At 33.7% G+C, this 72,089-nt stretch overlaps 1 protein-coding gene across 1 annotated transcript; it reads left to right on the top strand.

Annotated features, from left to right (window-relative positions):
• Positions 1 to 13,390: 13,390 nt before the first annotated feature.
• Positions 13,391 to 49,153, top strand: LOC131857206 (chitinase 2-like). The gene is made up of 3 exons (XM_059209436.1): positions 13,391 to 13,442; positions 42,829 to 42,927; positions 48,318 to 49,153. The coding sequence occupies exons 1-3, from the start codon at positions 13,391 to 13,393 to the stop codon at positions 49,151 to 49,153; spliced, it is 987 nt and encodes a 328-aa protein (XP_059065419.1).
• Positions 49,154 to 72,089: the final 22,936 nt, after the last annotated feature.

Raw genomic sequence — 72,089 nt, 5'->3', positions numbered from 1 at the left:
AAGTCAGAATGGAGTATGTGATAAGCAAAGAGTAGCTAGTAGACATTTTCACAAAACCGTTGTCGAAGGCTTGTTTTGAGTACCTCAGTGGTAAATTAGGGGTTAGACCCCTACAGAAGAAAAAATAGGATGCAGCAGATGCATCAATCCTGTATGCTTATTGAACACCTTTCACTATGGATTGATGAAATGTTGGCTACTCCATAGGGGGAGAAATATATATGAGATTTGTAGAGATGTTGAAGATAGCACTAGCAAATATGATGACCGGTGATGCATATGCACCTTTGGCATTGTTGTCAAAGGGGGAGAGTAAGAAATATGATTGGGGAGAAGAAATATATTATCCTAAGGAGGATACGATGTGTAATAGAAAGGGGAAGAAGAAATGAAGATTTAGTTCTAGATGGAGAAGAGAAGAACTGACAGAAGAGTGAAGTGTGATAGAGAAGTTCCAGTATTGAGTAGCATGATTTTAGTTGAATATGATGGTGTTTATATTGGTGTTTCCATCAATGCCAAAGGGGGAGAATGTTGGCATGATTGGCATAACTGATGCAGATGAAGAATGATGATTGCACCAGTAAATGACTGTTTCTGATGACATTGTGATGAAGAGACTGAGATTGCATGATAGGATGACTTTGATCAGTTAATTTTGTTTTCATTGATGGAAACTAGTGCTTACTATGTTGTATTTTGTCATCTTAGTCATTTTGGTCTACTAGAAATACCTTACCAGTAAAGAAACATGAAATTGGGAATTAGGACCTTAACCGGTAAATGAGGAAATGTTTTGATTAGATCTGGTGATTGGTGATGATTGAAGTGTTGTGGTTTGGAATGTGAGTTTGTATCATTGTAATATGTATCTCACTCGAACAACATCATATTTTGGTTACCGGAAGTCATGTTTATGATTTATGTCATATTTTTGCTAGGGTTTAAGAATGGTTTAAGAACTGGTAAAGAATTCTCTTAAGCGGTAATGATTTTTGGTTTGTTGGTGATCTACATTAGGTTTAAATGTTGGAAGCAAGATGGCACAACCCGTGTAGATGGATGAATTACTATTTCAGCATGTTTGAAGATGGAATTTCTTGGGAAACAGTTAAGCGCTTAGAAGAGTGTTTTAAAGGTTTGAATTTGTATGAGATCAAGTTATTGTGATGAGTTACGATCACTCAACGGTTGATATTGTCTTGTAAAATATTGTAATGATTTTTGTGATGATCCGATATGATCTAAGATGATATGTGTTGTAAATTATTGATGCATCCAAGGTTTAGTAACCAACCTATTTGTAAAAGTTATTTATGTCAGTTTAGTTGATGTTTGTTGTGTCGATGGTTTTTGAGAAGAGTGTGAGGTCAAACCAGAGTCTAAGAGATCTACTAGAGTGTATCAGTTTTGGAGCAGAATTGGATCTAATCAAGTAAACAATTAAGTACTATACTTAGATCATTCACTATTGTTCCCTAATAGTTGGAGCATTCAAAATCCCTTAATTGGGTAGGTCCTAACAGGGCTTACATTGTAAATCCCTTAACCGGGTAGCTCAACATCTGAGTGTTAAATCCTCTTGCAAGGTTGATCCTAATAGGTCAAAGCTCCTAACAAGGATCATCATTTAAATCCTTTAGTCAGGTGACTCCTAACAAGGTCTGCTCCTAATAGGGCATTTTTGTAAGCTCCTAACTGGGCTAGGCTCCTAATAAGGCACATTCCGAAAGAGTGCACAATTTTTGTGGGTACCAATTCCCATCGTGATTTTTCCCTATTTGGGTTACCACATGAAAATCATGGTGTTCATATGATCAATGTTTTTATGTTCTGTTATGTTTTATTTTCAGTTAATGCATGGTTTATGAATACTTAATGTGCAGACTTGATAAATCAAATTAGCAGAAGATTATCCACAGATACCAGTACTAGTAAATGGTTGTGTTGTTGGATATTGTTTGATTTGGTGAAATTTTTATAAGGTTGAGTTTCATAGTTGAATTTTTTGTTAATACTGATTCACCCCCCACTCTCAGTATTAACTAGATCCTCTAAGATTAACAATGGGTTCAGAAAGTGGAGTATGGATCAATTCCCTTTGCTTGCTTCCACTATAAAAAATTTGGTCACTGGGCCAAGGAATGTCCCTCTAATCTTAAGCCTAAGTGGACCTAGAAGAATAAAGATGAGACAAAGGGGTGGACATGGTGGATTCCTATCCCTTGGATCCCCCTCCATGTCTGGATGAAGTGTGTAATGTCCCATGTGCTCAAGATGTTTTGCCAGATCCAAATATTTTAAACTTGGATCCCTCAAATGAGGGGGGAATGCGGGGGGAAATTTGAAGCCTAAGGAGATTTCTTGTGTGGATAAGTCTATGATGGAGGTCAATAGGGATCTTGATCTCGTCATCCACCTTGTTATTGAAGTCAATAATTCATCAAAGTCAAGAATGTAGGATGACGATACCGAGGATGATGATAATCCAAATCCATTTATTGAGGTTAGAGCTAAGCATAGAAAAAGGAACTCCCCAAATGGTCATAAGTCAACACTGGCTTCTAGTGGAGTTAAGACTAGAAACTGACAAAAGGTGGATTGTGGGTCTAATTTGAGAGCAGTGGGGAGGCCAACCAATGCCATTAGCAGAGACAAACATAGTTGGCCATCTATTGTTGATGGAGTCTAGAGAACACTACAGGACATGGGAAGTGGTTCTGCCATACATTCAAATGAAATTCATCTCATGGAATATTAGAGGATTGAAGCATGCCCACAAGCATGATCTTCTATTCAACCAGGTTAGAGATCACAAGCTGGATATATGTCTTGTTCAATAAACCAAAATGCTTGGTTATAGAGTGGAAAAGATCAAATTGGTTGTTTTCAGAGAGTGTGAAACTCATTGTGTTGATGTTGATTGGGTTTCTGGTGTATTGCCACTTTGTGGAATCCTAGACAGTTTACGAGTAAGATTGTCTTTACCTCTCCTAATCCAATTGCTAGTAGATTTACTAGTCAAACTGATGGGTCGTCTTGGATCATATTTAATATCTATGCTCCAAATGGGAAAAATGCTAGAAAAATGCTTTGGTCCTCTATCCTTAATTCTAGAAAGGCCCTCCCTAATGAGAAATGGATTCCATTGGGGGATTTTAATTCCCCATTATCTAGTATGGAAAAGGATGGTGGGATGCCTATTTTAGATGAAAGTAGATAGGACTTGGTGGATATGATTAACTCTCTGGGCTTGTTAGACCTTGATCTCCTTGGGGTTGAATTCACTTGGCCCAATAGAAGAAGTGGGGGGGACCTCATCCAAGTCAAACTAGACAGAGGTATTATCTCTCCTGAGTAGATTCACAATGCTTCTTGTAGATTGAATGCATTATCCAAAATTGGCTATGATCATTTCCCAATTAGTTTGAGTATTTCTTCTCTGACCGAGAGGAAAGCCTCCCCCTTCAAGTTTGAGAAGATGTGGCTTTTAGCTCTGAAAATACATAAAAGTATTTTTAAATGGTGGACTGTTAACATTCAGGGAACTACAATCTTTAGAGTGGCTAAGAAACTTGTCAATGTCAAGTCCAATATTCAACTCTTGAATAAAGCCTCCTTCAGCAATATTTTTCAGATAAAAGAGAAGCTCGAGAAAGATTTGGATGATGTCCAAAATAAGATTCAAGATGTGGGGTATGATACTTTGATTATGGATAAAGAAGTTGAGTTACTTTCCAAAATTCATGATATCATTTCCAAGGAGGAGGAATTTTGGAAGTAGAGGTCCAAAGCTTTATGGCTCAAATATGGGGATAGAAACATGAAGTTTTTTCATATGACAACTCTCAAACATAGGACGTTAAATAGAATCAATAAAATATTGGTGGATCATTGTTAGATTGATAAGGAGGAGTTTAACCAAGAACCCATTAGATATTTTTCTGCTCTTCTTTCGGATGATGGCCCTCTTTATGTTAATGCTCAAGATGAGATCCTACAAGATTTTTGCAGTACTATCTCCCAGGAAATGAATACGCAGCTAACCAGAATTCCATCCCATGATGAGGTTAGAGCTACAGTCTTTTCTTTTGAGGGTAATAAAGTTCCTAGCCCTGATGGTTTCCCTATGTACTTTTTTCAAACATTTTGGCAGATTATTAGCCTGGATGTTTTGGATGTTGCAAGAGAGTTCTTTGGCTTCACATAACTTCTTAAGGAGTTGAATGCCACCTTTTTTGTCTTTATCCCCAATAAAACTGATGCCAATTCTTTTTCAGGACTTTAGACCCATTAGTTCATGTATCTCTATCTATAAAATCTTCACTAAGATCATTGTATTCAGGCTTAAAAGAATTCTCCCCTCTTTAATTTCGAAGCATCAAAATGGATTTGTCCCTAGTAGATAGATTTTGGATTCTATTATTGTTGTTCATGAGAAGATCCACTCTTTGTCTATCAGTAATAATTTGGGCTTCTTGATGAATTTGGATCTTCTCAAGCCCTCTGATCGGGTCAATTGGAATTTTTTGTTTAAAGTGCTTCAATCTTTTGGTTTTGGTAGCCATTTCATCAAGCTTGTCAATCAGTTTGTTACCACTCCCAAATTCTTGATTTTGATCAATGGTTCAGCGTCTGGTTTCTTCTCAGCGTCGAGGGGTATTAGAAAGAGGGATCCTCTCTCCCCATTTCTTTTTATTCTGATGAGTGAAGCTTTCAGCAAAATTATCCAAAGAGAAATCAAAAAGACCAACCTGATGGGTTTGCGGCCTTCATCCCAAGATACTATTTGCTCCCACCAACAATTTGTTGATGATACATTGTTGATGGGGGAAAGTTAAATTAAAGAAGCAAAAACTCTTAAATTTATCCTGGATACATATGAGAAAGGATTTGGGAAAAAGGTCAGTCTTTCTAAAAGCTCCATTTTTTTCATGAATACTCCTGAGCATAGAAAAATGAAGATTGCCAATATTTTGAGTTGTAAGATGGGTGCTCTCCTATATTTATATTTGGGTCTTCTCTTGTGCATGGGACCTTCCCCGGAATCCTTTTTGTCTAGTTTGATTGATAGATTCCAAAATAAGTTGGTTGGCTCGAAAGCTTTGTGAAGTCAAGCAGGTAAAATTCAGTTAATCAAGGCCTCGCTTCACAACCTTTTGTTCTATGCTATTTTAAAATCCTGAACAAATTTATTGATATAATGGAAATAATACATAAGCACTTCCTTTGGTCGAGTACTAAATCCAAGAGTAGGCTTCATTTGGTCACTAGGGATCAGGTTTGTTTGTCCAGGATTAGTGGACATGTCTGGATATTAAACATTTGAGAAACTTCAATAAAGCTTTAATGGATAAACAACTTTGGACATGTTTAAAGGATAATAACGAATGTATTGATAATTTCAAGGAAAAATACCAAATTCAAGGTTTCCAAAGAATGCTGGAAAATTATACCCTCCCAACTTCGGCCTCTAATTTTTGGAGAAACTTCTTCAGCTCCGCCCCCATTATCTATTAGGGACACCAATAGGTTCTAGTAAATGGAAGAAATATAAGGTTCTGGGATGATTGGTGGACAAGAGAGGGACCACTATCTGATTCGATGTGGGTTTCCCAATTCAAAGAGAAATGCATTAATCTGATTGGAACCTAGGTTGATGATTATATCAGTGATGGAAGTTGGGTGGACCTCAGAAGATTTGATGCTTCTCTATCTCCTCTGCATTCTTGGTTGAAACTGATCATCATTCCATCTTCTCTATGGAAGATGTGGTCATATGAAATGGTTCTACCTCTGGGCACTTTTTGGTGGAAAAATCTTTCAGAACCATCTCCAGGTCTTTTACCCCTCCCCCCTTTTGGGCTGGAGTTTGGAATAAACTCTTAATTCTTAAAATTAATATCTTCTTCTGGTTACTCATGCAAAACAAGATCTCTACCATTGATAATCTCTGTAAATGTGGGATCCCCATCACTAATAGATGTCGTTAATGTAAAGAAGAAGCTAAAAATGTTGATCATCTTCTCTTACATCATTCCTATGTCAGGGACATTTGGGCCTTCTTTCTCCACCTATGGAATATTAATTAGATCCCCCTTGATTCTATTCAAAACTTCTGGTTCCAATGAAAGTTCCCTTATGGCAACCATGCGATTGGTATTTTGTGGAGCTTATCCCTACATCATATTGCCTGGGTTATTTGAAAGGAAATAAATAATAGGGTTTTATGAGATATGGAGTCCAATGCTCTTGTTGTGGCTATCAGAATAAGGAATCTTATTAAGGAAAACTTTCTTAATTACTGTCCTGGTAGGAAAAATTATCCTCCACTTGAGTCTAACTAGGAGGAGTGGGATACTATCAATAGATGGCAGATATGTTGGAATATTTCTATCCATGTATAAAACTAAACATACCAGAGAGAATGTTTCTTGGCATCTAACCTCTCTGGGGTGGATCAAAATCAATATTGATGGGGCAGCCAGGGGAAATCCTGGGCCGACAGGTAGTGAGGGAGTGGTGAGGAATCATTTGGGTTTGTTGATCTCCATGGTGGCACTCCCTTTGGGCACCCAGACTAACCATTTTGTGGAGGCCAATGCTATCGACATAGGACTACACATGGAAAGCAAGGAAGGGTTCAGATGAGTCTGGCTGGAAAGTGACTAGCTTAATATTGTGAAATGCATTAGGGGTAGTACGGAGCCTAGTTGGGCTATTTCAAACTTTATCAAGGATTTCCTTGAAATGATTGTCGACCTGGAGGATTTCAAGATCTCGCACATTTTCCTGGAAGGAAACAAATTGATGGATCATGTTTCCAACTTGGCTATTGATTACATGGCGGTTAAATGGTGGAGAGGAAGGGAAACTTACCTGAAAACTCTATGTGACCTAGAAATAAATGATGTTGATATCTTTGGTCTTTCTAATGAATTTAATGATGAAAGATTATGATGGGATGGGAGTCATTGGGGTGGTATTTTGAATTATTACCACTTTGAGAAGCTCTAGAACTTTCAACCCACCCTGTTTCTAGTTTTGTTTCCTCCTAGTTTTTCTTCTAGAGTATTGTTGTCTAAATTGTTTGAGCTACAAAATTAGAGGTGAAAACAATTGGTTTGAACCCCTGACCTATGATAAGTGGTAGAAGATTAAAGAGGTTTGGGAGAAAATCTCTAACGGTGGGATGGTGCCCTTTTTGGAGAGACTACATGGTCATTCTACCCTGGTTATTGAAAGCTTTGTCAAAGGATGGAATAAGGGTGTGTTGGATGCTTATTGGTGTGGAGTTTCAAGTTGATGAACCCTTGGTTGCCATTTTTACTGGTCTAGATATGAAAGACAAGAAATTCTATAGAGAGAGGAAGTCGGGTGAGGAGGCCATTGCTACTTTCTTTGATAAGGAAAAGGAATGACAGAGGGTTTCGAAAACGGTGGATGATGGCTACAAAAGAAAAGAGTTGAATTCTCTCTGGGCTGATATGGTGGAATTCATCATAAGGTACATCACCTTTGATGATAGATGTGCCAGTATTTTCTCATATCATTTTACTATCTTAATCCATTTTAGGCATGGTAGAATTATCTCCATCCCCTTCTACTTGGTTTCGTCCTTGGAGACTAGTTTAGTCAAACATGTTGAAAACCAGGATAACCATGTGCTTCATGAAGGGATTATCATGTTAATAATGGAATACGCCAAAGCTCATGAAATGAAACCCTCCCCAAAGGATAAAACCCACATTTCCTCCTCTAAATATGATGTATAGTTTGTTTCTGACACAGAGATAGATGAGGATGAAAGTGATACTGTCATGGATTAGCGTGACATCAAGGATTTCGAGGATCCTAAGTATAGACCGAATAAAGAAGGGGAGCTTATGATGACCCCAGGAACTAACAATAGCAGGAAAACCAATCCTCCAAGGTGGGTGGCAAGTAAGTTCAAATCTAGTAGCAGGAAAATGCAAGACTTGGAGGTCCCCATCAAAAAGAAAACAAAATTAACCAAATCAAGTGGGTCCAAAGACTTGGACTAGAAGATTAGGTTGGACATCCCCATCAATGTGGATAATGAGAAACAGGGGAATGTGAATAAGGAGAATTAAGGCGAGAAAAAGGAGGAGAAGGTGTTGGAAAACTTGTTTTTGGAGGTCACTAGAAGTCAGGAAACCTACTGGAAGTGCGTGAAAAAGGAAATTGGAGCCTTGAAATATGGGATTAAGGGAATTATTGAAACATTCATGGATTCCCCTGGGCCCACTAAAAATGAGAAGATCATGGGTATGATCTAGAAGATATCTCAAGGTGTTGAAACTATGAAGATCTTTCACGAGCACAAAATTGATAAGCTGGAAAAGTATGTGAATGATATCAAGGAAAGCTAGAATAATCTGGTGGAAATCAGTAGGGAGGTGATGAATAATAGTGGTGATGGTTTAGAGAAAATCAATTCCATGATGGTCACCTATAAAACCAGACCCATCGCTAGTGAGCCTCCCTTGGGGGAAAAATAGTAAAAGAATGCTTCAGAGGGTGGTCAGAGTGCTACTGGAGGGAAGACTAGTTCGGGTCCCTGCACTAGGACCAGGAGTTAGAGCCAGGACTAGGGAACCTTCAGATTCATCATAGAGGATTTGGAGAAAATATACAAGAAGATTATTCAAAAGAATACTGAATTGGTGCACTCTCTCAGTTGAGTTCTTTGTCTTGTTCTCTTTTTGGCTCTGTTTGTTTTGTTTTTTGGCTTTCAGTTTGTGTGGGGTGTTTCCTTTATTTCTCTTAGGTTTTATGTCTGGTTGGTTGCTGGCCTTGTTCTGTAAAACTCTAGCTTTCAGGTCCCTGTAAAACCTATTTATCTTTATCAAAAGAAAAATCATCATTCTCAAGTTCTACTTAGTTTTTTCTTCCACAATAGTAATGTTCCAATGTTCTTTTATCTAAATTTTAGATAACATAATGGTAGGCATTAATCTTAGATCACTTTCTGCTATTCATTCTTGTTATTTATTAAGTGGGCTAAGGAGAGAGAATAACATAAACTTAACATAATTATGTAGGATCCACATTGATTTGTCTCAACATGTTTCTCTTTGCCTCCTTAGGTGAGTCATTTTTCCTTTGTCTTGCTAGTGGTGTAGGTGGGGATTGCATTTACTAGACTAGATAAAAAAATTTATTGCCTTACATTAACCATTTTGTTTCATCAAATTGATGTCAATTCTTAGAAATATAAAGATTAGTATATTTCTACAATGATGCAACTAGTGGCTTTTACTCAAATTCAAATGACTATGAATTCTGAAGTGATGGTTTATAATTGAAACTCAAACATCATGTTGCTTCTACATTAGGTTTTCTTGATTTGGCTATTTTTTTATTGTTTGGTATTATAATTGTGTTTGCATATATTTGCACTTACTTTTACTAATAGTTTTTCTTGTTGTTAGACATTATTTACAAGTGTTTAAAACCTTACTTGACTTTGGAGTGTGATTGCATGTCATCAACCTTTTTGTATATAGGTTGTCAATTATAATTAGCTTTAAATACAACCAATTTCATAGAAAAGTTATAAATTCTTAAAGAATTAATGAAAGATAGCATAAAAAATAAAAGATAAAAAGGAATACATTATGACACTCACACACATTTATATATTGATAAAATAAATTTTATTAAAAACTTCAAACACACTTCATTTGACTTTAATAATAATTATTTAATTTTTTAAACAATATTAGTAATTGTATTTCTTAGTGAAAGGTAGAATAGAAAACTAAAACATGAGAAGAATACATTCTTACATATATACATTGATGAGATTCCTAGAAGCTCCTTGTGTAGATTGAAGAGTTGGATGCAATAATGGAAAGAGCCAAGGCTTAGGTAGAGGGTGCGGGTAGGAGGGTTTTGCGTCTGAGGAAGCCGAGAGCGTGTACTAGGTCTGGTGGTGAAGCGAGTTCTTCAAAGACATGTTAATGTCATATGGAGTCTATAGTTGTTTTGACCTCCAATGAGTTCTATTGATTGTGTCTTTATTTGTTTTTCTAGTAAAACTGTTATGACCATTATACTATTTGGTCCGGGGGTAGATTTTGGCATGAATTTTGTAAGTTTTTTATGTAGAACATGTCATTTATGGGTTAGTTGGATTAAGGGGATGTATCTCATAGATAGTCATGGTTGTTTTAGAAATATGAAATTTGGACTTTAGACTTTTGTATATCTCCTTGAATATTAATAAAAATAATTTTATTACCAAACAAAAAAAAATAATTTATTAATCTTAAAATTCAATTTACAAATAACTACTTCTTAAATATACGGTATTCAACATTAAAAATTTATAATACTTGAGATCTTTTAAATTATTTTTAAAAATTAAAAATAAATTAAATATTTTAACTATTTTTAATAATTGATTTATTAAAAGTTGTTATTAACCTTAAAATTTAATTAATGAATGTACAACTTTCAACATTAAATATTTATAATACTAACGCAATGTTTATTAATTTATTTTTAAAACTTAAAAAGAAATTTAAAACTATAACTACTTTTAATAACTGATTTATTAAAAAAAGTTATTAACCTTAAAATTCAATTTATTTGTAATTATTTTTTAAATATACAATTTTCAACATTAAAAATTTATAATACTAACTCAAACTCTATTAATACATTGTAAACTTAAGAGATTTATTTATTTATTTATTTTTCTTTCCAAATAATAAGAATATTACTTTATTATTCTTTTATTGAATAATGTATTAAAAAATAAATAATGTTACAAAGATAAAGGGTAGCAAAAAGATTTGATCCAAAATTAGAACTTCAATACATCGTAACCACATGGTTGAGAGTAGTAGTTGTAGATGAACTTAGCAACCTAAACTAAAAATTAGTTACATAAAATCTTGTCAAAAAATTGAGACTATAACTTTATTGCATCATTATATAAAATTCTTTCAAACTAACAACATCATTGGCAGGAACTTGACACATTGCGTCTCTTATTTTTATTATTGTATTATTTTTTTTAATTTAGTTTAATTAAAATAATGTAAGTAATAATTAAATATAATTAATTTAGTTTATAAGTAAGAAGTTGAGTAAGAAATTGATTAATTAAAATGTTTGTTTCAGAAATTAAGTGTAAAATATAAGTGTCTAATTTTAAAATTGGTGAAGGAATATAGATGTTTAAGATGTGTATAATTGATCGATAATGTCTAGAAAATTATGATCTTAATATGTCCTAAATATTTATGTAAATCTAAAAATTTATGTAGGTGGATTCTAGGTGGCTCAAAGTTAATCGCGAGTAGCATGGAATCATTCGATGCCTAATATAGTATATAGTAAATTTCCACAACCTAGTTATGTATAATCTCTAAAGTCTAATGACATGTCAATATTAAAAAATAACTTAGAAAATCTACCAAATTAAAAGTGTTGAGTTCTCCTCAATCAACCCCCGTATTGAATTGGCTTGGTGGCCTTGGACTAATGATAAAAAATAACAAACAAAAGCATGCAATGACCTATGTGTTAATTCTAAATACAAATAAAATTAATTATATTAAAATATAAATCTATACATGAATCATTTTATAACTAATCAATGTTACATAAGAGTTCCTCTATATCTTTTTTGTAGCTCCTATATTAAAATCTTGGCATTTGTATGTATTGTAAATGTAAAAACCATGATTTGTAAATACTTTACTACATATATCAATTTAATTATTAAACAATATTTTTTTGAGAAAGGTTATAGCTTCCAATTTTACTTTTCTTGACATTGTTGTAAATGTAAGGCCTTGTCTTCTATTTTTACCAATATTGATTATGGCACTATGTGAGTTGTGTATAGTGAGAATAACAAGAGATACAACTTATTAGATTGATTATAATTAATCCTTAAACAGTTCCACTCAAAACCTCTAAATTGATCATTTCCACAAAAAAAAATGCATTACAAAAATTAACCACATTACATTATAAAATTAATAAAATGTCTAATGATAATCAAGGGGCCAAGAAAGAGACAAATTATATTATTTTAATAAAATGTCTAATGATAATCAAGGGGCCAGGAATGAGACAAATTATATTATTTTAATAAATTGTCTAATTATAATCAAGGGGCTAGGATGTAAAGATTAGAAAGAGCAGAGAAAACAATAACAGAAATAGAAAAACAATAAGAAGAGACAACACACGATTTATCATGGTTCGGCAAATCTGCCTACATCCACACTCAAAGCAACTTCTATTAATCAACTCTCAATACCAATACATACATGACTGCACTCAGTCATTTATACAATCACATTCAGATGTGAAATGAATAGTTTGGGGAAGTCGAATGGTCATGTGACCATTGGGCTTCACATCCCAACAATCTCCCCCATGAAGGCCAACTGGCACAGCCAATGCACCAGCATCCCTACTTCCATTTTTGAAATTCACATTAAAACCAACCTGCTAGATTTTAGCTTCACAAACTCTTGTTCACGTATGCTTCGAATTAGCCTTTTCCAAATCAAAACAGAGTTAAAAACTCTATTAGGCACAAACTCACCCATTATGCCAAAAACTGAAACACCACTTTGTCCCAGTTTAAAATACATTTCTTCATCACCATCACCTAAACTCCCCCATAACAGAATATCTACCGATTCACAATTACTGGATTCTAATATCCAAAAATAAAACTCAGACCTTACAAGGAACAAAACAATGGCATTATTTTCATCATCAAACAACTCCATCAGATTGTTATCACGAGTTCGAGTTCTCTCACCCTCAGGTTGTTCATTATCGACATTGGCACTATCATCCACATCCATCCAATCAAGTTGGTGAATGTCAATGCATTCTGGTTGAGATAAAACATCTCCTCCTCCATTAGAATAAGCATTAACAGATTCAATAACATTTTCATTCACTCCATGTGACGCCTGAAACCACTTGGAGTGATGCCCATTGTCCTGTACTCCTATCAATGGTCGCTTTCGCTTCAAACTAGAAAACTGACTTTTATCATTTACTATGTCATCTAAATCCATAGGCTCATAGGCTTCTATGAAATTATCTGCACAAAGGTTGTCATCATTATGGGAGTGCCTCTTTATTTTCGCCAAGGCCATGCCATCCACAGAGCTCTCCGAAGCCAAATTTCTCCCAGGCCTCCTTGCCCTGCTACCTCACTCCAATCTACACCCTCCTCATCCTGGGAGTCAACTGCAGATTCAGCTTGGGTCTCCAATGGCATACACTCTTCCTCCCGCAATATCTTGAGTTCATCCTCTTCAACAACAACCACTTTTTCAACATCTTTCAGCTTAGAAATTCCAGCGTCTATACAAGGACTATCATGGCGTTCAACCTTTACCACACGAATGCCAACAACTTCCCGGCCATTAACGGTTTGGCCAATAAGTGCCAAGGCTGGCTCAAGGGGAGAGCAAATAAGAATCCCAACATCCTTTTCTTTTGCTGGATTCTCCTCTTCAACTGAGTCCCCTTCTTTCTTCCAGCCATCCCACCAATGTATCTGGCATTTGAAGCATAGAAAACAATAACAGAAACAAAAAAACAATAAGAAGAGACAACACACGATTTATCGTGGTTCGGCAAATCTGCCTAAATCCACACTCAAAGCAGGGGATAACTTCTATTAATCAACTCTCAATACCAATACATACATGACTGCACTCAGTCATTTATACAATCACATTCAGATGTGAAATGAATAGTTTGGGGAAGTCGAATGGTCATGTGACCGTTGGGCTTCACATCCCAACACAGAAAAGAGAAAAATCTAGCTATGAGGGAGAGAAAGGTGTGTAAGTTGAATAGAGAAAAATGCAAAAAAATTTTAAGAAAAGAATAAGTAGCCTTCTAGAAGACACAATGTCATATTCAGAGGGATTAGGAATCATTGATAGATTTAAAATCTGGATTAAAAAAAAACAAAAAAAACAAGAATGCGTGAAGACTTTTGTTTAACCATGCGTTGGAAAGTGAAGAGTTTTTAAATGAAAAGATAAAGAAAATGGAGAGGGGCATATAGTTTTTGGAAGACCAAAAGTTTAAGAGAATTAAGCAAAAGTTTAAGCGAATTAAGCAAATTAAGCACAACAGAAGCAAGAGGGACGCAGATCTGATGAGAGAAAGACCACGCTGAAAAAAGGAAAGATTGACTGCGTTTAAGGAATTGCAGAGAAAATGAAACAAAAGACATTTTAAATTGTACAGATTGAACTATTGTCGTGTAGAAAAACAATGAAATAAAAGAATCGGATTTAGGGAGTGGTAAAATGAATTGTAGATAGTAGAGAATGAGAACATTAGAAATAGATGTTTCATATGTTCAAGAATTTAAGGTGCAGGGATTGAATCGAATGCTACAGGCAAGGTAGCAAGGAGCATAACAGTTCTAAAATGAAGTTTGCAAAAGAGAGGACTAGCGTGAATGGAGGGATAGAAAGAGAGTGCTAGGAAACAGAGGATTGAAGTGTCAAGATAAGAAATAAAGTGTGCAACATTATAAAAATCAGGAAAAGATAAAATTACATAGAGGATAAAGCGAGTGTACAGACATGAATATAGAGGATAAATGCTAAGGAAAGCATTTAATGAAGAAGTGGCTGCAAAGAAGTTCAAGTGGGGGAATATTAGTTTGTAAAAGAGAATTGTTTTGGAAACAAAGATAGGATATATAAAAAGAGTTATTTGTGTATGTAATTTGAATATACAGATTTATTAGTTTTGTTATTTTAATATTGTTCATTTTTGAAGTTAGTAAAATTAATGAGTTTTATTTTTGATATGTGGTTGTGTGAATGAGGTTTGATTTCGTCCAACATCATAGAGCCAGTAAAGTGAATTCAAAATTTGGAACTTAAATAAACTCTCATTGAAACCAAAATATTATTTAAAAAATATGTTATTAACAGACTTTGTCTTAAATCTAAAATTATAGAACTCTTCCTTTGAAGCTTTCAAATTACTTATAATTTGTTATTGAAGAAATGTATTATGATTTTTTTTCAATAAATCTTTGAATTCTTCCAATTTTTAAATAAATAACATGAAAATGATTATTTCTTTGAAAACATTTGATTTCTTCCAATCATCTAAATAAATAACAAACAAAAAAAAAAATTCCACTAAAACATACAAACCTTAAAAAATTCCTCTAAAAGAAAACTTTAAATTTTTAAAAATGAGGAAAAATGTTTTGCAGACCTTTAAGTGCTTTCCATCTTGATAGCTACCATAGTTTAGTAACTCCAATTGCAACTCGAAAGACTTCCTGTTACGTCAACATATAAAATTCCTAATAATAAAATTTTATTAACTTTACCAAAATATGTGATCAGACAACTTCTTCTCTTCCAATAAATTTAATTAACTTTACCACAATATTTTTAGTCATGGTTATGTAATTTCCTCTTCCAACATGTAAATTGCAGTATGAATTATATTAATAATTTTATTTTTTTTTACATGTGTCTGGTTCAAACAAAACTGAAGGGAAAGAACCAACAAGAAAACACTTCAGTATTGCTCAAGATAATATAAGCCTATCTACCCATTACAAAAAGCCCAAGGTCCCAAAAAAACCTTCCCAATTACATAACCAGCCTCATTAGATATAAAGGAAGCGGCTAGAAGAGGTATACAGAAGAGAATTTGTGAGAATGAAACATCAATCACAAGTGCACCAATCCCAGAAGAATCAAAACTGGATCACCACTATCTAAGAAGAACAAGTCTCCAACCCATTGATTAGAACCAACAACTAGAAGAGAACCTATGATATGTGAATCTGCCAAAACAAATATTCTAAGCAAACATAGAATAATCCAAATAAGGAGAAGGGAAGGATGTTGAAGACCCTGAGGAACCAGAATAAGACCAAGCCATAGAGTAGCCCACATCAACAACCAAAAAAATAGCAGAAGGATGAGAGACCATCTGAAATACCAGTCCATCTGCATTTTCCAATTTCTCAAGGACAACCACCATCCACCAATTTTAACAAATCCTCTCCAAATAAAAGAAAGCATCTTTCCTAGTGAATAACAATACCAAAGAAGCAATGAATAAAAGAAGACCATTGGCCAACCATAGATATATAAAAAAACAACCGGGGGATTAAAATGGAAACAACCAACCCCAAGCCACAAAATCTCATCGAAAGAATGATAACCAACCCCATATCATAATAAGCAAGTAGCGCGCAAGAGGAGTAAGCAAACCATAATGACAAGAAGAAATCAAAAGGCAGAAGGAAGGCAATCAACCAATGATGAGGTGAAATAATTATTTAGAAACTCATCCACCACTCATTACCAAAGCACCAAATGAAGATACTTCCAACACATCAACACATAACTTGTAAATGACCGAAAATCTAAAAGCGAAGCCGAGAAATTATACTGAAACCATCCAACTCATAAACATGATTACCAATCACACCACCAAACTGCAAAAACAGTCATAATAACAATATGCTCCCAAACCACCCACTAGCCTGTAATTATCTTAAATAATCAATTTATGCCTAGATAGAACCATAGTCATCTGAATAGAGAACAAGTTAATATTCCCAATCAAAGAATGGTTCGAGCCAATATTGTCATGCATCCACCATAATCACATAAACACCCAAAACAGGGCCAAATTCATTCCAACTTATCAAATATTGATACACCAAGCACAAAGAAAATGCAAAATATGAAGGACACGGGTCAAACAAGAGTAGCCACCACATCCTCCATGCTCCATGAGGAGATACTTACTGAATATACTAACAACAAAGATGTTGCCATAAGGCAAGACAACACGCTCCCTACTAACATATGCGAACGAAAAACCACACCCAACAAGGAGTATGAGGAAGGCTACAAAGAAAGACCCAACCCCCTTTAAGAAAGAATACTAATGCAAGAGGCTGGAATGTCCAAAGGAATAACCTCTAAGAACTCAGCACCCTTAGCAACAACCCTTTTGGCCAAAAAATCTGCATTAACATTAATCTCCCTATAATAATGAGATATATTAAAGGTAGAAAAACACTTCAATTGCGTAAGAATACACTCTAACAAGTACTGTAGATGCCAAGAGATACATTTCTTAGTGGAGACTGCTTGATAAACAAACATTGAGCCCCCTTCAACAACAATGTCTTTAATGTCCAAAGAGATGGAAAGATCAAGACCAAAAGATAATGCCTAAAATTCTGCAACATTATTAGAGCCTACACCAATATATTTTCCCACAGCTTTAATAATCTTGGAAGTATGATAAAAAATGACCACTCCAATTCTAGTTTTCCTTGGATTACCCTTAGAAGCCCCATCATAATTTAACTTGAAGGAGAATTGGGGGGGAGGCCTCCATTTGGTCATCTTACATTTGACAAGAAAAGATAATCCAGCTATTAAAGCCCCATGAGAAGCCATAACACGAAGTGAGCACCACTTCTAGGTTACCCAATTATCCTAGTGAGAAAAATACCTTAGATGATCCAGATTTTTATAGATATAAGAAAGAACCACCTCAGAAAAGGAGGATAGGATCTTGTCAAGAACTTCTTCAAGTGAAGCTGATTTATGTTTAAAAATCTTAGAGTTCCTTTCCTGCCAGATGCTCCAAAGAACAATAGAAGGTGCCACTATCCAAAGAGATGAATAAAAAGAGGATGGGTACAACAAGGTCCAAGCCATAAAATGCAACAATAAATTAGGAATAATAGCAAAAGACCAGCCAAGCATTCCAAACAACCAATACCAACAATCCAGAGCAAAAGGACAAAGCAAAAAACCATGATCCATGGTTTCCATACAATATCCATAAAAAGCACAAGGGGAAACCACAGTAATCCCAAGCCTATCCAATCTCATCCCAATGAGAACTCTATCCTAAGCTGCCAACCAAGAAAAAGACTCGGCTTTAGGAAGGCAATCCGAGTGCCAAAAAATATTAGTAGGCCAAGAAGAGGAGTATGATGAAGTCTTAGACAAAGATTTATACCCCTCCTTTACTGAATAAGAGCCTGAGGCACTCTTAGTCCAAACCAAACTATCCTCTTTATCTTGAAACACAAGCAATATTTTCTGGATCTCTACCTCAAAAGCAACTCTAATATCATTATCAATGGGCAGAGAAGGAATATCCTTCCATCTAGCTAGTAAATAAGTACTTGAAGAATCAATATCAACATAATCTGCAACAAAAACTCCCCAAAGATCCAAAAGGATATCAAACAAAGGAGACCAGTCCCGAATGGATGAAAATGCAGGATGCCCATTCCAAACTTCATCCTAAAACTGGGCCTTTTCCCCATTATGTACAACCTAATAAAAATGCGGTAAAATAATTGGTCTATAAGAAACTAGAAAGTTCTAAAATGTAGATCCCTTTAGAAGAGATGAGGCTATGGTTCTCTAGGGGCTTCCCTTGAGTACTTAGCAAGCATAGTGGAAGCCCATTTACTCAAAGGGTCCGCGTATAGTTTCCACACTAGTTTAGCACCCAAGGCTTTATTCTGAGCTACTAAATCTTGGATACCCACTCCTCCTAGTTCTTTAGGATGGAAAACTTTATCCAATGCTAGAAGAGGAAGCTTCTTCTTGCCCCCAACATTATCATTCCAAAGAAAGGACCTTAAGGATACCTTAAGATCCTGGACAACTTTAGGTGGAGTCTTCAAAATAGACATCAAATATGTAGGGATGACATTAATAACAAATTTAATTAAAAGAATCTTACCAGCCAACGTGAGCCATTTATGATTCCAGGAAGAAATTTTGGACGAAATCGCATGAACCACTTTATCCCAAAAGGAGGCCTTGTCTGAGCCAAGAAGAAAAGGAATGCCTAGATACTTGCAAGGAAAGGCCCTCACTTGGAAGCCCCCAAAACTGAGTGAGTCTATTTATAACCAGGGGCGATACATTCAAAAAGAAAACCTTAGACTTCAACTCATTAACTTTCTCACCAAAAAAAGAAGAGTATTCAGAAATAATTTTCTTTATAATTCAAGCTTCTTTCAAGGAGGCAGAACCAAACAAAAGGGTATCACCCACAAAAAGGCAGTGGGATTGTGAAGAAGGATACCCGTCAATTTTGATGCCATACAATAGGTCAGATGTTGTAGCATAAAAAATGGCCCTACTTAAAGCCTCTACCAAAAGTATAAACAAAAAAGGAGAGAGAGGATCTCCTTGCCTAACCCCCTGAGAGGAATTAAAAAACCCCGAAGGAGAGCCATTAATCAAGACTGAGAAATGAGTAGAAGATATGCAAGAGAACACCCATTTAACCCAACACTGTGCAAACCGGAAGCAATTCAAGACAACAACAAGGGATTGCTAGTTAACACGATCATAAATTTTAAGCATGTCTAGTTTAAGGATCATATCCGAAGTCTTTTCACATGAAATGGAGTGTAGAATCTCATGAGCTACAATCACACCTTCTGATGTTTACCTGCTAGGCACAAAGCCACCTTACTCCGTGGAAACTATCTTGGGAAGGAGCCTAGCCAGCCTAATTGAAATTGCCTTGGTAAAATTTTTATATAAAGTAGTACAAAGGGCAATAGGGCAAAAATCAAAAAAGGAGCTAGGATTATCCACTTTCAGAATAATGGCAATAAGGGTAGTATTAAGTTCTTTCAAGATCATTCTATTCCTCCTAGACTCTTCCAAGGCTAGAAGGACATCCTTCCCCACAAAATCCAAACACTTTTGAAAGAATAAAGTCATAAAACCATTCGGACCCGTAGCCTTTTCCGGGTGCATTGAAAAGACTACCCCTCTTAGCTCCTCCAAAGAGAAGGGAGCCATAAGAATCTTATTATCCTCTTGACTCACTAGGGGGGGACCGAATTAACAAAAATTTTATCTAAGGACATGGGCTTAGACAAAAGAAGAGATTTAAAAAACCTAACGGCTTCAGAGGCAATATCATCCTCATCTAGCAAACTCTTCCCATTAGATTCAATAATACATGAAATTCTATTGCGTTGCCTTCTAAGCTTAGTAGAAGAATGGAATAATTTGGTGTTTATATCGCCCTCTGATAATCAAAGATCCCTAGATTCCTTCCTCCAATAAGATTCTTCCCTTGCCAAGGCCTCTTCTAGTTGAGTGTTCAAAAATTTAAGCCTATCAAAGGTCACAAAGGACATACCCGAACTGAGAATAATCTTATTAATCTGTTCTATTTCTTCCTGTATCCTAACCTTTTCCCAAAAAATATTCTTGAAGTGTAAAGAATTCCAAATTCTAATCTTATTTTTAAAATAAGCCAATTTCTTAACAATCTGATACATCCTTGACCCATAAATATGTCGAGAAGACATCCACCATTGTTTTAACAAAGGCAAAATAGATTGATCCCTAAACCACATTGGTTCAAACTTGAAAGGAAGTTTCCTAGGAGTCCTATCCTCAAGTAGAGGAAACATTATAGGAAAATGATCTGACCTAGTGAAAGGGAGAAGTGAGGAAACAAAATCCTAACCAGAATTAAACCAATTTTTAGATACCAAAAACCGATCCAGTCTTTCAGCAATTTGACAAAAATCTCTTCGCATATTGGTCTATGTGAAAGGACCATTGAGAGGTTTGCAATCAACTAAGTTCAAGTTACTGATAAAGTGACAAAAATCTGAAATAATATGCTTATTAGGAATGATCCCCCCAGCCTTCTCATCTAGACAAGAAATAGAATTAAAATCACCCCCAAAAATCAAGAAGGCATCCAACAAAGGAGAAGCCACCAAGGCTAAGTTATCCTAGAGTTTCCTTTTTTCCATCACTCCAATAGGACCATAGACATTAAAAAGCCAAAATTTAGGCACTAGAAAGCTTGATTTATACTCACAGTGGTTCTCTTTATTCTTTGGCATTAAATATATCGTGGAGTGGATACTCACAGCGGTACTCGTTTTAACAAAATTTAGGCACTAGAAAGCTTGATTTATCAGTCGCACTAACTAATGCTCCATTTTAATGACAACTCATAATAGTCGCATATTTGATAAAGGTGGTTTTAACTTTTTTCCTAATGACCTGAAGACTATTACACGATGAGCTGAACCTGTTTTCAAGTCCACTTAAAACAAAGCCTATCGGCTAATTACAAACATCTTGCAGACATAATTTGACTTAAAAACTTATTGTTTAAATTTTTGAACAATACTTTTCTGTGTTTCTTAATTCTTAAGAACAAATAAACACTATAATATAATTTATTATATGTTGAATTCATCACTTCGATTATAATTTGGTTTTAAAATAAGAAATGAAGCAGCGAACGACCATTTAATATGGGTATGCATATTGTAGCTCTTCTTCCATATTATTACTTTTTGTTTGTAGGGGCATCCAAGAAGACATTATCTTCCAAAGATGAGAAAACAAAAGAGGAATAAAATACATTGCGTAATTTCATGATACAAGATAACTACAAATTTTATCGGTGCATTACTCAGTTTCAATCATTATATAATTAACTCTTACTTATTATTATAGAGGGATTTTCAATCGAACCTTCCAGCAGTAATATACATTGCGTAATTTCATGGCACTATGCTTGTCATAGTCCTTTCTTGCCACAGATATCAGACTGTAAACAATTATTGTTATATTTCAGTTTTAGTGAGATGAAGTTTTGCAGAGGAACATGTCCTTGTTTGTAAGAAACTCCACTCTTCATTGTCAATTTTTTTGGTGTTGTCAAATCAATGAATGGTAGTTGTTTTCTCCAGCCATCACAGATGCCAACAATTACTGTTAAATTTTTTTTTTCTTGAGCTGATATTTGCAGAGGAAAATGCAATTATTTAAGGGTAAAGAACTGCAATCTTCATTGTGATTTTTTAATGCATGCATAGCACTTGATTGGTAGAAGTAGAAGTTTTAGATAACTTCTTTTTTTTCCCTCCCTTTTCCAATTGAATTTGATGATCTAAAATTATCTTAATAAAAGAGTATTTAAAACCAGATTCAGAATACTTAGCTTTTTCAGTTTTATAATAGTTGATATCTCTTCCAAATACTAAGCTTAGCAGTGACAAAATGAAAAAATTCAATACTATAACTGCATTTAAAAATAATAGTTGTGGTTTGCTTAGGTTTTTGAATGTTAAATATTTTTAAATTTGGTTAAAAACATTTTTAGGTATTCTCTATTTAAATGTTTTTCAGATATAATTATAAATAAAAAATAAATGTACCATATGAAACTTTAAAGAATAATAAAAATAAAAGAAAGCTTAGATAAGAAAGTAATTTTCAATCTTAATTTTCAATTTAGAAATCTGAAAAAAAAATAGAAAGATTAAAAAAAAATTACAGAGTAACTCTTCTATCTTAATACAATCTTAATTTTTAATTTAGAAAGATGAATTTTTTTTCTCTGTTTCTAAATAATAAACTTAAAAACACATATATGGTCCTATTGAACTAAATAACTAGAAGCTCTATTGAAAAAAACAATAAACTAAAATAATGTAAAAAAATGATGGAAATATCTTAGTGCATACTATCAAACTATAGTACTCATAAATTAACCTCATTTCCATGTTATATGACTAAGTATGAACAAATGGTGTAAGCTCTCAAACAAGTAACACAAAGCTATAAAGAAGAAACATGTAAAAAAATACCCACATGGGATGAGGGAGAACAAACCTTTCAAAAATTATTTGTTGGAGTAAAATGAGAAAATATGTAGACATAAGAGAAATTATCAATATCTATAATAGAAATTATCTCCTAGGTCTAATATATATGGAACAAGTTATAACCCTAAGCCTAATACTAATCCAATGGTTGACAAATTAAAACCATAACCCTAGCACTAAAACAATTAAACATTAAACATAATATAACCATAACCCTAAACCTAATCGAACCATAACTCAAACTCCAAACTAAATTGAACCCTAACCCTAAACCAAATTGAACATTAAATTAAATTGAACTCTAACCCTAACACTAAACTAAATCAAATATTTACTATACATTCAAAAGTGTCATAAACCAAATTGAATACAAATTGTAAGCCAAACTAAATTTAAATCATAAACCAAATCAAACCCTAAGTATAGCACTAAATCGAATTGAACCCTATCCCTAAATGAAATTGAACCCTAATCCTAACCCTAAATTTTTTTTTACCCTAACACTAAAACTAAATCAAATTAAACCCTAAAGATAAAAGTAATCAATATTAAACCAAATTGAACCCTAACTCTAGCCCTAACCCTAACCTTAGACCAAATTGAACCCTAACCCTATACCAAATTGAAGCCTAAACATGACACTAAACCAAATTGAACCTTAACTCTAATCCTAACTCATATAAAATTAAATCCTAACATAGAACTAGTTTGAGCCATAATCCTATACCAAATTCATCCCTAACCCTAATACTAGAAACACTAAACCTATACCAAATTGAACCCTAAATATAATACTATTAAACCAAATTGAACTTTAATCCTAACCCTAACACTAACCCTAACTCAAGTCAATTTGAGCTCTAACACAAAACTAATTTGAACCTAAACCATATACCAAATTGATTCCTAACCCTATCACTGGGAACCTTAACCATATAGAAAATTGAACGTGCTAAACATAACACTAAACCAAATTAAACCTTAACTCTCACCCTAATCAAATTGAGCCCTAACACAAAACCAATTTGAATCTTAACCCTATACCAAATTGATCCCTAATGCTAATACTAGAAACCAATTTTAATACTAGATCAAATTGAGTCCCATAAATCAAATTGAACCCAACTATTGAACCACAATGAATAATATCTCTTACCACTTAAATTGTAACCCTAATAGTGAATCAAATTGTATCAAAATGCTAATTCTAATTTATTTGTAACCTTAACCTTGAAAGAAATTGAACCCTAACCCTATACCAAATTGAGCTCCACCCCTAACACTAAAATAAAGTACATTGTAATTATAAGTCAAATTAAACACTAAACCTAAACTAAACTAAACCCAAATCATAAACTAAATTAAACCCATATCCTAAACCAAATCAAATTCTAATATTAATAGTCAATCAAATCTAACCTTACCCTTAATTGTAATTATGCTTACCCTAACCCTAACTTTAGATATAAACCTTAAACATAGTTGGAACCCTAACAAATATTAATCCTTACCATAAACTTAACCCTAACACTAACACCTAACCCTAACAATAATCATTACTATTATCCTAACCATAATCCTAAACCTAAACCAAATCCTAACCTTTATCTTATAACCTAATTGTAACCTTAACCTTGAATGAAATTGAACCACAACACTAACTATAACAAAATTGAACCCTAACCCTATACCAAATTGAGTTCTACCCCTAACACTAAAATAAAATACATTGTAATCTTGAATCAAATTAAAAAACTAACCCAAATCATAAACTAAATTAAACTTAAATCCTAAACTAAATCAAACTCTTACTTTAATGTTATCCCAAACCCTAATTTTAACCTTAACCCTTACCCTAACAATGATGTAAACCTTAACCCTGACCCTAATGATAACGATAATAGAGAAATATTATCCTACAATACTAACCCTAATTTTAGCCTAACCTTAAAACCATAACCTAATGTTAACCCTAACCCTAATCGTCCTTCAACCATACTGATAATTAAACTATAACTTGAACCATATTTGAACCCCAACAATAACCAAAAAAAATATAATATAATAGTAACCTTAATTGTAATATAACATTAACCCTAATTCTAATTTAACATTAATTGTGTGTGAACCATAATGCTAATTAAACTATACATTGAAGGATATTTGAACACTTACCGTAACCTTAAAATTTATCCTACGATAGTAACATTAATCATAATATAATATTAATTCTAATCTTAATTTAACCTTACCCTTACCTAAGCATTATCCTATAATACTAACCCCAATTGTAGTGCAACCTTAAACCTAAACATAATATTACCTTAATCTAACCCTAAAATTAAGTCTAACCTAGTCTTAACACGAACCTTAACCCTAAACCCTAACCCTAACAATAATCCTAAGCCTTAATCTTGAAACCTAACCCTAACCCTAACCCTAACCCTTACCCTAACCCTAACCCTTAACATTAATCCTAGCCCTATCATATAAACCCTAACCCTAGACATAATCCTAACTATAATTCTAAATCCTTAACCTAACCATAATCTTAACCCTATCCCTAACGCCAACTATGATGTAAATAATAATTGTAACCATAATTATAACTATAATTGTAAACCCTAATCCTAATCATAATCCTATTGCTAACACTAATACTAACCCTTACTTAGCCATAATACTAAACCATAACCTCAACAATAATCCTTAACCATAACCCAAAAACCTAACCCTAACCATAACCTAAAACCTATCCCTAACCCTAAACATGACCATAAACATGAGCATAGCCCAAACCCTAACTCTAACCCTAACCATGATGTAAACATTTATAATAATCATAATCCCAACCCTAAATATTAACCCAAACTATAACCATAAGCCTAAATCTTAAGCCTAACCATAACCTTAACCCTAACTATAACTATAACCCTAAACATGATGTAAATTCAAACCCTAACCATCAGCCTAACCCTAACAATGATCAAAACCCTAACCCTTAACCCTAACCCTTCACATAATCATAACCATAACCATAAATCCTAAACCTAACCACAATCCTAACCCTACCCCCAATTATAATGCAAACCCTAACTATAGTTCTATAATTATGGTTACACTAATAATAAACCCTAACCTTAACCATAAACTTAACCCTAACAGTATACCCTAACCATAACCCTAACCATAATCCTAAACCTAAAGAAAACCCTAAACATTATAATAACCCTAACCCTAACAATGATGTCAACCTTAACCCTAACCATAATACTAACCTTAACCCTAACCCTACATTAAATAATCATACATCTAATCATAATCCTAACCCTACCCCAGTTATAATTATAATGCTACCCCTAACCCTAAACTTAACCCTAACACTAAACCATAACCTATTTATCTATAATCTCTAAAGTCTAATGGTATGTCAATATTAAAAAATAACTTAGAAAAGCTACCAAATTGCAAGTGTCCAGTTCTCCTCAATCAACCCCCATATTCAATTGACTTGGTGGCCTTGGACTATTGATAAAAAATAACAAACAAAAGAATGCAATGGCCTATGTGTTAATTCTAAATACAAACAAGATTAATTATATTAAAATACAAATCTATACATGTATCATTTTATTACTAATCAAAGTTACATAAGAGTGCCTCTATATGTTTTTTGTAGGTCCTATTTTAAATCTTGGCATTTGTATGTATTGTAACACAATGTTGTCAATGTAAAAACCATCATTTGTAGACATTTTACTACATATATCAATTTAATGATTAAAAAACATTTTTTTGAGAAAAGTTATAGCTTCAATTTTTACTTTTCTTGACATTGTTGTAAATGTAAGGTCTTGTCTTCTGTTTTTACCAATATTGATTGTGGTGTTATGTGAGTTGTGCATAGTAAGAATAACAAGAGATAAAACATATTAGATTGATTCTAATTAATCCTTAAACAATTCCACTCAAAACCTCTTGATTGGTAATTTCTTCTCAAAAAAAAAGGCATTATAAGAATTAACCCACATTACATTATAAAATTAATAAAATGGCTAACAAATCCAAAAATATTAATAATAAAAAATTGGCCAATATATTTAATACTCACAATTAAAAAATAAAAGAAATTATCTAAAAACTAGAAACAAATCATAAAAAAAGTAGCACAATTTCTACCCTATAAATGGGTCTTCCACTTTATATAGACTATAATAATTTTTTCAACCAAAACCACATATGCAAACAGATCTCTTTTTTTTTTCTTTTTGTGGAAACATGGTTTATACAACTCACTTTCTGATTTCCAAAAAAAATTCCTTGGACAAATAAATATAGATTGTAGAAATTTAATAATTTCAATTTTAATATTTACATTAAAAACAAATTATTGGAAGTAAATTTGCAATGGCTTATAATCTTTATGCTGGAGGATGGGGGGAAGAGACCAAAATATCCTACATAAATTCAAAATTCTCATAGCTTTACAGTCCTATAATAATAAAGGGGCCAGGAAAGAGACAAATTATATTATTTTGTTGCAGCTAGCTATGAGGGAGAGAAAGGTGCGTAAATTGAATAGGGAAATATGTAATTTTTTTTAAGAAAAAAGTAAGTAGCCTTCTAGAAGACACAATGTCATATTCAGAGGGATTAGGAATTATAAGAAAACAAGAAAACTAAATTTTCCACTAAAACATACAAACCTTAAAAAATTCCTCCAAGTTTAATATGAATAACAAGAATGAAAGAAAACTTTCAATTTTAAAATATGAGGGAAAACGTTTTGCAGACCTTTAAATGTTTTCCATGTTGACAGCTACACTGAAATGAATCACATGTTTAAAAATTCAATATGATCTTGATGTGAGGTAATATGTGTGTAAGGTTGTTACGACGATGGTTTTGGGGTTTAATCTTTGTCTGTCGAAGGTTATGTTATTGTAGAATGATAAATGTGTTTACTGTTTGCATCTCTACAGACCTTTCTTTCTGTTACATGTTGGCTGTGGTTAATGACAGTTATGATTAAAAAAAAAAAATCGTGTCTTCAAAAAGACCGTGTCCTATATAATGCAGAGATTTGAAGTTTGATATGTGTGAGGTTAAAAATTGAAGGTATCCTTTGACTGCCATCTGTTGTTCTTAAAGGCACACCATATCTTTAAGAAATCTTGTTTAGCTACAAGATGTTTATGAATATACAGTTTTGAGTAATCATATGAAAAAGTTTAATCAATGAGCATTACTATAATACATTATTGGTGTACCCTTCATAAGTTCAATTCTATTGTATGTGTGAGAAACTGAGCTCTCCATATGATAGGATTGTGTATGTTTATTATACACTCAATAATGTATTGCTAGTCAGTTACCGAACTGTTGTTCCTAAATCTCCATGTTGTGAGAATAGAAAATGAAAAAGAAGTGAAACAGAGATAAAATTTTGTATGTAATCTCAATCAAATCTATTGTAAATCTATTGTAAAGCTTTGTAAAGACAGCGAGGCATTTCAAAAGACTATCAGTGAGATAGCATTGTCAGTGAGACACATAAACAACCAATAAGGCATTGTGTAAAAGTTTTATTAATAAACTAGTGAGGCATTTTTACAGTGGTTATATTCCCCAAGAGGGTTTCCCGTTAGGATAAATTCAGTGTTATTATTTTATCTATTTTATGTCTCTTCTGCAATACATTCTGAAGTACATTTCATTGCTATTAAAGTTCAGTCTTCAAAAGCAATTAAAAATTGCTTACTTTGACCATAATTACTGATTCACTGCCCCCTCTTAGTGATTATACTCCAACAATTGGTATCAGAGTCAAACCTTTATCTTTCTTTGTTTTAAGGGGTTTCTTGGTAAGAGTACTACAATGTCAAATCAAGGACTATCTACTACAAGGGCACTTTTGTTTGATGGAACTAGCTATGCCTTTTGGAATTGAGGATGCAAAAGTATATAACCTCTCCTGGCTATGAGGTTTGGGTTGCAGTTGAAACTTCTTATACCTCTTCTAATCCTCCCTCAACTCCTGATGATAAAAAGTCTTATGAATGTGATGCAAAGGCATCTAATGCTATATGTTGTGGTCTATCAAATGATGTCCTGGTCAAGTTTACAAACAGTAATAATGCTAAAGCTATTTGGGATAAGCATTCTATTATTTATGAAGGTGATGATAAAGTTAAAGAAGCAAAGCTTTAGACCTTTAGGGATAGATTTGAAAGTATAGAAATGATTGAAGAAGAGAAAATAGCTGATTTTTTCTTGATAGTTTAAGAAGTTGTCAACTCAATACAAGGACTTGGTGAATCTCTAGAAGAAAAGGTTGTTGTGAAAAATAGTTTAAGGTTTTTAACACCAGCGTATGATTCCAAAGTCTTAGCTATAGAAGAAATAGACTTAAACAAACTCACTATAGATGAAATGCATGGTATCTTAACTACTTATGAAATGAGAATATGTGAAGATGTTCAACCTAATAAAGAAACTTCCTTTAAAACATAAAAAATAGATAATGGTTCAGAATCAGCTAAATCTAATAATGAAGAGATAGTCTTTGTTAGTAGACTTAAAAGAGGATCAAGTATATATAGAGGAAAACTGTCTTTTAAATGTTTTAACTGTGGCAAAATTGGTCACTATGTTGCTCAATGTCCAAGGAAAGAGGCAACAAGTGATGATGAGGACAACATATAGGTAAGGAAGAAAAAGGTTTTCCAAAACAAAAAAAGAAAACCTTCTTTAAGAAAAAAAGTTTTTATGCTAATATCATAGATAGCCATTCTAGTGAATCACTTGAAGGAGATGAAACCTTTTTTATGGCCATTCGATCTCGAAATGTGACCCATGATGAAACTGATTAAGAACATTCTAAATCAGAAATTGATTTGGAAGGAGAGTTGAAATGTGCTCTCAAATAAATCAAAGACTTCAAAAAGAATTTGTAATCCTGAAGGAACAATGACAAATCTTTTGTCCTAGTGAACAATGCAAATGAATACAAGGGAAACATCATACATAAAGACACTAAAGGTGAATCCTAGGGTCATGTTACTTTTACCAAAATTTTATCACACTTAAAAATCTTGGTGACCTACAACAGGTCTTATGTATTACAAAGAAAAGGTACACAAAATTTTTCCAAGTTTACTATATTTATTAAATAAACATGTATGCCATACAAGTATCCTATTTCCAATATGAAATGTTTGAATCAAGAAAGGAAAAATTTGCATGTAATACATCTTTATTTATAAAGAACAAACTATTCACAAGATCCCACACAAGTTGTGGGAATAGCTCAGAAAATATCACATTGATCATCGAAGTGCAATCACAAAAGGAGTAGAAGAATGTACAAAGAAGGGAAAGAAAGATCCCATCATTACCTGAATAGGTTGATGAGTTCTACAAAAGGATCTTTTAGTAAGCTTTGTAGATCCAAGGATCCCATTGTCTGCTCTATGAGATGACCTGAAATAGAGAGAAAAATAATTTGGTTAGAGCTTCAGGTTATTCCTTTCACTCCTACATACATAAAGCTACTCCTACTGTGCATACACTGCTATATCAGATTCAAAATAGAGCAGATCAATGCAGAAAAGATGTCATGAGATATCAGTGAGAACAATGTTCTTATCTAACTTGTTTGTTTCATGTGCAGATATAGGTTTTCATTTTATAAATATCATGTATGTGGGTTAAAATGGGCTCCCGAAGTAGTTGAGCTCAGCATAGAAGTCATCATTCACAAGTGGACACAATGCTGATAACAAAAAGCATAATACATAGTCTTCTAATAGTCTTTTAAGACAGTGCATATGGTTTGATTAAAAGAAGTTTAAAGATCCAAGGAAATGTGCTAAGACAGTACTTAGAATGCAACAAAGCGATGAATAATCAACATTTTAAAATAATAGTGAATATGATGTCCCAAAAATGTAGTCAATTACAGTCACAATAATTCTAGCATTTCTACAAAACCCAGATTCCTTTTTGGCTAATTTTTGTACTAAATTCAGGAAAAGAAAGCGCAAAGAAACCCATTAAATTTGGCCAAAACTCAGCTCGTAGTTTTGCCAAACTCTTCACCAGTCCGAAAGGGGGCAAATAAGGAGTATTTTCAGACATCCGACTTCATGAAGACAAGCCAATCTCTATTAAATATGCAGTGCATCTAAGTTTACTGTCAAGAACACCAAAATAGGGCAACATCAAACTAATAGTAGTCTCAGATTTCTAGTTTAGTAAGACATCAATAAGGAAGTAGTGTATAACTTTAAGCTTCGGGTGAATACACTGATAAGCATTGATAGTTTCAAAGGTAATATTTAGAGCCATAGTGCCAAACCATTTGAATTACAAAGCAAATGGTTATGATCAATGAGACAAAATAGTGATATATAATAAACTATCGAAAACCTATATCAATAGTGAGCAACAGAAAGATCAATAGTCTGATAATGGCTTGTAGGCTTTGAGCAGCAAAGATTTAGACAAAATGCAGCAATAGAAAATGGAAGCATTAAAACTTCATAACAACAGTGATTTAAGACATCACGAAGTATGATATTACAACAGTTACCACCAGTTCAGAATGCAATCACAAGATAGTAAATACAAACAATGGAATTTTTCCCAGTCCTTACTTAGATGATATACATGCACAGAAGAAGATATGTCTACTATAAAAAATATTCAGCATAGACAAAGATATTTAAACTTCAAAAGGAAAATATATGTGCATACTGTGTTGCTCACATGCAGATAAGCCACTCAAACCCCCTCTTAAAGTCTAGTTAAAGTCCAAGTCGAAACCCCAGAAAGACATATTTTGAGCTCTCAGAATGTGCATGGCGACAGAAGAAAGAAAAATGCAAAATAATAAAGCATATCTTTTAAGGTTTGATATTTTGTTTTCAACATGCCCTAAATTGGGCCTTGTTTTAATTTATTTTTCATAAATAAATCATGCATGGGTTAAAAGTCATGGTTAGTATTTTTAAAAGTCATTATCCCAAAGATATTTTGAAAACCCATGTATATAGGGCCAAAGAAACTTTTATTTCTTTAATAATTTAATATATAGTAATTACAGTTTAAAATATAAAAGCTTTAGTAAATATATATTAAATTATAATAAGTACCTTATATCCTCTCTGAATTATAAATTGTAAATTTAATAATTAATATAAATTTATTAAAAGATTTATTTTATAAAATCTTAATAAATTTATATTAAAATATAAAATATTAATATTCATTCATGGATATATTTTAGCCACCAGTTTACCCTTGATTAGAGAAACACGCAAATCTTATAAGGGGAAGAGGCTCTTTTAAAATCCGTTTTGGATTATGGCATGCAAAATTATAAGAGGGGTTTTCATTTTATCGGCTATTTTTGGCAGTTCTATATTCAACAGTGAGAGTTTCTTTTCATGTAGTTCAGTTGGGGTCCTATTTTGAGCACTGTTGGCAGAGTTTTGCATGAGTTTTTTAGGATATTTTGGGCAAACTCACCCAAGGCTTTTTCTCATGTAGTTTTTATTTCTAGGGTTTTGGAGGACATGTACATGATGTGTTCTATATATTTTCTCTCTCCTCCTTTTTGCCCTCTCGTTCTTTCTTTTTTGCATACAAATTTTTGCAAAAAAACATTGTATCTCAACACTTTAATATTTTAGTTTTATAGCAGATTTCCTTTGATATTTTAGGGTTCCATATATTTGCCTTGGTAATTATATAAGTTCATTTGCAGATTTGATAGAACTTTACTATGTTTTAATTTAAAACCTTTGAATTTCAGTCTCTTTTATGTGCATGTATTTTCTCCTTTTCGTAGAATCACAAGTTTTAGGTTGTGTAATAGGGTTATTTTGTCAATTTTGTTGTGAAAACTAGTTTTTCCTTCCAAGTTTACATTCTCCTTGGGCTTCCTAGGAAATATTTATGTGGTTGGAGAGTAAAAATTACTTTGTGTGGGTGAAGTTTTGTCATATTTTTGTGAGTTTTAGGCTATTACCATTACAATTTTGGTCTATCACCTCCTAGTCTATTTGCAATTTTTCAATATTTTCAGATTATTCTCTCACTCTTTTCCACATCAGTTTTTAGTTTTAGGAGGGATTCAAGGGAAGCCGACCTATAAACCAGAGATTCACCTTCAACTTGAACAACCCACAGGCTCGAAGGTGTTTCCATGTTTCACAGGATTTCTTGGTTTCACATTTAGCATCATGGATGTAATCCTCTATGACAACAATTGTTGGCATGCCTGGTGGGACTCGTTTGAGTTGTTGCACCTCAAAGAAGCTCCATTTTTTTTGTTGTTTTGGTATTGACAGCAGTATTTCAGCCTATTGAGGTTATTTTTCTAAGTACTTGGCAACTCTATTTTTTGGTTCTATGTGTAGAACAGGTCTTAACAGCATATGAAAAAGTATCAAACCAGATAGAGTGAGGATCTGGTTGAGCATATTGAGCTACCACCATCACAAAGAAGGTCAAGGACAGCGAAACAGATAGAGAAAACAACAAATTGAGCACTTGAGTTTCCAGAAAGTTCACGAGTTGAAGTTTTTCTAGAAATTCCAGATTTTGATTTCCTGTCTAATTCTTCTCATCTACCTAATTCTTAGCCTACTTTTGCTACCCACATAAATCCTCTTTTTGCAACTACTCCAATTTAGCCATCTATTACCCAGAATCCACCAATAAATCCTCCAGTATTTCCAATGGCTATACTAAGAGCACATGCTTTTGTACCCTTTAATAGAGGCAACCCTTTGAATTTGACCCAACATGATCCTTTACCAAGAGTAGCTCTGAAAAGTTTGCCTATTTTCACTAGTGAAGACCATGTTACACCCATTGAGCACATAAGGGATGTTACATCTCTATTTGTCATTCACCATATAACTCAAGGGAATATAGCACTCAGGTTACTTGCAGCATCATTGAAAGGCAAAGCACTTCAATGGTTTAGGGGTTTGCTAATTAATTTAGTTAATGATTGGGATGATTTGGATGATAAGCTTACAAAGCAGTTTGCAGATAAATCAGATCACCTATCATTGGTTGAGCAGATGACCACTATCAAGAGGGCACCACAAGAGCAGATGATTGATTTCAATTATGGTTTTGAGTGAACATGGAATAGAATTCCTACAACAGTAAAGCCCTCTCCTGAACATGCATTTTTATTTAATTTGAGAGCTTTAAATAGCATTATTGTTGTTATGATTCAATCTATGGGCGGGGTTACATTACCAGCAGCTTATGATGTATCTATTAAAGTAGAAAATAGCCTTATACAAGTTGGTAAAATTGCCCCCATATCTCCTATGCCTATTTTTCCTGATATCTAGCCATTGATGCCTTTACAAGTACCACTTATAGCTGCAATACTTGTTGTTTCAGCACTAGGTTTTCAAAATTATGCTCAAAATAGTGTTGTAGTAGACCCATCAAAGCAATTACAAGAATTAAAAAAAATGTTTATAAAGAATGTTGAAGAAACTCACCAAATCCAGCAAACTATATAGAATGTTGACAATGAATTGGTGAGCCTCAAGAAAAATTAGAACCAAAATCAAAGGTATCCAGCCCCATATCAAGCTCCTTATCAGCCCAATAGGCCTAACTACCAAGTTGATGCTCAGAATCAAAGGAGGAACTACAACAATAGGCAAAACCAACAGTATAATCATGATACTACTAGCAATTCTAAAGAAATTGTTCTTGCTCAGAACAATATGGTACAAGAGTGGTGTTTTCCATGTCAACAACCTCATAATCAAGCATCATGGCAAAATGCAATGAATGCTCAATCACAAGCTTTGATGGTTCAAAATAACATGTCTTATCAGGATGTAGGTATAAATGAGGAACCAGAAGGTCTTGAGGTGGCTATGATGAATTTGCAATGTGAGGAATTTTGCGGACTTAATCATCTGCAAGCACAAAATAGACCCTTTTCACATGTTGGGGCTAATGCAAGGTCAAAGAAACGGGCTATTGACATTGGACAACAAGCTGCAATTCATCAACAACAAGCTATAAATAATGGACAACAACAGAATAAATTTGGACAGTAGCCAAATAAAAGAAAACAATAAGCTTCTACAAGTTAGCAAGCTATTAGGACACCTCCACCTATCCAGAATGTGCATATTTTAACAAGAGGACAACCTACATCACCTAAAGAACAACCAAAAGTTCAATCTCAGTCAAAGTCAACTCAGCCAGAGCCCGTTGTTTGAAAACTACAACAAAAGGTTAGTGGTGTTCTATTTAATATTGTTGAATCTATGACAAAAAACACTGTTTCAATGACAATGATAGATGCATTGAAAATTCTTGGACAAAAGGAATTGCTGAGAGAAAAGTTGGATTATCTTTCCTTTACTAAGGAGCCTCGGAAAGATCAACCCAGAGTTGCATTAGCCAATGATATCCCACTTAAGAATAATTAGTCAATCCAAACACCAAAGCCTCCTTTGTTTTTCGTAACATTGATAATTGGAAACCATCTAGTCCACAATTGCTTGATAGATTGAGGAGCCAGTAGTTCAATTATGCCCAAAGACCTTGTAGATAAAATTGGTCTAATTTATGAGCCTATTTCTAGAGGAGTTGTATAGTTAGATGGAACAACAGTTAAATCAGTTAGATTGGTCAAAGATCTTGGTTTGACCTTGCAAGCTTGTCCTAATTTTGTAATACCTCAGTACATGTACATAGTTGACTTACCTCCACACTTTTTTATTTGCCTATCTAGAGATTTCATAGAAAAATTAGGAGGATATCTTTCTGCTGATTGGTCACACTTGTTTTCAGAACTCGGTATCGTACTAAGGTTACCATTAAGTCTGAATCCCAAGCCACTTGCCACTTAGAACCATATACCCCAAGTCCTATAAATGAAGATCTTACCATCAGAGACCATGAGGAGTTACCACCTATCCAGGATCCAGATACACATGTTTGAAAGGCATACTTGATGTGAATTTGGATGAGTGGGCAGCCCAGAATACTCCAAAAGATCCTTTCATCAGCATGGATGAAATAGATCTTGGTTTTTATATTATTCATGAGGAGGATGTTTTTATTCCTAAGCTTGAAAAAGAGGATATTCCACTGGGCTAGCAGTCAGAACAACAGAAAAATCAAGTTTGGCAACTCTATTTTGATGGTTCAAGAGGTAAAAATGGTTCTGAAGGTGGTGTTATGTTGGTTTCACCCAAGGGTATGAAATATTACAATGCTTTCAGATTTTATTTTAGCTATACAAACAACATAGCAGAGTATGAATCATTAGCACATGGCTTAGAATGGGTTAGGCAGAAAAAAGTTAAATGTTTACAATTTTTTGGTGATAGTGAACTAGTTGTGAACCAAGTAAGGAATATCCATGTCCCCAAAAATGATGTTTTGAAGATGTACAAGCATATAATTTGAGATTTAATTGAAAATTTTGATGCATTTAATCTATTGTCCATACCTAGAATTCAAAATAAAGAAATAGATAGGCTTGTTGCCTTAGGAGCTCAGTTTGATATTCGAAAAGAGCTAGAAAATATTAATAGACAACAGTATGTTAAAGTTGTCATAAGGCCCTCAGTTCTAGATAATAGTGTTAATTGGCAAGTTTTTGACTCAGATGAGCAGATTGCTAATTTCCTAATTGAGGAAGCTAAATTTTCTGCCAAAAATTAGCGTAAATTCAATGAGAAATATGAAAATCAGTTTCTCCAATTGAAAACTAACAAGTTGCTCAAGGGTTTGGTAACCCTTGAATCTATTTTTAATATAGATGTTCAGGTTAGAAAGGATAAGGCAACATGCTTGTGAAGGAAGAATATTATGAACCTATTGAAATATTCGAAGACAAGCTATTGAAAATTGGCAAGGTATGTACCCCTAAAGAAAAACATGCTTTCATAAAAATTTGTCAAGAATTCAATGACATATTTGCATGGAGGTATGAATATTTGAAAGGGTTTGATCCTCATTTAGCTTAGCATACCATAGAGCTGGTAGATAATGCAAAACTAGTGAGGCAGAAACGAAGGCCTCTTAATCCAAAATTAGAACATCTTATGAAGACCGAGTTAAATAAGTTGATTGAAGGAAATATCATATTTCCAATCAAGCACACATCCTGGGTGTCCAATCTAATTCGTGTTAGGAAGAAGAATGGTGAACTCAGATTATGTGTTGATTTTAGAGACCTAAATAGAGCATCCCTAAAAGACCATTACCTGCTGCCCTTAATGAAAAAAATTTTGCAAGTTGTATCAAGTTCAGAGAGATTCTCATTACTTGATGGTTATTCAGGATATAACCAAATTCTGGTCAAAGAAGAAGATCAGTACAAAATAGCATTTACCACCAAGTGGGGTTCAAAATCTTATAATAAAATTCTATTTGGACTGACCAATGCAGGGGCAACATTTCAGCGTGCAATGGATATGGCATTTCAAGGCCTAATTACAAAGTTTGTTTTGGTTTACCTAGATGATATAACTATTATTTTTAGAAAGGCTAATGAACATCTTGACCATCTCAGATAGGTATTCGAGAGATGTAGGGAATATGGAGTTTCATTAAATCCCAAGATGAGCTTATTTGTTGTTCATGAAGGCAAGTTGTTAGGATATATTGTTTCAAAGAATGAGATTTCAATAGACCCGTAGAGGATCACACCCATACTTGCATTGCCATTACCAGCACATAAAAAGGGACTCCACAGTTTCATAGGTAGGATTAAATTCATCAAACGGTTTATTCCTAATATTGTAGCATTGATGCAGCCACTTACAATCATGCTTAAGAAAAATATTCCTTTTCAGTGGACTAAGGAAGGTAAAAACAATTTTGAAGAAATTAAAGAGGTAATTACAACAGCCCCTACTCTCATTAATCCTAATTTTAAGAAAAAATTTATTCTATATGCTTTTGAGAGTGAGGATACTATTTTTGCATATTGTGTCAGCAAAATGATGAAGGCTCAGAACAACCAATTGCTTTCTTTAGTCAAATTTTACATGATTATGAGACTAGGTACTCATTTGTAGAAAAGCATGTGTCAGCAGTAATAAGAAGCCTTAACAAATTCAAGCACATGCTCTCTAACAATAAAAGTCATCTTATGGTTGCTCATCCTACAGTGAAGGATTTTTTCTTAACAAAGACATAAATGACAAAAGGGCAAGTTGGATTACTAGGGCAATGGAATATGACATCTTTATCAAGGTAACCAAGCTAGTTAGAGGAAAGGGTTTATGTGAACAGCTTGTTGGAAGTGCAAAAAATAGTAAAGAAGAGGAGAAACAAGTTGAAATAGTGCTTAATAATGAAGAACAACCTATTGTCCCAGCTGTATCAGTCACTTGGAATCAGCAAATTATCCATTATTTTTACAAACTGGTGACTGTCTGGAAGACTTAGATAGGTTGAAACGAAGGTATTTCAAGCTACAAGCCATTTCTTATTCTTTAGTAGATGGTATTTTGTTCAAAAAAGATTATAATAATATTCTATAAAGATGCATTGAGCCAGATCAGATTGAAATAGTTCTAAAAGAATTTCATGAAGGACCTACAAGAGGTCACTTTGCAGCAAGAACAATAGCTCTGAAAATTATGAGAGCTGGTTATTATTGGCCTGAATTGTTTAAGAATACTCACTCATGGGTGAGGAAATGAGAAAAATGTTCATTGTTTATAGGCAAACAGAGGCTTGCAACCTTGCCTTTGCAACCAATTGAAGTTGAACAACCCTTTGCAAAGTGGGGGTTTGATTTTATAGGACCTATTAATCCACCTTCTAGTGCAGGTCACAAATGGATTCTTACAACAACTGATTACTTCACAAAGTGGATAGAAGCAGTTCCATTGAAAGAAGCTAATGAAACTTTTGTCTTGAATTTCTTTCCAGACTTAGTGTCCAGCTTGATAGCCCAGAATCAATCATTTCTGATAATGCTCTAGCTTTGATTGGTCTTATAGTTTCAGATTGGTTAGTTAAGCATAATATATATTTGAATACTTCATCCAATTATTACCCTTAGGGTAATGGACAAGTTGAATCAACTAATAAAAACTTGATCAATATCATTAAGAAGACCATTGTTGAGAATCAAAGAACTTGGCATGAAAAACTCAAGTTAGCCCTTTGGCCTGATAGGATTACACCAAAAATATCAATAGGTAACTCTCCTTATGTTTTAACTTATGGCAAAGAATCCAAGTTACCTATTTCAGTTGAATTGCCAACTTTAAATTATGTAAAAGAGCTTGAGTTACTTGAAGAATAGCCAATGTAGATTAGGCTTGCTCAACTTATGGAGTTAGAAGAAACTCGCAAGGAAGCATACAGAAAATTAGAAATTCACCATGCTCAGATGAAGAAAACATTTGATAGAAAAGTTGTGCCATGCATATTTAATCAAGGTGATCTTGTTTTCAAGTGGGATGAGTTAAAAAATAGACCTGGTAGGAATACCAAGTTTGATACCATGTGGGATGGCCCATATATTATCACAGAATGCAAAGAGAATAATGCATTCCAGCTTGCTAAGTTGGATGGAGAGGTGTTGCCAATCCCTGCCAATAGGATTCACCTCAAATTATGCTATTGAGTACTAACAATTTGTATATGTAGATACTAGAGTAGTCCAATTTTATTTTCAGCAGTTTTCTAGGCCCAACTTTACGTTGAGCTGTAATAGTTTGATTTAAAGAAGTGCGAATCAAAAAAGAGAGATTTTTTGGTCTTTAGCACAAGTAACTATCACAAAACAACAAAAGATACCAGTTTCATAAAGTAAAACACCAAGGAAAGTTATTTTTGAATTCAAATACTCAAGTTGTGATAGCCAATCATGTAAAGACCAAAAAGCCTCCACCTCTTTTGTTCGACATTCGGTAGTTTCAGTTTTCCAGTTTTGAGTATTTATTTGTAGTTTTCAGCTTAATAAGTGCTTCCGGCACATTGCTATTTTTAGTTTTCAGTTTCAATTCAGTTTTTCTTCAGTTTTCCATAAGTGCAGGTTTGCGTAGTGTATAGGCTCAGCTATATGCAGAATCTTTGTAGTTTCATTTTCAAGTTTTGTTTAGAGTGTTGAGATGTAGTTTCAAATTTTGAAGAAGGCAGAATTGACTCAATGTCCAATGGATATGCTAGGCTACTAGATTCTACTATTTAGCAAGCAAACACCCTTAAGAGGTCGCCAAAAATGTTACCAAAATTTTATCACACTTCAAAATCTTGGTGACCTACAATAGGTCTTATGTATTGCAGAGGAAAGGTACACAATGTTTTTCCAATTTTATTATCTATATTAAATAAAAATGTATGCCATGCAAGTATCTTATTTCCAATATGAAATGTCTGAATCAAGAAAGAAAACATCTACATGTAATACATCTTTATTTATAAAGAACAAACTATTCACAAGATCTCACAAAAGCCATAGGAATAGATGAGAAAAGATCACATTAATCATAGAAGTGCAAGCACAAAAGGAGAAGAAGAATATAGAAAGAAGGGAAAGAAATAACCCATCATTTCCTGAATAGGTTGATGAGTTCTGCAGAAGGATCTTTTAGTCAGCTTCGTAGACCCAAGCATCTCATTGTCCACTCCATGAGATGACCTAAAACAAAGAGAAAAATAATTTGGTTAGAGCTCCGGGTTATTCCTTTCACTCCTACATACTTAAAGCTACTCCTACTGTGCATACACTGCTATATCAAATTCAAAATAGAGCAGATCAATGCAGAAAAGATGTCATGAGATATTAGTGAGAACCATGTTCTTATCTAACTTGTTTGTTTCATCTGTAGATACAAGTTTTTATTTCATAAATATCATGTATGTGGGTTAAAATGGGCTCTTGAAGCACTTGAGCTCAGCACACAAGTCACCATTCACAATTTGACACAATGTTGATAACCAAAAACATAATACATAGTCTTCTAACAGTCATTTAAGATAGTGCATATGGTCTGATTAAATAAAGTTTAAAAATCTAAGAAATAGTGCTAAGACAGTACCTAGAATGCAGCCTAGAGATGAATAATCAACATTTCAAAATAACAGTGAATATGTTGTCCCAAAAATGCAATTAAATATAGTCACGCTGATTCTATCATTTCTGCAAAACCCATATCCCTTTTTAGCTATTTTATCCACAGAATTTAGGAAGAGAAAGCATAAATAAACCCATTAAATTTGGTCAAAACCCAGTTCGTAGTTTTGCCAAACTCTTCACCAGTCTGAAAGGGGATAAATAAGGAGTATTTTCAGACAACCAGCTTCATGAAGACAAGTCAATTTCTATTAATATACAGTGCATCTAAGTTTACTGTGAAGAACACCAAAACATGGCAACATCAAACCAATAGTAGTCTCAGATTTATAGTTTAGTAAGACATTAATAAGGAAGTAGTGTGTAACTTTAAGCTTCAGGTGAATACATTGATGAGCATTGATAGTCTCAAAGGTAATATTCAGAGCCATAGTGCCAAACCATTTGAATTACAAAGCAAATGGTTATGATCAATGAGCCAAAATAGTGATATATAATAAACTATAGAAACCCTATATCAACGGTGAGAAATAGAAATATCAATAGTTTGATATGGATTATAGGCTTTGAGCAATAAAGATTTAGACAAAATGCAGCTACAAAAAATGGAAGCATTAAAACTTCATAACAATAGTGATTTAAGACATCATGGAGTATGATACTACAATAGTTACCACTAGTTTAGAATGCAATCAAAAGATAGTAAATACAAACAATGGAAATTTTCCCAGTCCTTACTCAAATGATATACATGCACAAAAGAAGATATGTCTGCTATAAAAAATATTCAACATAGACAAGGATATTTCAACTTAAAAAGGAAAAGATATGTGCAAATTGTATTACTTGCATGCAGATAAGCTAGTCAAAACCCCGTGTCAAGTCTAGTTAAAGTCCAAGTCGAAACCCCAGAAAGACATATTTTGAGCTCTCAGAATGTGCATGGTGGCAGAAGACAAAAAATGCAAAATAATGAGGCATATCTTTTAGGGTTTTATATTTTGTTCTCGACATGCCCTAAATTGGTCCTTGTTTTAATTTATTTCTCATAAATAAATCATGCATGGGTTAAAAGTCGTGGTTAGTATTTTTAAAAGTCATTATCCCAAAGATATTTTGAAAACCCATGTATATAGGGCCAAAAGAAACTTTGTTTTCTTTTATAAGTTAATATATAGTAATTAAAGTTTAAAATATAAAAGCTTTAGTTAATATATATAAAATTATAATAAGTATCATATATCCTCTTTGAATTATAAATTCTAAATTTTATAATTAATGTAAATGTATTAAAAGATTTATTTTATAAAATCTTAATAAATTTATATTAAAATATAAAAATTAATATTCATTGATGGATATATTTTAGCCCACCAGTTTACCATTGATTAGAGAAACATGCAGAACTTATAAGGGGAAGAGGTTCTTTTACAATCCGTTTTGGATCATGGCATGCAGGATTATAAGAGGGGTTTTCATTTTATTAGCTATTTTTGGCAATTCTATATTCATCAATGAGAGTTTCTTTTCATGCAGTTTCAGTTGGGGTCCTATTTTGAGCACTGGAGACTATTGTTGGCATAGTTTCACATGAGTTTTTTAGGCTATCTTGGGCAAATTTGCCCAAGGCTTTTTCTCATGCAATTTTTATTTTTAGGGTTTTGGAGGAGATGCACATGATGGGTTCTATATATTCTCAATCTCCTTCTTTTTTACCTTTGGTTCTTTATTTTTTGCATACACATTTTTGCAAAAAATCATTATATCTCAGCACTATAGTATTTTAGTTTTATAGCAGATTTCCTTTGATATTTTAGAGTTTCATATATTTAGCTTGGTAATTGTACAAGTTCATTTGCAGATTTGATAGAACTTTACTATGTTTTAATTTAAAACCTTTAAATTTTAGTCTCTTTTATGTGCATGTATATTTATGTGGTTGGAGAGTAAAAATTACTTTGTGTGGGTGAAGTTTTGTCATATTTTTTGTGAGTTTTAGGCTATTACCATTACAATTTCGGTGTATCACCTCCTAGTTTATTTGCAGTTTTTCAGTATTTTCAGATTATTCTCTCACTCTTTTCCACATCAATTTTTAGTTTTATGAGGAATTCAAGGGAATCTAGCCCATAAACCAGATATTCACCTTCATCTTGAGCAACCCACAGGCTTGAAGGTGTTTCCATGTTTCACGGGATTTCTTGGTTTCACACTTAGCATCATGGGTGCAATCCTCCGTGACAACAGTTACTATCGATAAGAACACTAAAAGAATTAGTAAGTTTCCTAGACATGATTTTCGTTATTTTGGTTATTGTTTTAATTGTTAGCAATTTGCACATAAAGAAAATACATGTAGAGTTATGTCTATAAGAAGGCCTAATTTTGTAAATCAAAGTTTGTACAAATTCCTAAGTACTCTTAGATGTTATCAGTGTAAAAACTACCTTACATTCTGTCAAAAAGAATCTTTCAGTTGTGGACAGTGGTTGTTCACACCACATGACTGGAGATAAAAGAAAGTTTGTTGTTTTTGAGAACTACTCTAGAGGGTCAGCTAGATTTGGAAATGATCATTGTAATCCACTTGTAGGTAAAGGTACTATTCTTTTGGATAATGACACTCCAGTGCAAGATATCTACTATCTAGAAGGTCCCACTCAGAATCTTCTTAGTGTGAGTCAAATGTCTGATAATGGATTTGATGTAACCTTTAATGCTCTTGGCTGTGAAATAAAAAAAAGTCAGGTAAGATTGTTGCAACAGGGTTTAGAACTAATAGAAATATATACAATCTTCATAAAATTTCCAACAATAAGGAATCTATTGTATGTTTTATGAGTCAAACTTGTTGAATTCAAACTATGACATAGAAGATTAGGGCACATAAATAATGATAATTTGATCAAAATTAGTAAAAATCAGAATGTCATAAATTTATCATATCTTTCAAAACTAGATAACATTGTCTGCAAATAATGTTAAGAAGGAAAACAAACAAGAGTCAACTAAAAATCAAAGGAATATTCATTTACCAAACCATTGCAATTAATCCATACTGATTTGTGTGGTTCTACAAAGACAAAATCTTTAAACAATAAAAAGTATTTCATGTTGTTCATAGATGACTACAAAAGAATGACTTGGGTAACCTTTCTAAAACACAAAGCAAAACCTTTTAATAGATTTAAAGTGTTTAAGAAAATGGTTGAAAATGAAACTGATTTAACTATCAAATGTCTAAGATCAGACAAAGGGGGAGAGTATACTTCACAAGAGTTTATTGATTACTGTGAAGAACATGGTATCAAGAGGCACTATTTAGCCTCAAGAATACCACAACAAAATGGTGTTGTTGAAAGAAAAAACAAAATTGTAAAAGAGATGGCACGAACTATGTTACAAGATTCAAGTATCTCTAATACCTTCTGGAAAGAGATAGTCCACACAACTGTCTATATTTTGAACAGAGTTCAATTGAGAGTGAACACAAAATATACTCCCTATTAAATCGTAATGGTAGGCCAACTAATTTTGGTTACTTCAAAATCTATGGTAGTAAATGTTATATTAAGAGAGATAGTGATAGTATGAGTAGTTTTGAATCAATGTGGGATGAGGGAATATTCTTAGGATATTCCACCCATAGCAAAGCCTACAAATGCTATAATAAAATATTATTAAGAGTCATTGAAAGTTCTAATGTGAAAGCGGATGAAACTTTTCATTATATTGATAAGAAATTTGATGATAATATTGTTGAAATTCCATCTAACTGTGAATAGAAAACTGAAAATGAACAACAACAAGAAAATGATATAAAAGCTGATGAGAATGGTGAATAAAATTAGTCAAATGACAATACTACAAATCTTCCTTTTACTCCAATCTGATTCACAAAATTTCTTTATAAAAACCAACCTCAAGAACATATAATTGCTTATACATCTTCTGGAATGGTATTACATTATGTGTCCTTAAATAATTAGGTGGTTGACATCTTTACTAAAGCTTTGCCAAAAGCTACTTTTGAATTTATAAGGGAGAAAATTGGTGTTTTCCCTTTCAGTTTTCAGTAATGCTTGTTTTTCTCCTTCATGGAGAAAAGGGGAACATTTCAAGCATATTTCTTTCCCTATGGAATTTTTGTGGCATTTCTGCTCAACTGGTAGCATTATGATCCTTGATTATACTTTTATATTCTTATGCACCATAAGGTTGTTCTTATTGTGGTTTCTGATTCTGTCCTTTGGCATTGTTGTCAAAAGGGGGAGATTTGAACAGATCAGTGACAATGATAGCTTATTTTGACTTATGTCTTGATTTGCAGCATATCAGTTCACATTATCAGTGACAATGATTGATAGTGATGGTTTTGACCTTATGTATTATTAGTGACAATGATTGATAGCTTCCTTCAGTGACAGTGATTGATTGATCTGTGACAGTTATTGCTAGTGTTTTTTGTTGTTTGTTATACTGGCAGCTTGCATACAGTTTTCATATTGCTATATAATATTGTGATAGTGATAGTGATTGATAGTTTCTTTCAGTGACAGTGATTGATTTATCTGTGACAGTTATTGCTAGTTTTTTTTGTTACTTGTTACAGTGGCAAATTGCATACAGTTTGCATATTGCTATATAATATTGTGATAGTCACAATTTTAGTTTTGGCCCCTTTGAGCAATTAGTATTGTAGCCATATCATGATCTCTTGGGTATTTTCTGACATCTTTCTTAATACATGACATCACAAATTGTACATGAGCATTACTCAGATTCAGTGAGTGTTTCAATGCTCTTATGATTCAGTGAGTATTCTATTACTTCAGTTTCTGACATTTTGTTGAAGTGACAAGACAAGGTTTGTGCTCTATTTTGGGCATTCAGATACGTCAGGTACATTTCATCTGATTTAGATATCTTTGATTTGACACCAATGCCAAAAGGGGAGTTTGTTCATCCCAAAGGCATTTTTTGTTGGCATTAGTGTCAAATGTTTCCTTGTGTCTTGGTTGAATTCATTGATATTTTTATGAGGACACTTGCAAATAATAAGGTGATACTTAAAGTGTCTAAGTCACTAAGAAAGGAGTAAAGTTTTTTTTTTTAAAAACACCTTAGTATCACTAAAGTCAATTCACTAGGTAACATGACTTAGTGTGACCCCATCGACAAGGCATTTATTTTTAACAAAAGAATCCCATCTTATTCAAATTCGATGGTCTTTGTGTTTCTGATTAAAAGTTTTCAACCCTAGTTTCTTTTTGTTCATTCTTGTCATTTGCTCAAGCTGAGCTCTCGAGCTAGGACAAGGAGTTTGTTATTCATGATGAAGTTTTCCAGCTTAAGCAGTGAGCTGAAGAAGGGAGTCGGGGTGGTTAGATGAGTCAATGGCAACATAACTGACAGGGAAGAAAACTCACGCTTTCCAGGAGTCTCGAATCCCTTCATTTTTTACCTTGGTCTTTTTCAGTTTTTCGCTTCTGTTTGTTAATGGCTGTAAACATAAAAATGCTTGCTATCCTAGCGTGTATTATTTTTCTGTTTATTTTGAAAGGTTGAAGTCTTGGTTGTTTTGTAAATGTCGGTTTGTTCTCAAACCCTAGTGAGGGTAAATGTTTGGTTAAAGGAAGAATGTTATGTTACATACTGGGTCTTGATTAAAACCCCAGTTAAGTTTTTTTTTATTTATTTTTTAATCTCTGTTTAGTTTCTGGTTTTGGTTCGAACCCTTGTCAAGGGTTTGTCTTTTGTTGATCTTGATTTGAGGTAATATGTGTGTAAGGTTGTTACGACGATGGTTTTGGGGTTTAATCTTTGTCTGTCGAAGGTTATGTTGTTGTAGAATGATAAATGTGTTTACTGTTTGCATCTCGACAGACCTTTATTTCTGTTACATGCTGGGTGTGGTTAATGATAGTTATGATTAAACAAAAAAAAATTTGTGTCTTCAAAAAGACTGTGTCCTATATAATGCAGAGATTTGAATTTTTGTATGTGCGAGGTTAAAAAGTGAAGGTATCCTTTGAGTGCCATCTGTTATTCTTAAAGGCACACCATATCTTTGTGAAATCTTGTTCAGCTACAAGACAGTTTATGAATATACCATTTTGAGTAATCACATGAAAAAGTTTTATCAATGAGCATCACTGTAATGCATTATGGGTGTACGGTTCATATGCACAATTCTATTGTATGTGTGAGCAAGTGAGCTCTCTTTATGACAAGACTGTGTATGTTTATTATGCACTCAATAATATATTGGTAGTGAGTTAGTGAACTGTTGTTTCTAAATCTCCATGTTGTGAGAATAGAAAATGAAAAAGAAGTGAAACAGAGATAAAAATCTATATGTAATCTCAGTCAAATCTATTGTAAAGCTTTGTAAAACCAGTGAGGTATTGCTAAGCCAGTGAGGCATTTGAAAAGACTATCAGTACATTTTGAAGTACATTTCATTGCTGTTAAAGTTTAGTCTTCAAAAGCAGTTTAAAATTGTTTACTTTGATCATAATAATTCATTCACCCCCCCCGCCCCCTCTCAATGATTATAGTACTCCAACATCTCTCACCTTGACATTCAATAGATTGAGCAGATACGAGTACAACCGTCCAGATGCATGTGCGCAGTAGAGAATTGTTGCGATTGATTTCACTATAGAAAATATAGTTTTCAATATATGCACTTATTTCAAACTGTTTTATGTGTCTGTGGAATATGGAAACAACATCTAAGCACGATGAGTCCTCGTGATTATCTTTATTCATTGGCATTAAATATATCGTGGAGTGGATACTCACAGCTGTAGTCGTTTTACCAAAATTTGGGTACTAAGAAAGCATGATTTATCAGTCGCACTAACTAATGCTCCATTTTAATGACAACTCATAATAATCGCATATTTGATGTGTTGAACCTGTTTTCAGGTGTGACACAAGTTTGTCGGGACGATGTGGACTAGCAAGTCCACTTAAAACAAAGCCTATCGGCTAATTACAAACATCTTGTAGACATAATTTGACTTCAAAAATGCTTTAAAAATACACAAGGTTTTTTTAATGAAATTTGTGACATGACTTCGCCTAATATGTGGAAGAGTGTCCCACATCAGATGATAGCGACAAATACCATCTCCATAATTTAACGTCATTCCACGCCATGTATGGATATATATAAGACCGTTTGCTCTAATCTTTCATGCATATTTCTCACGATAATCCTCTCAAACAGCGCTTCCTTATTTCGCCTAACGCCGTGGCTGAATTCTTCAAGGTTTCTCTACTTGTTCTTGCGTTGCTCGTGCCTACTACAATAGGTAGGCATCTCATTGTGTTATACTTCTATTGCAATAAAGGGAAGTAGGATATTGTTCTTCTCCTTTGTATTATGTCCTCTCCATTGCTATATTCTTTTTTCCACAATTTAGAACTTGGTTAAACAATTGCCAGCCTTACTGTGCTACTAACGAGATTATATTTCAGGTGCAAACTCGAAACTTTTTAGAGAATACATTGGCGCCGAGTTCGATAATGTCAAATTTTCCGACTTACCAATCGATCCCGGCACGGAATTCCATTTCATTCTGGCCTTCGCTGTCGACTACACCCCGTCGGGAAGCGCTCCTAGAAATGGAAAGTTCAACATTTTCTGGGATAGCGACAATCTGAGCCCGAGAGCCGTGCAGGCCATCAAAGCTCAACACGAGAACATCAAAGTTGCTCTCAGCTTAGGCGGAGACAGCGTGAGCAGTGGCAACGTCCAGTTCAGACCATCTTCTGTGTCGTCGTGGGTGAGCAATGCAGTTTCTTCCCTTACTGACATAATTCAGCAATATCATCTCGACGGGATCGACATCGACTATGAACATTTCGATTATTCCGATCCCAACACATTTGCTGAGTGCATTGGGCAGCTGATCACACTATTAAAGCAGAACAATGTCATCTCCTTCGCCTCTATCGCTCCCTACGACGACGGCCCAATACAGTCCCATTACACTGCACTCTGGAAAAGCTATGGCGATTCAATTGACTATGTGAATTTCCAATTCTATGCCTACGACTCGAGCACCAGCGTCTCACAGTTCATGAACTATTTCAGTGCTCAGGAGTCACGGTATAGCGGTGGAAAAGTGCTGGCTAGTTTCATGACGGAGGGAAGTGGAGGATTGTCACCTCTGAATGGCTTCTTTGACGCGTGCAGAAATCTTAGAGACTCCGGCAAACTCCACGGCATCTTTGTGTGGTGTGCAGACAGCTCGCAGTCCAATGACTTTCAATATGAAAAGCAATCCCAGTCTGTCCTCTTGGGCTCCTGATTAGTACCATAGTATTTGATAATAGTGGCTAGTGAATAATAATTACACTCTTTGCCTCTTATGTACTTGTGTTCATATTTGATAATATTATGGCCGATATTTCATAGGACGTAGCATTTAAGATTCTCTTGAAAATTAAGACCATAACTTACATCATTGCATTCCTCTCTTTCTTTATTCCTTCAGCAACATCATTTTTTAAAGCATTGACGGTTTCTCGAGCGATGAAACTTTTACTGACTACTTAGTTGTAGAAATTTGAAGTAAAAGTACAGAGGATTTTTAATTTTTATTCCGTAGAATTTTCAATTGAGAATCATGTTTCGTATTAACGAATCGACGTCATCATTATCATTAGATCGACATGTATCTTAGAAAAAGAATAAATTATTTATTATGTATTTTGTAAATCTAGAACGTTCATCTTTGTTGAAATAGGAAGGGTTCGTACTCATATATATAACAACCATTAAACTAGAAATGACGAATCTAACAAACAGAAATACATCAAGAAAATTAAAAAACTAAAGAATTAAGCAGAAAGATCAAACCCTTTAGCAACATCATTTCTTAAAACATTGATGGTTACAATGTCAAAGAAACTTTTAGGGATTACTTAGTTGTAGACATTTAGAGTAAAAGTTCTTTTCATAGTAAAGTTGTTTCAAAAATAATCTCAAATGTGAATTCAATCTACTTATTAAGAAATCATGTTCATTGTCATTGTCATTGTCCAACATCTATTTTTGAATAAAATATTTATTTATTATACAAACTAGAAATCTGTAACATTCACCATCATTAGGAACTTCAAAGAAAGATTAAATTACTAGTTTTGATAAGCAAACTTTTAGTCAAATTCTAAAATAAATTTAAAGTTCTACTTATAATTACAATTTAATGCATCATAAGTTGTCATAATTATAAGTTTAGATTAAATATTTTGAAAATAATTATTTAATTTGATGTTAGAACTCTTTATAGTTGGTATAATCTACCATCACCTTTAAATATATGTTCTTGTCTACCTTTGTGTTATGATTGCTTATTACTAGGTATGCTCAACTTATAAACCAAGATTTTTTGTATATTGGTAGCTATCATAAAGGAGTGTGTTATTGTTAAAATGACAACAAAATTTCATTTTATATCTATTATGAAGACCCTTGGTTTAAGAACATATGATATTAACATTGAAAATTTGTTATAAAAACTAATTTGTGTATACTAAACCATATGTGGAACCTTGAAAAGAAACAAGGTATATTGAAACCAAAGATCACAATAATAACCTGTCCTACATTTAGAAGAATTGGTATCAATATTTTGACTCTTTTGATGTATTTTATTTAATATAAATTTTTAAGGAATTTAAGTAATTCTTATGGTAACTTTTGCATATCAAATCCAAACCTTTGCAAAATATGCATGACAAAATAATCTTCAAAAGGACATAGAGAAGACTTGAAATTGTATCTATGAAAATGGGGAGTTCACCACTACATTCATTTCAACAATATTTTAGGTAGATTAGGTCAATCTAATTTCACATGCAATTTGAAATCCCAATCTTGAAGTTGTACATTTACACAAATATGACATAGTAACAAATACCATCCAAAAGATTACTCTCTTTCATCTTTTATTATATTTTAAAATCTTTATTGCGTACATTTAGATAAGAAGATTTTATAGTCATAATGATCATTCACATTAATGCTTTACATAATAGATGTTAATACTAGTGAACCTTTTGATATAACCGATTGCAAATCATTGTATGTAGCTTAACACATGCATTACTAGGTATCTTGAAAATAGTGGACAAATGATTGCATATGTAGGGCTCAATTTCCTTGTCTAGGATTCATTCTAAATTCATCCATTCTTCCTCATCCCTATAATTTGAAGGCCAATAAACAAGAATGGAGTAAGACATACGAAAAAAAAACAAAGAGATGAATATAGAAATTGACATAAGTGTTTCAATAGGGCCCAATCAAGTAAGTCTTATATAGATTGTTAATATTGGGCCATATAATGACATGGAGAGCTAGAAAATATCAATACAAGATTCATGATCAATAATTATATAAAGATTAATCACTACTTCAAAATGACCACCATCAATATAAAAGGTCATTTGACATTGATAGTTTTTTATTAGGATAAAATAGGTTTTGAAGGAGCCCCAAAACCCTTACAATCATAAAAATGCCATCATAAAATGAACAAAATTTCCTAGAAGCAAACCATAGGTTTTAGAAAGCACTTGAAACCTTTTGGACTTACTTGCATCTAGAACCTAGAACCCATAGGTTGAAAAAACATAAGTAGTCAGAGAGGGAAGACACAACAAACCAACCACCAGTCGAGTATAAAACATAAAATATTACAAAATAGGCTAGCCCTAGATGAACTAAGTCAACAAACTATAGACCTAAAAAGACAAAAATCAATGGTTTTTCAGAAACCATTAGCCAACATGAAGGGTTTTCCTAGGCTCCCATATCCTAAACTAGCATCTCCCAGCTACAAAGAACCACCATCCCCAGATCCAACCAAAAACACACACTGGCCAAACTAGGCCCTTGGAAACTACTAGCATCCAACAGGCCCCTGAAAGAAACAAAAACCTTGGGATTTTTCCAGGCTCCCTCAACCTTGAGAGTGGTTTTTACAAGGCTCCCACAACCTAGCATGGCACAGATAGTAGGAACTCTACCTGAAAACATAGTCTGGGAAATAGGGTTTGTAAAAGGATTTTGAAACCTTCTACAAATTAAAAAAAGATGGATTTTATAGGCTCTCTCAACCATCAAAATGAGGTGGGAAACAAAGATTTATCATGGCATCCAGAACCTCCAGGGAAGAATACCATGGGGGTTTTTACAGGCTCCCTCAATCAATAAGACAAACCTCAGTAGCCAAAATTCTCCCTCACCCTTGCTCTCCACCTCAATAGGAGAAAGGGTCACCTCAATAGGACAATAGGAAGAGAAAATCATTACCTAGACCATCCAAACTCAACCACAAATAACAATAGATGAAATGCTCCTTCACACCTACTCTCCACCTTAGTATGTGAAAAGGCCACCTTAATTAGATAGGAAGGAGAGATAACCATTAGCCCAAAAATCCATCTCTCAACCCGAAACTTAAGCAGCCACTCCACCTCCATAGGAGAGAAAAATTCCTCGAACAGATATTCATGAGAACAAGGGGAAGAGGAAAAGAAACCCTTGATAAGGAAAAGACAAGAAAATAATGGACGGACATCATACACCTCAAATCGTGCCCATCCGCCAACACAAAAACAAACTCCCGAGACCAAACAAGGCCCTACTTATAGCACCCAAGAGAGATTAACACCACCAAACGCCAACCAAGGACAACAAGGGAGGGTTGGAAGGATGGAATAGATAGGAAAAATCCCCCAATGACATCCACAACACCGATCACCTCTGAACCAACAGACTCAAAAATACCTCCCTTGCCATCATGACCAACCCTAGCACCACCACAAACGAACTCAGACTCGAACAAATAGTAGCAGAAGGAAAGAACAAATCTCTTAAGAGAGAACTGAGCACAAATCAAACCCCAAAACAAGGCAAAGAAACAATCATGAACCTCCCCCACACCATCTACATAGCCATGCTCCTCCCCTTTTCTTGAATCTTGACCCCTTGAAACCCTTCCACATCCGTTCTCACTTTCTATGCAGATCTTGCTCATTTCTTATCAATTTACAATTAAAGAGATCCCATTTGACATTGATAGTTACAATTCAAAGCTATAATCAATAACTATAGTATCTTAATTTGCCTATATAAATATACTATTTTTGTGTGAAAAAGAATATAAATTCAAATTACACATGGCCCCTAAACCTTCTCTCCTTATATAACCTAATTTTTTAAAATAAATATATTACGAAATTTATATGTCAATCTACCACTTAATAGAAAACCCAGATTAAAAGTCACCATGAAAAAAACAATTATGTTCTCTAATTTTAAGTGTTGTCTTTCATGTAATGTTTCTTTTTACTCCGAAGACATTCCTTTACTTGAGATGTACAACCTAATAGTGGAAATCAATGGTACACCTTTGCCAATAAACATGAAAGGCATTTGAAATGTTTATATCAATCATATACGTTTTACCAATATTTTTGTTTAAACTATTATTTTATTCCTTACAATTAGAACCCACTTTACACAAATTTTGGATTATGCCAGTGCTTGGATTCAATTACCATTTAATGTTAATAATGCTAAAACTATTTTTATTTCTTACAACCTATTGTTGCTGGTACATCAATGCTTTCTTTATTATTTCTTTGTCTTATAATATTTACCTCATCAAAATTTCCTAATTGCATTGGTCAAAAGGCCTTACTTGCATAGACTAACAATTATTAGTTGGCAAATAGCATTGTAATTTCTTAATAGTCTAGTTATTAAATAGATTATGTGCAACATGTTGAACACGTACTACACAACTCAAATCTACATAAAATAAATTCAATGACTAAAATATGTAATTAAGTGCCCCTCATGGTTCTTACCTCTATTTTTATTTATCTATATATTTGTTGATTAAATTAATTCATATTTAATATTCTCTTATAATTATTTTTTTTAATATTATATATTATAAATTATTAAATGTAATTTGGAAATTATTTAAATTCTTTAGTTCATATAAAAATTAATATTATAATTACAATAATTATGTTATACTATATATGTATGTATGTATGTATGTATGTATGTATGTATGTATGTATGTATATTCATATACATATATATGTTTATACATGTATATACATATATACATACATACATAAATACACACACACACACATATATATATGTATGTGTGTGTGTGTGTCTTTGTATGCATATATATATATATATATATCTTTGTGTGTGTGTGTGTTGAGGTTAAAGTTGGACTCCAAAGAAATGTCCTAAAACTTGTTAGTCCAATCATAAAATATAAAAAGGAAAGCTACAGGAAACTTAACTTCAACCAATGAAGTAACATGAAGTAAATAAAATAAATAAGATTATGGCTTTCATGATTTACACCTGATTCAAGATAACATGATATTAAGCTATGATAAGAATTCTAAAATTTCTAATTGCTTCAAACTCAAAGTCACAAATGCAAGATTATAAACTCCTATAATGACTATATGATTAGCTATTAGTTTTAAAATGGCTTAGGAGATCTCTTTTTATAGATTTTTGAGTGCAAGTTTTTAGGTGGCAGAGATCGATGATCATGATTGAATCTTGCAAACAGGATGGCTATGAGAAAGGGGGAAGAAGAAGACAAGTCTCACTCATCTCACCTTGGCTGAGTTGAAGACTTGAGGGGATATAGGATAGTTGCCGAAGATTTATGAATGAGAGGACAAGTGGACTCAAGTCCTCCTAAGATATAGGGATGTTGGAGAGAATATAGAAGAAAGTTAGGAAATATGTGTACGTACACAATAAATCATTTATTTTGGAAGTTGGAGATAAGTGGCTAATAAATTATTTTATTTTATTTTATTTTGTTAAATTAATTTAGCCACATGATGGATAAGTTGGCAAAGAAGAAGTGATGTAGATAATGAAAGGTGAGTTCGAAAAGGGATTGAATTATTAAGAAATTATTTAATTAATGAGACTATAGGATAGTAGACAGAGGTATAATTAAATATTAGATATTTAATTAATTGATTAGAAGAAAAGGATATAATGAATTAATTAATAAAATATTTCAATTGCATTAATTAATAAAACGATGTGAAATGAATTAAATAAATTAATCTTTTTTAATTAATTATTTAATAGAAGAATAATTATTAAATAAATATAAAATATTTATTTAATTTCTCATAGCCAATTTTATGTGTATACATTTTGTGCCTCTTTGAAATGATGTTGAGATAATATTGTTTCAAAGATTAAATCAAGTCTCAATAATGCACTTGATAGAGATAAAAATCCTGATTGTGTGCCCCCTCGGGAGATTGATCATGAAATTATTGAAAAATTTTGATTGAGAAATTAATCTTATGATAATCGATTTAAATTTCTACAACTTTGGTTGATGAAAATGTATTCTCATTGATTACTTTGATATTTTGCTTGATTTGATGATTGATAGAGTTTGATTGAGTTCATGATGAATGAATGTCAATGATATAAACTCGAAGATTTGATGATTTGATATGATAGAGTTTGAGTTAATTCATGACTGATGACCGTCAAGGATGTAAACTCTATTAGTCAATTGAAATAACTAGAAGATAATTGAGAGGGAGGGGGGGGTGAATCAGTTGTCTCAGATTACTGGAACATTAAGCAATTAAACTTTAATAACGAAATATAAAACATTAATACGAGAATGCTTAAACCAAATATCGAAATAGTAGTTAAACCAATTAAGCATAAACAATAATGAGAGAATAAATACTATCCACATGACACCAAGATTTATATGTGGAAAACCCAGTAAAGGGAAAAACCAAGGTGAGAAGCCTACCCACAGTCAGATAATACTTCTCCAGTAAGTATGTCAATTATAATTGAGGTGCCTATACTTGTAGGAAGGCCAGTAGCCTAGAGCACGTTGCTTATCACAAAAGGAGTCTCACTGGCTACATAGAAATCTAGACTATAATCCAGAAGAATGAATGAATTGCAAAGATAACATCTCATATGCTTGAATATAGTTCTGGTTAAGCTCAATACTGGAGGACTAAAACCTTATTCATAAACACAACTTGATCTCCAATGATCACCCAAATCCTCTGCCTGAATGATATTACATTACTCACTCCTTACATATCCATATCCCATGCCATGATGATTTACGATGAGATTGGCCACCATAAACAATCAAAATGGCCACCAGCCAATAAAACAACTACATAATTACAAAAAATGTCAGCCTTAGGCCAAACAAATAATATCCAACCCATAAGACATCCCAAAAACACATCGAGAGGTGGAATCCACACATTACATTAAGTTGGTCCATAACCTATATGAACAGTCACTCAATATAGGTCCACACACGCTAAAGCAATGATCCCAATCACCTAAGCATCAAACATGATCACCAGAAGCCTCACCAACACCACTTATGCATATCATCAAAGATCTTCATCAAATCTCTATTGGTGAAACCCTCGCTGGAAGCACAAACCAAGCTTTCTAGCAAATAGGATAGCATCCGATCACCAGAACAAAACCAACTGACTGAACATGAATTAGAGTAGCATGAATAAGACAATTCTATAAACCAAACATACCGGAGCATACTGGATCCAATCCAACCAGAAACCAAATAACCTACCAGGACCAGAAGGGTGTCAGTAAAGCATCCAAAATAGCTAGTGTTGACATCAATGACAAAACATCAATGCAACACATAATAAATTCCTCCAAATAGCCAATAAACTCAATATTGAATAGAATATATGCATAGCCTCATGATGAATGAGCGTCACTAATATGTGGTCAAAAAGATTGATATAAATCGCAAGTGAGTGAATAGGATAGTTGATTGATTGATCAAAGTGATTGATTGGATCAAGAACTGACATTTTGTTGATATCATGTTGCAAGGGGATCTATATGTATTGATTCATCTAGGGGGAGTACAAGGATCTTCAAGGTCTACAACATCTGAAAAGAGTGGTGCTCTTCGTCCTAGTTGACATATTGATATGAGACATTGATTTGTATCATGTGGCATTGGATTTTATTGATTATTTCTTTGATATCAGTGTCTACTTGGACTATTTATTATTTTATGATGATATGCAGACATGGACACTATATGATGCTAATGATTCATGATTTTTTATGCATGTTACTCTATATGATGATTATCTATATGCATTGATTACATAGATTATATATGCAGTGATGGATGATGTTATGTTGATCTTTTCTTTCCTTTATTTTGATGATGATGATGTTCTATATGATGCAATGATAATGAAATGATTCTTTTGATTTTACTAATCATGGATGCAAATGAAATTAATTGTATAATGCTTTACTTAAATGATGCAAATGCAATGATCTATATGAGAATGCTTCTAATGATTACACATGTAAATCAATGGTGTTTTTTTAATTTTTAATGTGTATGCATATAATGATTTGAAATGCAAATAATCTATATGAAATGTATTTTATTTCAAGTTTGATGTTTTTAAATACAAATGATGATTACGATTGCTATGCTTGATCAAACTTATGTGATGGATTCTTATATGTAATGCTGATAATCATAAATGAACCTAAGTGTAAAGATGCAACTAAATGACCTTAATGGATAAAAAGAACTGCAATGATAATGATCCTAATGGAAATAATAATGATGATATACTACATGATTAATGAAATGCAAACTAATGTAATGCAAATGATTATGATCAAAATGAAAACCTAATGAAATGAATTAACCTAAATGCAAATTGTTTTAGTTTATCCAAGTATACTCAATCTTTATTTAAAACCGTTGATCTCTAAATGGAATAAAATGCTTATAATGCAACTGACAATGAATGCTTATAATGTAGATGAATAATGAGCTAATCTAAAATGATCTAACTGAAATGATACTTCCATTCTTCATAGTTTGTCTTCTAATAGTGGTTAATTTCATCATTGATCTTTAAAAATGTTGTAAGAAAATACAAGCATCTTGACATATAATGATTCAAGTTGACCTGAGTATTTCTTACATGGATTTTGATATAGCAAGTTTATACAAGAAACTTAATATGATGACTCAAGCTAACTTGAGTATTTCTTGCAGAATAGATAAGGATTATCCCCTTTCATGCAACACTCGAAATGCCCTCCTTGATCTTTTGACGATGATATCATTAGAAAAGTACATAGGTTAATAAGAGATAAGCCACAGACAACAAACAAAGAAAATAATCATGCCCCATCATATCTTCTCTAGTCATGGACATCCTTAAGTTGCATAGAGTACAAGATTAGCAATAAATCAAGATATAAAAACTGAATCTTGTATGTCATACACATGTTCTCATGGTCATTAACTGATATCATCATCTTGATCAATAATTAGTGATTATCCTTTACTACTTGCTGATTGAATCTTTGTTTTCTGAGTTTCACGATTCAGTTGTTACAAAATACCTTGATCTTTGTTGCTTTGTTGCTCGTTATCTGTTTCCAAACCCTAGGTGATTTGTTTTTCTAGGTTTTTTGAATGTTTTGGATTTTCAAAGATTTAAGAGATCACCTTAGCAAACTGAATTAGGATTTTGCCTCGAGCGGAAACAAAATTTATTACGGATGTACAAAAAATGATCAAAATCCAAACCATGGTGGGATATAATGCAGATTTGATTTATAAAATCCAAGATAGTGACTACACTAAGTATGTAAAAGATTGATATTATTGATAAGCTGCATATTTCTTGCTAAATGGTCTAGAGAAATGAATGCGAAAGATGAAATGGAAAGGCTAGGATATATGGAAGCAATAGATGCAATAGGATGGATAGATGCGATATGATGGATAAATACATAAAGCGATGTCATACATGAAATAACCTACTTTTAGATAGCGTTTGTTTACCAGGCTTTTACTACTTGTTTTTATTGAACATTTTGATTTTTTTTTTTTGTCTTTCCTCATTTTTGAGAGATGAAACATGTCCTGCCATCAATTCGTAAAGATAAGACTACCCAGAACAATATCCATTAGTCATACTGATCTATGTCATTACTTTGATTTATTTGATGATTGATAAGAATGTCTAGTTTCAAAGAGTGAGTAACCAGTATAAGACCGATTTGTCTAGTTTTGAATGTACCTTTCCCTATATAACACACACTGATGTTGATAGTTGGATTGATTAAATAGACATGTGATTAGTTGATTGTAGACTTTGAGAATTTTCCTATTGTTTATCTGATTTGATGGATGGTCCTCCATGTTGTCATGCTCTGATTTTTTTTTGTTTTTTGTTTATTTTGTCAATTTTTTAATTTTTAGTTTTAGGACATTTTGTGATTTTTTATAGATTTTTTTTTTGAATTAGATGCAAGATGTATTTGGTGTCCCCAATGTATAGCAAGACAAGGAATGGATGAATTGTTGAGTTGAAGATGAATGGGTGAAAGATAGATGTATCTTATTATCGAACATGAAGAAACATGTCAAGAGCTTTTTAAAATCATGTTTTTGTCCTTAGTTTTGATCAAGATCAAGAATAGAAAATGGGATATCGATGGAGATAGGATATGGATAGGAGAAACAAGATCATACATAGTGATAGATGATGGAATAAATAAATAGTTAGGATAGATGGTATAAATTAGCATGAACCAAGATCATACATAGTACTGGACGAATTTAATAGGGTAATGGATACTGGAGGAAGGATAATAGGAGATGTGGTATGAAGAATAGAGTGGATGAAACTTTGAACCCAAGTATAGAGGTCTCCATTTTTAAAGAGGTGATATGTCAGATTATGACAATATTTAGCACCACCTGAATAAGACTTCCTAAAATTTTCAAAGATAGAGACCCAACCCACACTAAGAACCCCCAAAAAATTCAACCAAACATATCTAGCAACTAGGAAATAGACTCAAAGGGGAAGAAGAATCCCAAACTAGATCATGGTACTTAGTCTTTGATCACCCATGTGTGTAAAAGTGAGTTCATTCTGGCTCATATGATCATTGTAATCTTTAAAATCCACCGTGGCTAGCTACATGAGTTACCCTAACTTCAAAAGCATCCTAGATAGACCCTTGCTCCCAACAAGCATCCATATCTCCAACCAGGTTATCGTTGTAATATCACAAATATTTCTCCATTGTTAGCCATGCGACCATAGTCCTGATAGAGTTACTCTCATATTCCCATAGTTAAGATTTTGATATTTCATTTTTTTTTCTTTTCTGCATATTTCTTTTCCTAATCATGCTTTGGATCTTTTGATATTGTATTTTATTTTCTTATTTTGGTTGCATTGGCTTGTAAGTAATGAAACTTACATGGGTCTGATAATTACAATGGTGCTGAAGCAAGATTTTAGATTTTTCACTAGCCATGTCTTCGACTAAGAGATCACAATGATTTAGAGAAATTGATTAAGTGTATGAGATATAGTAATCAAAAGATGTTGGTACCAAGATACGATAAGTGGTTATTTTTTGATTGAGTGTGTATCACAATAAAAAGATAATGTTAAAGAGGAACAACCTCAGATTCTGAAGTGTATCATGAATATATATCTAGAAAATAGACTGAACATGAGATTCGAGCACGGGAAAGCATGTGACAAAATGACACAAATGCCTATTTCACAGATAATGAGTTTATGCAAAGAATTGAATGAAAGAGATGGAAGGATATAAAAGAGGTGTTGGATAATAGATAGAATGTTTAAATATTTGTGCAAGGATAGATGGAAATGTATTCAAGATGAGTGTTGGTACAAAACTCAAGAAGTGATGAAGAGATGGAGGAAAATTGAATTTTGGGACATAAGAACCCAAAATAGATAAAGGAAATGATGAAAGAATAGTTTTAAAAAGATGTTTAGATAGATGTTTGAAACAAGTTCAAATATGTGTGCTTTGTTGATTTTTCTTATGGATTATTTGAGGTGATGGAATGGTGGATGGAGGGAATTAAGGACCCAAGATGGGTGGAAGGAATGGAGAGTTTGACTTTGGAATGACTGACAACAAAAATGGATTTGGAGGATGAAGAGTTTGTCTTTGGAACGAAAGGACCTAAAATGGATTTGGAGGATGAAGAGTTTGACTATGGAATGAAAGGACCTAAAATAGATTTGAAGGATGAACTGTTTGGCTTTGGAACAAAAGGACCTAAAATGGATTTGGAGGATTTAAGGATTCCTTTATCTTGATCTTGACTTGGAGTAGGATCATTTGAGTTTGTTCTTTTCTCTTGATTTTGAATTAGATTAGTGAAGGAGTGGAAGGGATATCATTCTCTTTCTTAGGAGGTTGATGTTGAATAGGACTCTGATCTTGAGATAAAACAAGATCATTGTGGATGGATTACCAAAAACTTAGGGGTTCATCATAAGATTCTTGATAGGTAGGATCTTGATAAAAAATGGGATTAGATTCAAGAGCCATGATATATTGATCTTGATTTAGGCTAGGATTCATTTCCTTTTAATAAGCTTCTTCTTTTCCAAGCGACAAGGGATGGTCACATGAGTGATCAAAGTTTCAGTTTAGATAGGTTGATGTTGTTGACTTGATGAATACTTTAGTTTGGATACCCAAGCTCACTAAGTCAAATAGAGGGTTTTTTTAATAGGCCCCTATGACAGAGTATGTCAAATGATATGGATAAAGTATCTCAATATGGAAACTTGAATACCTAGCTAGGTATTATTGTCATTGAGATAATTGGATGATAAACTCTTGATCACTTTATTTGATACTCCTGTTATGATTTCTCCCTGTTTGAACTAATTTTTTTATTTATTTGTTGATTCATACTTTGCAAGATGTTTGATCATTTGTGACAAGAATACATAGCACACATGGAGGCAATTCTTGTCCTAATGCTAAACATTTAGTGTATGTTGTTTTGAGGATGTGTTCAAATCCCTAATATTTTCACTGTTTTGGATACAAATAAGACACACCAAGTAGACTCTTTATTCAAGGGTCATTAACAATATCATATCCCACTAGTCTCGATACTCTATTAGCTCAAACAACCTTGTCACCCCTAGAGGGCGTCTATTTTTTTGCATTTTTCCAAAAATTAACCCAAAGAGAATTTCTCCTCAATTGAGTAGTTATCTTGGGAGATATATGGTGAGTAATATTGGGGGTGGATTCTTCCCCACCCTTGCACTATAATATTCCCAATGTATGGCAACTGACTCGGCTCAAAGCTTCTACTTCTATGGTTTGTAATGAGGATTTCATTCGGCGTGACAAATGATAAACTTAATTAAGAGGCTTCCCAACCTTAGAAGGAAGGATTTTCACATCACAAGGATACTAGGGGAAGGCTATCAAATACACACTTCCATTGGAGGGGATTTTCATCAGCCTCCACATTTGATTATAGTAGGTTGGTAAACTTGGCGATAAACTCATTACCCACTTGGGTCATCCCATCTCCTAGCCCCCTCAAAGCATTGGGAAGACATGCCCTCTAAAGGTTTTAATTTCTTGAAATTAAAGAAAGAATAAAAGAGTGGGTTTGAATTTTTTGTCACCCAATTAAGGGGAGAGCATATGCCTAACACTTTCAAGACACAGAGTATAATTGTTCTTTTTAACATTCCATAAAAATGTGATCTATCCTCTATTTGGAGATGTTTTTTATTAAGGGTAAAAAAGTTTTGAGGGGACTAGAAACCCCGTAAAATAGGTTTTGAGGGGAACCCAAATCGTAGAGGTTTTGAAGGGACCGGAAACCCTTAGATTTTACCAAGATCTAGAACCCACATTGCAATGCTCCTAAAAGAAAAGAACATCAACATACCAACAGCCAAGCCACAAACTAGACATAAATCATCCCTAACACATAAACATGGGTTTTACAAGGCTTCCTTAACTTAAAGATGTTTCCATGGGTAAATCCTGACACCCATCACCTTCAACAACACCATATTACAATAGATCAACATATACTCACAATCTAGCCTAATGGGGTTTTGAAAGGCTCCCCTAACCTTCCTTAAGGATTGTAAATTAGCTCCCCCCACCCAAAAACAATGGTTTTCCCAAGCTCCCTTAACCTATAAAAAAGACATCAACTTTCCAACAACGCAACTAACCCTTAACCAAAAACTATCACTGGCCAGACTAGGCCCTTTAAAATTGCTAGTCTCTAGCTTGCCTGTGGAGTGAACAAGTCTCCCACAACAAGCACACATGAAAAAGATAAGAACCTGAAAGAACACATGGGGGTTTTGAAAGGCTCTCGTAACCTTCATGACATACAAAAGAAGGGTTTTGGAAGGCTCTCGTAAGTTTGCTACATGAGTTACCCTAACTTCAAAAGCATCCTAGATAGACCCTTGCTCCCAGCAAGCATCCATATCTCCAACAAGGTTATTGTTGTAATATCACAAATATTTCTCCATTGTTAGCCATACGACCATAGTCCTGATGGAGTTACTCTCATATTCCCATAGTTAAGATTTTGATATTTCATTTTTTTTTCTTTTCTGCATATTTCTTTTCCTAATCATGCTTTGGATCTTTTGATATTGTATTTTATTTTCTTATTTTGGTTGCATTGGCTTGTAAGTAATGAAACTTACATGGGTCTGATAATTACAATGGCGCTGAAGCAAGATCTTAGATTTTTCACTAGCCATGTCTTCGACTAAGAGATCACAATGATTTAGAGAAATTGATTAAGTGTATGAGATATAGTAATCAAAAGATGTTGGTACCAAGATACAATAAGTGGTTCTTTTTTGATTGAGTGTGTATCGCAATAAAAAGATAATGTTAAAGAGGAACAACCTTAGATTATGAAGTGTATCATGAATATATATCTAGAAAATAGACTGAACATGAGATTCGAGCATGGGAAAGCATGTGACAAAATGACACAAATGCTTATTTCACAGATAATGAGTTTATGCAAAGAATTGAGTGAAAGAGATGGAAGGATATAAAAGAGGTGTTGGATAATAGATAGAATGTTTAAATATTTGTGCAAGGATAGATGGAAATGTATTCAAGATGAGTGTTGATACAAAATTCAAGAAGTTATGAAGAGATGGAGGAAAATTGAATTTTGGGACATAAGAACCCAAAATAGATAAAGGAAATGATAAAAGAATAGTTTTAAAAAGATGTTTAGATAGAGGTTTGAAACAAGTTCAAATATGTGTGCTTTGTTGATTTTTCTTATGGATCATTTGAGGCGATGGAATGGTGGATGGAGGGAATTAAGGACCCAAGATGGGTGGAAGGAATGGAGAGTTTGACTTTGGAATGATTGACAACAAAAATGGATTTGGAGGATGAAGAGTTTGTCTTTGGAACGAAAGGACCTAAAATGGATTTGGAGGATGAAGAGTTTGACTATGGAGTGAAAGGACCTAAAATAGATTTGAAGGATGAAGAGTTTGGCTTTGGAACAAAAGGACCTAAAATGGATTTGGAGGATGAAAGGATTCCTTTATCTTGATCTTGACTTGGAGTAGGATCATTTCAGTTTTTTCTTTTCTCTTGATTTTGAATTAGATTAGTGAAGGAGTGGAAGGGATATCATTCTCTTTCTTAGGAGGTTGATGTTGAATAGGACTCTGATCTTGAGATAAAACAAGATCATTGTGGATGGATTACCAAAAACTTAGGGGTTCATCATAAGATTCTTGATAGGTAGGATCTTGATAAAAAATGGGATTAGATTCGAAAGCCATTATATATTGATCTTGATTTAGGCTAGGATTCATTTCCTTTTAATAAGCTTCTTCTTTTCCAAGCGACAAGGGATGGTCACATGAGTGATCAAAGTTTCAGTTTAGATAGGTTGATGTTGTTGACTTGATGAATACTTTGTTTTGGATACCCAAGCTCACTAAGTCAAATAGAGGGTTTTTTTAATAGGCCCCTAAGACAAAGTATGTCAAATGATATGGATAAAGTATCTCGATATGGAAACTTGAATACGTAGCTAGGTATTATTGTCATTGAGATAATTGGATGATAAACTCTTGATCACTTTATTTGATACTCCTGTTATGATTTCTCCCTGTTTGAACTAATTTTTTTATTTATTTGTTGATTCATACTTTGCAAGATGTTTGATCATTTGTGACAAGAATACATAGCACACATGGAGGCAATGCTTGTCATAATGCTAAACATTTAGTGTATGTTGTTTTGAGGATGTGTTCAAATCCCTAATATTTTCACTGTTTTGGATACAAATAAGACACACCAAGTAGACTCTTTATTCAAGGGTCATTAACAATATCATATCCCACTAGTCTTGATACTCTGTTAACTCAAACAACCTTGTCACCCCTAGAGGGCGTCTATTTTTTTGCATTTTTCCAAAAATTAACCCAAAGAGAATTTCTCCTCAATTGAGTAGTTATCTTGGGAGATATATGGTGAGTAATATTGGGGGTGGATTCTTCCCCACCCTTGCACTATAATATTCTCAATGTATGGCAACTGACTCGGCTCAAAGCTTCTACTTCTATGGTTTGTAATAAGGATTTCATTCGGCGTGACAAATGATAAACTTAATTAAGAGGCTTCCCAACCTTAGAAGAAAGGATTTTCACATCACAAGGATACTAGGGGAAGGCTATCAAATACACACTTCCATTGTAGGGGATTTTCATCAGCCTCCACATTTGATTATAGTAGGTTGGTAAACTTGGTGATAAAGTCATTACCCACTTGGGTCATCCCATCTCACTAGCCCCCTCAAGGCATTGGGAAGACATGCCCTCTAAAGGTTTTAATTTATTGAAAGTAAAGAAAGATTAAAAGAGTGGGTTTGAATTTTTTGTCACCCAATTAAGGGGAGAGCATATGCCTAACACTTTCAAGACACAGAGTATAATTGTTCTTTTTAACCTTCCATAGAAATGTGATCTATCCTCTATTTGGAGATGTTTTTTATTAAGGGTAAAAAGTTTTGAGGGGACTAGAAATCCCGTACAATAGGTTTTGAGGGGAACCCAAACCATAGAGGTTTTGAAGGGACCCGAAACCCTTAGATTTTACCAAGATCTAGAACCCACATTACAACGCTCCTAAAAGAAAAGAACATCAACATACCAACAGCCAAGCCACAAACTAGACATAAATCATCCCTAACACATAAACATGGGTTTTACAAGGCTTCCTCAACTTAAAGATGTTTCCATGGGTAAATCCTGACACCCATCACCTTCAACAACACCATATTACAATAGATCAACATATACTCACAATCTAGCCTAATGGGGTTTTGAAAGGCTCCCCTAACCTTCCTTAAGGATTGTAAACTAGCTCCCCCCCAAAAAAAACAATGGTTTTCCCAAGCTCCCTTAACCTATAAAAAAGACATCAAATTTCCAACAACGCAACTAACCCTTAACCAAAAACTATCACTGGCTAGACTAGGCCCTTTAAAATTGCTAGTCTCTAGCTTGCCTGTGGAGTGAACAAGTCTCCCACAACAAGCACACATGAAAAAGATAAGAACTTGAAAGGAAACATGGGGGTTTTGAAAGGCTCTCGTAACCTTCATGACATACAAAAGGAGGATTTTGGAAGGCTCCCTCAAACCCCAAAACATTCTAGACATTCTAAATTCAATGCATCAGAGATAGTTTTGTAGCTGTACTATCCAAGTTCAATTGGGAAAATTGCTCTAGACTCACTTTTCATCCCTAATTTCTTATCAACATGAGCTAACTGTCAGTAGACTTCCAGGAGTACATAATTATCAAGAGTATATGTGGGCAATTTGAAAGGTTCATCTTTAAAGCCTCCAATTCTAATATAAGTGAACCTAGGAAATTGAATAAAACAACTCCCATAAGTACTAATCAATTTTAATGCTTCAGATGACATTCTCTTATTCATATTTCCCTGCAGTTCAAAAGTTAATCTTCCTACAAAGACATCATTCCATCTCAAGAATTTTTCTGTATACCTCTGTCTCTGCAAGTGTGGATAGAACTCATAGACTTTCATTCCATCAACCCAAGGCTTTTGATATAAACCTGGCCATTCTCTAATGCAAGCTAAAATATAAAATAGGTAGGAAGACATATGAAAACTGGCTATTTCAACAAAATTACTCAAACCTTCATGGAATCTCTCTGCAATTACTTGCGCCTAATCAAGGTATTTCTCGCCAGATAATAACACTTGAATGTAAAAATACATCCAGTCTTTCCAATAGAAGGCATGTGAATTCCCCTTAAGCCTGTTCAAAAGAATTACAATATCCCTCACTTCTGTAGTAAAATGCTCCCTTGTCAAGGGTTTATGTAACTTAGAACCTCCCTTCTGCATTTTAAGGAGCCAATTTCTAGCAATGACACTCCGATAAACACTTTTCTTCTCAAAGAAAAATGCATATGAGGTTCCTATGGACCAATCTTCATATGGCTCTTTGTGAGGGATCCCAATCGTAGCCATTACTATTTCTCTGTCAATCTGCACTAACATGTCTCCATTACTGGCCCTAATACACTTGTTACTAGCATCATATTTAACGATGAAAAACATTGAAAAGTACCAAAGCATGCTTTGCCCCAGCTCATTTATCCGTGTAAAACTTCCCATGATTTGATATAGTTCTGATATGCTCATTAATTAAAAATCAATTCCACACAGCTGACATGCTTTCTCATGATTTCTTTCCATAATTATAGTTTGAAAACACGAAAAACTAGGAATATTTTGTTCCCAGCGTGCTGCCTTTATCTCCTAAACACCACCGGGATGATTTGAAACAATGCTTTGAACCTTGAACTATTTCAAAAGAAGTTCATTGGTTCAAAGTTCAAAGACAAAACACCAACACTTGCGGCAAGGAAGAAGGAAATAAAAGAAAATTTCAATGATGCAAAAATGAACCTTGAACCTTGAAGCATTCCAAGAGTGGTTCAATGGTTCAAGTTCAAGACGACCACAAGGACTGGCGTTAAAGGGACAGCTGCAATACATAAGACAAAATACCGATTGAACCTTGAACCTTGAACTGGAAAGGTTCAAAGTTCAAGTTCAATGACTATGCTAATGAAGACTTAGAACTTAATAGACCACATTTCCTTTGAACCAGAATTTTGAGCTTTATAAAGGGTTCAATAGACAAGTACAAAACTCAAATTGATGAAGACTTAAGCTTTGCAATACTTAATAAAATGATGACCCCTAATTGATAAGCTATAAGTGGATAAATAAGGGGTAACAGGTAGTAAGTAGACCGGGTAGCAATAAGCAGTGAATAGACTGACAAACAACAAGTACACTAGAAAGAAGTAAGTAGACCAACAAGTAGTAAGTAGACTGAGTTGCAGTGAGTAGACCGACATAGAAGAGGTCCACTAGCTAAGCAAAGAATAGACCGGTATACAGGAGGAAACCGACTAGACAAATTTTGATCAGTACACTGGAAGAGTTTGTAACTGATAGAATGGTAATGTTCAGTTAACATTTAGTTAAATCGGGAGTCTTCTCTAGTCATCTGACAGAATTATCAGTATTTTTGACTTTCTTGACAGAGATTCCTGTAATAATTTCAGGGGTGTGATTTAAGGCATGATAACAAAATTTTGAATGAGATGTTTTGGAGGTAAAAGTTGGCAACAGACTGTAGGGTCAATAAATTCACATACCTCATTCTTGAGATAGCTATTGTCAAGGTGATTTGAGAAAATGTGAAGTGTACACAGGGGGATTCTAAAAGAGTACAAAGCCGAGTGACAAAGGACTGGTAGTATGGAATCCAAGGATAAACAAATTGACACAACTGATGTAGACATAGTGTGATTCTTCAATGTGATCTGATCAAGCTAATGAGTAGCCACTCTTGCATATCATCTTTATGTTTCTCTTTAAACATTGCAACTAAAATCCCTTAATAGGGTTGACTTTAACAGGTCCCATTATAAAAATCCCTTAACTAGGTGTCATCTTAATTGATGATCTTGAGACCTTTTGATAAGGCTACCTTTAATAGGGTAAAGGCACTAACAGGCCTTAGTCAAAATCCCTTAACCAAGTGACACATAACAGTGTCTTTGTAATCTCCTAATAGGGATGGCTCTTTATCGGGCATACTCTAGAATAGTACAAATTTTGTGAGTTACTACTCACACTGTGGTTTTCTCCCATTTGGGTTTCCACGAGATAAATCTTGGTGTCACTGTGTTTCTTTTCATGCATGGTTATTCTTCTACAATAGTTATTTATATTAATGAATGTTAAGTTAGTAATAACCTAAGTTAAAAAGTTTTAATTGGGCAAAACCGGTAAAGTATCGATTGACCCCTCCCCTCTCAGCATCAGTTGGGACTAATAAGTGCAACCAACCAAAACATGATAGAAAAGGTCAAAACCAATTTTGCCTCAAAAAGGGGGAACTTAGGATACAACCTAGAGTAGGGAAAAGCTAGCAACCATATAAGATTTAGAAAGATCAAATGCCTCCATCAAAGACCTATAAGTAAATCCAGCTTGGATTAGAAACTCTAGGCTATCCCATCCATCCTCATGATCACCATCTCCCTCATTTTCCTCCTTTGCATCTTTGCCTCCTCTGAAAACCCTAGCACCATAGTTCTTACTCCCACTCACCATAATGTCTTTTATAATATTTTTTGTTATTTTTATAGATTTTTTCCCAAATGTAAATAGCATTGCTTAAACTTGTGATGTACTACCATCCCATGCATCTTTCTTTTGAATAGGTTATAATTTTTATTTTTATTTTTTAGGAATGTATAAACCTTAGTTCGTAAAACAATAAGAAGTTCTTCAACATAGGGAAGCATAAGAAGCCACAACATAGATGTCATCCACTATAACATATATTCCTTGATAAATATAATAATAGAAGGATCAATGCCCATTGGGATCGTCAAAGTGAAATCATAAGATGTATCACTATACCTCTATCTACATGAGCTACCCTCAACTGACATAATGATAAATCTAGAAGAATTGAACTTGTGACTATTGTCTACATTTTCAACATCTTGACCATTGATCTATCCCTAAATATATAAACAATAGAACTTAATATATTAAACTAATATTTATCTTCAATTCTATCATTTTAATAATAATAGTAATTTCATTTTGTATTTCAAATTGACTACTGAACCAGAATTTAATATTATTTCTTTTGATGTGGAATGGAATATACAGATGTAATTATCTTCCAAACATGTCGACTATGAAGTACGATACAAAGGAGGAATAAAATAAATATAAAATTCATTATCATACATATGGAAAATTACAACTTCTGTTTGTGCACTTCACTAGGCTTTATTCATGTGGACGTCTGTCGAAATGAGTGAGAATAGTTAGTCAAAAGATAACTCCAATTACATGATGCCAAATTATATATTCTTCACAGACTTGCTGAGCAGCTGAACTTATTCTGAGATTCGGAACACTTCCTAGCCTTTTTTTTTCTTGTATGTTAATGGAATGTATTTATGTCATTAATGTATGAGCAGACGGTGAAAATGTCAAATTCAATATGAAATTTTTTGATCATTATGTTTTATAAAAATTTCATCATATTAGAATGAATTCTTGAACTTAATAAGAGCTTATAGTGTTTAGTTTGAATGAAACACAATAAAAGGAGTTTGTGGTATTTGAAAGAGTTCAAAGGCTAAGCAATTTTATAATTACAGAGAAACATGTATTCTACAATACAAAAGAAGCAAATATCCTTGATATAGAGCTACAAACTTGTCTTTATAGTTTAGGCATAACTGAGATGAATTATAGTTAAAAATCCCTAACCCTACCTAGGGTTAGGGTACAAATTATCAGAGTAGAGTAGAGATTCATGAAGTTCATTTGACCTAAGTTTATTACAGCCTCTAAGAATATGCTCCATCTAGGAATAAATAAGAAATCATTGCATTCAATGCATCTCTATAGCATCTATAGGCCAATAAAGTCTCTATTTTTCATTAAATGGGCATAAGTGTATCTTGGAATCCTTTTCAGGATCACTTATGGAGTAATGGTGGAAATCTGAAAGTGGTCGAATTGGATTCCAATTAGATTTAGGTGCCAACTAGGCTCAAAAATGAATTTGATAGCTTAGTCAACAACTACCCTGCGCCAAAAAAAATATATTTCTACTTGCCTACAAGCTTGAATTTTGGCCCTTCGATCATATAGATGGCATGAAGATGGATGTCCAAGATCATGCCACGTAGCCTTTCACAGGGCTCAATAAAATTTTAAAATGCCACCATCTTATTTGGCCTTTATGAAAATCTAGTGGTTGTGATTGGGCCACGTATTGGGTGAGGTCCACATTGTATTTCGCTACTTTGCTGCACATGAAACTTTAGCACTTTATATTTCAATGAAATGGCAAATGCAATCACCATTTTGTGGCTTTGAAATCTCCTTCATATCGTATCACTATGAAGCAAAAAAATCCCTATTTAGTTGGGCCTTATGGTGACATTCAACATAGGTCCCACCTTAGCTAGCATTCGTTAAGAATTGGCCCTTTTGTCCAGACACTTTTCTTCCTCTCACCACATTTGGAAGCTTGGCAGAAAATGACCTTCACCATTTTGTAGACCAAGTCCCACCTCGGGGTGAGACCATTGCGAAATGGAAAAAAATACCTATGTAACAGCCTTACCTTTCACAATTTCGCGGGGAGGGACTGAGTTCTTATGTGTCTTTGCAAAACCCTGAAGCCTCTTGTTACCTACCAACTCACTGCTAATTTTGATAACTTTAAACCTTTTTCACTAATTCGCAAGGGGAATGGAATATTTCTATTGGAGTTGAGGAAAATTCAACTCTACAGCTCCCAAAGATCACCTGCATGCAAACCTGTCACAAAAGGAGAGAAGCAATAAGGCTATGGAGGCCAAAATTCAGAGATCCAGAAAACATGAGTCATATTGATTGTGCAACAAGAATGCAATTCAATAATTACAGTTGTTATGAAAATACAAAAGAGAATCCTTATAAAAAGATACTCGAAACCCTAAAGGTGAAAACCCTAAAGAATTAAAAGATTCCTAAGTTTAGCTTAACTATAGAGTATAATAGACTAACAATTAAATAAATAATTATTAGCTAATAAAAGATAACTCTAGCACCCCCCCTTATGATGAATTTAGGGAGTAGCTAGAAAACAACTAAGGACTAAAAAAACATGTAAA

The sequence above is a fragment of the Cryptomeria japonica genome, chromosome 1 (genome assembly GCF_030272615.1).
Source record: "Cryptomeria japonica chromosome 1, Sugi_1.0, whole genome shotgun sequence".
Classification (NCBI taxonomy): domain Eukaryota; kingdom Viridiplantae; phylum Streptophyta; class Pinopsida; order Cupressales; family Cupressaceae; genus Cryptomeria; species Cryptomeria japonica.
The sequence above is the reverse complement of the archived record's forward strand: the minus strand, read 5'-3'. Positions and strand labels throughout refer to the sequence as shown.

What these genes read in the sequence shown, in the direction of transcription:
- LOC131857206 (XM_059209436.1), top strand. Translation starts at nt 13,391, where the DNA reads ATGGCGTTCAACCTTTACCACACGAATGCCAACAACTTCCCGGCCATT. An exon ending in CAACTTCCCGGCCATTAACG is followed by an intron (nt 13,443 to 42,828) that starts GTTTGGCCAATA and finishes TGTGAGTTTTAG; the next exon opens with GCTATTACCATTACAATTTC. An exon ending in CTTTTCCACATCAATTTTTA is followed by an intron (nt 42,928 to 48,317) that starts GTTTTATGAGGA and finishes ATTATATTTCAG; the next exon opens with GTGCAAACTCGAAACTTTTT.